At 45.4% G+C, this 72,089-nt stretch overlaps 1 long non-coding RNA gene across 1 annotated transcript; it reads right to left on the bottom strand.

Annotated features, from left to right (window-relative positions):
- Positions 1–35,110: 35,110 nt before the first annotated feature.
- Positions 35,111–56,158, bottom strand: LOC139275761 (uncharacterized). The gene is made up of 3 exons (XR_011595752.1): positions 55,486–56,158; positions 39,390–39,524; positions 35,111–35,407 (listed from the first exon to the last, which is right to left on the bottom strand). It is a non-coding gene; the product is annotated as an uncharacterized lncRNA (long non-coding RNA).
- Positions 56,159–72,089: the final 15,931 nt, after the last annotated feature.

Genomic DNA, 72,089 nt, shown 5'->3' with positions numbered 1-72,089 from the left:
ATGCTGAGTGGAACAGAGAAGGATGGCTTCAATTTTCCTCATGTGGAGCTGAAGAAAATTTTGATTTATCCAGGACTTAATGTTGGACACCATTGTGGAAATATAGCAGTAGTCTTTGAGTCAATGGTGAGAGGTGAAGTTAAGTTTTATCAGTGTACTCTCACCTCTGAGTCATGAAGATTGTGGGTTTTAGTCCCACTCCAATGACTTGAGCACAAAAATCTAGGCTAACACTCCAGTGCAGTACTGGGAGAGTGCTGCACCGTCAGAGGTGCCGTCTTTTGGATGAGATGTTAAACCGAGGCCCTGACTGCCCTCTTAGGCAGACGTAAAAAATCCCTTGACACTATTTTGAAGAAGAGCAAGGGTATTCAGGCCAATATTTATCCCTCAGTCAACATCACTAAAAACAGATTATCTGCTGTTTGTGGGAGCTTGCTCCATGTAAATTGGCTGCTCCGTTTCTTACATTACAAGAGTGACTACGCTTAAAAAGTACTTAATTGGTTGTAGACTGCTTTCGGAAACCCTAAGGGCATGAAAGGCACTGTATAAATACAAGTCCTTCTTTTACTTGAGAAAGCTGACCCAGTGCTTTCAGCTGATGTTGCTGAGCAATAATGTGTCAATAATCTTAGAAGGGAACAAGAATGGAGTGATCGGCTCTATTGGACATGACCATGCTGACATAGGAGGAGAAACCATTGGAGGAGATGTAGTAACTCTGGGACAATTTGGAGCAGAACCACAAGAGCACACTGCGGTGGAGTGGGACTGCGGTGGAGAAGAAATGAGTAGTTAACAGTGTAGAAGGCAGCAGAGGGGTGGAGGAAGGACTCTTGGTCACAGTTGCATAGGTTGTTGGTCACTCCAATCAAGGTAGTCTCTGTGCTGTCAATAGGTTAGAAACTTGATTGGAGCTATTTAAGCAGGGAGTGTTGAGAAAGGTGAGCTTGTATTAAGCTGTTGGAGGAAAAGAGTGACTTGGAAATAGATACGCCCTATTGGAAGAGGCAAAACCATTCAAATTCTACATAATGCAGTATGTGAGATTATTTTAAATTATGCATTGGTAATTCCATGACAATATGACCAACATTCAGTTACTGAATCATTTAAATATTCCAAGAGTACAATACAGAATAGACATAACTGAATTTGTGCCATGCTAACAAAATATCTGGATATATTCAAACCTTCGAAAAAAGAAGGACTGCACTTACTGTGCTCAGAAAGTCATGACAGTGCCTGGATTTTGACTGCCAGTGCATTTCCCACCCACCTACAACAGAATGAGACCCAGCAGATTTTAGCAGTCATTATTGGAAACATGAATTACTGGGGAGAATTGTCTATCATATACTCCTCCAAAATGTATGGATGTAAAGAAAAACTATGAATGCTGGAAATACAAAATAAAAACAGAAACTGTTAGAAATGTACAGTAGGTACATCTAAAAGGGTTAATGTTTGTTTGTGACCCTTCAAAAGCTCTGAGCAACGGTCCATGAAATAGATGTTTTGGCAGTGTTAAGGCGCCGTTTCTTTACAGTACAGAGTGACATGTGAAACATGTGCTGAATCAGCTGTTAACTTACTCAGCAATTCCATTAAATGAAATCATCGTGGGCTTGCATTCTACTTTTAACGTTCTGATGACAACCTTCCAATAGTCTGCAGACATTCTGAGCTCATAGAGTGCTCTTCACCAGAATACAATTTCTAATTCAACTCATCATTTTAATTAAATATCACATGTTTGCAGCCGTAATATGTCAACATGTAACATGCCAGCAGCGAGGAACAAGTATATGAGCACCAAACTAATGCAGCCAATTCAAGACAAACACACTCCTAATCCAAGTATAGAGCTCCAACCTAGTCCACCAGTCCTGTTATCTCCTGATATTTGTGATTCCTGATCCAATCAGAACATTTAAATGCACATTCCTGATCTGAGCATCTGTGTTTCCCTTTGACACAACAAATATAGCAAGTCGACTGATGAATAGTGCCTAGAGACCACAGGATCCAGTCACTTCTGCAAAAAATTGCATCTGTTAAATGTTTTCTGTTCCTCTTGTTGAATGATTAAATGAACTATGGATTAAAGATTTATGAATTGGCTTTTTGTATCTGTTGTTTCTTGAAATCCTGATCCAAACAGGATGTTTCTTGCCAAAGCAGTTACACATTTATCATGGTTTTCAACAATACCTGAAGTGCCAGCAGCCTCATTTTTGAAATATTTTTGCTAATATTTTGTAGTTATAGTTTTTCTCTCCTCCTTTTCTCCCCCTTCCCCCTTTTATATGCCATGTATCCTCCTCAAAACACAAGATTCTTCTTGAATAGGAAAGCGCAGTCTGTGGAAATCCTTGGTTGACACTTTCAAGAGGGAGATCAAACTTGGCTTCTAATAGAAGCCTAATACCTTGATAAACTACTCAGTACATATTGCATACAGCGGAAATTTTCCTCTAGGAATCAGACTGACTTACTGCCAACATCTGATTTGAATTGTGAAATGGATATTGCAGCTGCCGATGAACTAGATACAGAGAAAAAATCAATCCAGCTACTGACAAGAACATCAACAACATACAAACAGCCATGGTTAACAAGTCTTTGATTTTGTTGATAAACTGCAAAGAAATCAGTGATTACAGCATTGATCGTTGATTCTGGAGTACTTTCACATTGACTGAATATGTTTTTGCATAACTTCAAATAGTCCATTATTAGCAGAAGTTGAAGATCGATTTGGCACTGTATGACAACAACATGTAATTATATAATGGATTTAACATAGTGAAACATCCCAAGGCGTTTCACAGGAGTGTTATAAAACAAAACATTTGACACCGAGCCACATAAGGAGAAATTAGGGCAGATGTCCAAAAGCTTGGTCAAAGAGGTAGGTTTTAAGGAGCGTCTTAATGGAGGAAAGAGAGGTAGAGAGGCAGAACGGTTTAGGGAGGGAATTCCAGTACTTGGGACCTAGGCAACAGAAGACATGGCCTCCAATGGTTGAGTGATTATAATCAGGAATGCATTGGTTGCAATTTACCAAAATTCCCTGGATTCTGGGGAGGTCCCAGCAGATTGGAAAACTGCAAATGTAATGCCCCTATTTAAAAAAGGAGGCAGACAAAAAGCAAGAAACTATAGACCAGTTAGCCCAACATCTGTGGTTGGGAAAATGTTGGAGTCCATTATTAAAGAAGCAGTAGCAGGACATTTGGAAAAGCAAAATTTGGTCAGCCATGGATTTATGTTTGACAAATTTGGAATTCTTTGAGGATGTAATGAACAGGGTAGATAAAGGGGAACCAGTGGATGTGGTGTATTTGGACTTCCAGAAGGCATTTGACAAGGTGCCACATAAAAGGTTACTGCACAAGATAAAAGTTTACGGGGTTGGGGTTAATATATTAGCATGGATAGAGAATTGGCTAACTAATAGAGAACAGAGAGTCGGGATAAATGGTTCATTCTCTGGTTGGCAACCAGTAACTAGTGGGGTGCCGCAGGGATCAGTGCTGGGACCCCAACTATTTACAATCGATATTAATGACTTGGAAGAAGGGACTGAGTGTAACGTAGCCAAGTTTGCTGATGATACAAAGATGGGAGGAAAAGCAATGTGTGAGGAGGACACAAAAAATCTGCAAAAGAACATAGACAGGCTCAGTGAGTGGGCAAAAATTTGGCAGATGGAGTATAATGTTAGAAAGTGTGAGGTCATGCACTTTGACAGAAAAGAATCAAAAAGCAAGTTATTATTTAAATGGAGAAAGATTGCAAAGTGCCGCAGTACAGCGGGACCTGGAGGTACTTGTGCATGAAACGCAAAAGGATAGTATGCAGGTACAGCAAGTGATCAGGAAGGCCAATGGTATCTTGGCCTTTATTGCAAAGGGGGTGGAGTATAAAAGCAGGGAAGCCTTGCTACAGCTATATAAGGTATTGGTGAGGCCACACCTGGAATACTGCGTGCAGTTTTGGTTTCCATATTTCCGAAAGGATATACTTGCTTTGGAGGCAGTTCAGAGAAGGTTACTAGGTTGATTCCAGGGATGAGGGGGTTGACTTATGAGGAAAGGTTGAGTAGGTTGGGCCTCTACTCATTGGAATTTAGAAGAATGAGATGTGATCTTATCGAAATGTATGATTATGAGGGGGCTTGACAAGGTGGATGCAGAGAGGATGTTTCCACTGATGGGAGAGACTAGATCTAGAGGGCATGATCTTAGAATAAGAGGCTGCCCATCTAAAACAGAGATGAGGAGAAATTTTTTCTCTCAAAGGGTTGTAAATCTGTGGAATTCGCTGCCTCAGAGAGCTGTGGAAGCTGGGACATTGAATAAATTTAAGACAACAATAGACAGTTTCTTAAACGATAAGGGCATAAGGGGTTATGGGGAGCGGGCGGGGAAGTGGAGCTGAGTCCATGATCAAATCAGCCATGATCTTATTGAACGGAGCAGGCTCGAGGGGCCGTATGACCTACTCCTGTTCCTATTTCTTATGTTCTTATATTCAGGAGGGCAGAATTAGAGGAGTGCAGATATCCTAGAGGGTTGTGGGGCTAGAGGAGATCAGAGATAGAGACAATGAATAGAATTGAAAATAGAGCTTTATTCTCCTCGCCTGATTTTAAATGACTTTGGATGTTGAATGCTTTCTGAGTCAGTTCAGTTATAGACTTCAGACTGACCTGGAACAGCCAGATTCCCTTGCAGATGCTGCAAAGGATCCCTATATAACTTGTATTCTTTTTGGCCTTCTTTGGAAGGCAGGGGAGGTAGAGTGGTTAATGCAAACTTGCAGAAATTAGTGATTCACTTTTATTTTATGTATCCAATTTTATTTTTCTAGTTTCTGCAGGTTCATGACAGAAAACTCCCCATAATTCAGCGCTAATTGGTAATCTCATTGACGTGAGAGGCCAGAACGATGGCTGTTGGGGGAACTGGATTATTTTTAATGAGACAAGTGTAAAGAATTTTGCAATTTAACAAATCGGGCATGAGCACCCAGGACTCTTTCCAATAAAGTTACTGGCTAAAATAAAGTTTATTAAAAATTTGATACCACAGATCCCATTAGAATTGTGTTTATTAAGCAACTGATTTGTTTAAAATACATTTATTTACTGCCTTTAGCCATTGTGCTAATTGGAAAATAAATTAAAATGAAAAGTTATTACAGTTAAGGTTTACAACAAACTTGCGGTACAATTCTTCAGTTTATACCAGAAATGGCTGTGTATTATGTGTGAAAGAATGAAGGCTTTATGAATGGGTCTGTGTTGGCACAGTGCAATCAAGGTATTTTTTTTCCAGGATATATGGTGTAGAATGTTTTTCAGTCCATGTAATTAGAATTTTCAAAATGCTTACTGCAATTCTAAAATGTAAAGCCCAGAAAATCTGTGGACTGGCACATCAGGCATAGGTGCTGAGATGTGCCTTCGTCAACCCTCCCCTGATGATTCTGTCAATATTTGTGCAGTCAAGGGAAGGTCCTGCGATTTACATGGCAATGGTGGGCTCCTACTTGCCAAAGATGCTGGAGCTTCCAGTGTCGGTACCTGTGCCCAGGCCAGGGCAGGTTGGGGGTGGGGATCAGGACTCTCCCCTGCCCCTGGAAGTAACTTTAAGGTGCCACTGCAACAAAGAAGATCTTTTAACCTTTTTAAACAACAAAATTACAAGACAAAATTTCCAAGGTCCAGGCCACAAAGCAGGCCTGGACTGCCAGCTGAGCCTCAAATCTGCCTTGGTGGTGGCCAGTATGCCTGCTTTCACTAGGTATACTGTAGCCAAGGATATGCTGGTTTCCTTTGAGGGTCCCCTTCAGACAATGGCCAGCATTTTACTATTAACGGTGAGGGTGTCAACATTTGTCATTATTACAGGGTAAAGCTGACAGCAACTTCTGGCATCTGTACTTGCGCAGTTAAACGCGGAAATCCAGAAGTTGCTGTCAGTGATACCCTGCTTCTCCACAGGGTGCGCTGTTGCAGACTTCGCCGATGGAATCTGCACAGAAATCACTGTTAAAGCGTGAACATAAACGAGTTAAATGCTGTTATTGCACTATAGACCAATGAAAAACTTAAGCCTTGTTCAATCAGGAGTATCTGAGTTTTTAGCGGCACAGTAAGTCATAATTACTGCTGAACAACTTCTCTGATCCTGAAACATTTATTTTACAAGTGTGGAGTCTCATTCCCTCTGAAGAAAATTAATATTGTAGATTTAAAAAATATGTATATTTTTACGGTTTTGTGTTTTTGTATTTAAGTTTCTCCCTTAAACCCACTTGTATGTCCGAATCTTTATTTTGTTTTCATTTACAATGATTTAAATGTAATTTTATATTTTCTGTTTCTTACTTCCGATGAAGATTCTTCACTCTCATTGGTTGATCAGCCTGCCTTCTGCTTGTCCTGTTCACAGAAGCCACAGATCCCCTTTAGAGGGCGTCGAATTCAAACTGACATCAAAAAAGAAGGGGTCGAAATTTTTTTTACCCAAAGATGAGACTGCAGCTCTAAAAGAAGAGTTGCACAGTCATCCCTGGCCGCCAACGGAGCGGTAGCTCAGGAGGTCGACTCAATTTTCTGGCACTAGGATGCCGGCATTCAAGCGCCTGAGAATGAAAGAAAAAATGTTTGCAAAAATTTCAGTGACCCACATTCACACTTTCCCACTGCTGCCATAAATAAATAGAAGCTAACAAAAATTAAACTTAACAACTTATCTTGCTCTCTAGACAATACCGCCCCGGGATCCCCAATGTACTGACAGCTTTCCCAGTTGGGAAAAGCGCCTGCCGGTAAAGCAAGGCGACCTAACTGAAGTTTGCTGCTGCGGCGCTAAGGGGCCATTACATGCTCGATGACGTCGCCACGCGGGTGGCAGTGGAACGCGCAGCTCTACGTCTTAGTGCCACCCCCCCACTGCCCAACTAAAGTTTTTGGGAAGCGAGGGCACCACTCCGCTGTGTCGGTAAGTCCTTAGCCGGCCTTTAGCCGCCCGTTAGCCGCCCATCTTCGGCGCTAACGGGTGGCATTAAAAACCGAATTTCGACCCCGAAATCTGTGTTCTAGAACCCGATAAAACTTTGTGGACAGCTTTTTTCGAGGTGAACGGTGAGTGCCGTTCCTTCGCCACTGACCGCAAAGTTCGGGACAATGACTTTGTTTAAGATAGGTGGAGTTTCCGACCCCAGAACGCCATCTAGAAACTGGATTGTAAAGCTGGGTCCCAAGTATATCCAGGTCCCAGCTTTGCTTTCAGCCTTTCTTGTGGATTCCTGCTGAGGTTATGAAAGAAATACTTGAATTTATATAGCACCTTTCACAACCTCATGCGCTTTACCCAATGCGCTTTACAGCCAATGAAGTATTTTTCACTCTTGTAATATAGGAAACGCAATAGCCAATTTGCACACAGAATGTTATCACAAACAGCAATGTACTAATGACCAGAGGATCTGTTTTTTAGTGATGTTGTTTGAGGGATAAATATTTTGTTATGGCGGGAATATGCCAGAATGGTCCTGGATTTTCAGTTTCAGGATAAATAACAATATGCTGATGAGCATCTTTATGTGCGGGTGTAACGTAGTTTGAATAAGTGACATTGAGTTGAAAGGTATATTCATGGGTATATTTAGGATTTTTTTCACACAAACTATTAAAAATGTAGATCAGGATGTAATTCAGATTGTTATGCTGTTATGTTTTGACTTTTCACAATGGAATATATTCTAGTGATTGTGAAGTCTTATATAAAGTATATAATAGTGCTGCTGCAAACAACATTGTACTCACAATATATTTCTCTTTAAATAAGAAAAATCTCTTAATCAGCTGCTGTTGCACAAGAGCTCAACCCATTCCTGTGTCTGACTGAGCAGCACTGCTAAGCGTCAACATTCAGCTGTTCACTCCTATCCAGCCCAGCAGGTGAATGGGCCCAAAGCGCCTGTCAGATTGTTATGGTAGCACGACAAATAGTAATGACTTGAAACCAGTCATCCATCAAGGTTATAGCCTGTCCCTGCACAGCCTGGATCCAAGCATAGTATTTTTACTGTAAAAGACTGAGTGGATGGTTAATTAGTCACACTTATAGGGTTTAATTGAATAACCTTTGGCTCTTTTCAAACATAGTGTTTATTTGTGCTAAAACAATAGACATACTGTGCTTTATTAAATCAATTAGCACACCAAACAGCAAGTAAGCCCATCTGGTTCAGGTTAGGGAGGGTGTAAGAAGGTATTTAGGATGGACAGACGTTAAGTTTTGATACTTGGCCTCTTAGAGCAGGTGATGTAACAGAACTGTCTGTCATCTTAATGGTACAGTAGCTCTGCTAAAGAGATTACATTATCACTGTGTACAACTGTCTTAAAAAGATAATCATAGCATAATCACAACAACCCCACCCCCACCAGATATAACATTCAGTGCATAGCGTGATGCTGGTCCATGCTGATGAGGAAAGATCCAGATTTGATCTCTGGATTTTGCTGAGTTAATGGACTTTAGTAAGCTATAGGGAAGTGGAGTGCTAAAATTTATTTCAAAATCTCTAGGGCAAAGAGTAAAATTATTGGTAGAGACTCCTGCTCCAATGACCCCTGCTGGAACAGTGTGTGTGTGTGTTTGTGTTTGTGCATTTAAAGGGTAGATTTTAACTTGCTGCGTCCATCGGTAATAAGGTGGCCGGGTGGTTAAAATCGCTGTAGAGGGTTTACCATTGTGTTCCCCATGTGTACCATATTAGCTGGTTGCCATATCAGCCGCGGTGTTTTCAGAGTTGTCTGAGGCTGCTCCCCAGAGACAGGCGGGGGCCTCTGGAAAATGTGCTAGTTGGGGTTCTATGCCATAATTATGACACTAATGCCATTTAATGCCAAATTGTAGAAGTCCTGCCCAGTGCCCAAACCGCCAGTAAAGCAGACACTTCATAACAATTAGATAGTGATGAAATTCTGGAGGTGCAAAATGAAGACCAGGACACCTGTAATGAGATGGTAACAAGTGTGGCATTGTGATAAAAATGAAGCATTTTTGTCTAAGATTTAGCCTGGTATGAGCCTTTTCAATTCTGTCAGAATGTAAGGGGATGAAAACCAATGGCTGTCAAAGTCATGACCACCCTCAACTTTTTTGACTCTGGATCCTTCCAGGGCTCATCCAGAGATATTTGCAGGATCTCACAGTCGGCACTGCACAAAGCATAAGACAGGTGACCGATGGCGTTTTTGCCAGGGCTGTCAATTATGTCTACCTTCGCCTGTGATGATGCCGGTCAGATTGAGTGGGTGCTCAGGTTAACAGCTCTGGCTGGCTTCCCACAGGTGCAGCGCGTCATCGACTGCATACCAGTGGCAATTAAGGCATCATGGGCTGGATTTTCGGCTAGATTACGCTTCTGTTAGCACCCCGGAGGGCGGTAAAGGGAGCCTAAATACATACGGCCGGGTGGGCAGCTTTTACCGCCCGGCCGCCAAATTTGGCTCAGGGTATCTGACAGTGCAAATACATATCGTCCCGACCTGTAGTTTCATTCAGATCATGACGTCAATTGTTGTGCAACATTCCACCAGCGCCCAGGTTGCAAAATTAGGTGTTAACGCCACATTTAACTCCCCCCCCCCAAGCGATACTTGAAAAAACAGGCGAGTAGGCACTATTTGCAGCGTCTTTAAATTGAGGGAGAGGGATCCTAAATCGGAGGTCACATTGACTGCAACGTTTGCGCACAGCACGCTGCGTGAAGCTTAACCTTTATAGCAGTAGCTTTATTTGCTATTACAGTGTCCTTACAACTTCAGTGAGAGAATTTAATGGGGGCAGTACTCGTTCGCCAGCGTATCCTGCTCCATGCTATTGCTAGGCGGCATCAAGATAGAAGCACTCTTGGCCATGTCAGCCCATGGATGAGGAGAGGCCGAAGACATCTGGGGAGGAGGGCTTACCCCCCACGGGTTTACAGGCACCAACACTCATACCTCCAACTCTCTGAGGAGCAGTGTGTAAGAAGGCTGCACTTCTGAAAGGAAATTCTGACAGAAATATGCCATCTCCTACAGACAGACCTGCAGCCTCACATCAGTATCAGGATAGTGCTGCCATCGCAGTGAAGGTCACTGCGGCGCTGGCCTTCTATGCCTCCGGCTCCTTCCAGGCAGCATCAGGGGACGTATGCAGCATCTCTCAATATGCTGCACATTGCTGCATTCGCCACGTCACAAAGGCTCTGTCCGCCCACTGAATGTATTTCATAACATTCCCAATGAGCAAGGAGAGCCAGAATGTGCGGGCACGTGGGTTTGGCAGACTTACAGGCTTCCTGAGGGTTCAAGGAGCCATTGACTGCACACGCATTGCCTTACGAGCACCATTACACAATACAGAGGTATTCAGAAACCGAAAGGGATACCACTCCTTAAACATGCAGCTGGTGTCCGACCACACACAGCGCATCCTCGCAGTGAATGCCTGCTATCCAGGGAGCGCACATGATACTTTCATCCCACGTGAGAGCACTGTCCCATGATTGTTTTGTTCACCACGGGAAGGGCACGGCTGGCTGCTCGTGGATAAAAGATACGGCCTAGCCACCTGGCTCATGGCCCCCTCCCCAACCCCACCACAAAAGCGGAGCAGTGCTACAAGAGAGCCATGCAGCCACCCGCAACATCATAAAACAGACAATAGAGGTGGTCAAGCAGAGTTTCCGATGCCTGGACCACTCTGGAGGAAGCCTTCAATACTCCCCTCAACAGGTGTCGGAATTCATTGTGGTGCGCTGCATGCTGCACAACTTGGCCATCATGAGGGGCCAGGCATTGTCAGTGGGGATTGCAGCCCCACCTCAGGAGGAGAAGGACGATGAACAAGAGCTGGGGGAGGCCCTGAATGGCCAGCCATACCATCCACGGTAGAGGCAACATGGAGATGCTGCAGGACCAAGAGCTGCACATCAGCAACTCCTAATGGATTGGTTCTCTTAATGGAGGAAGCTGAGGAATGCAGCTAATACTAGCCGCGCTATGTGCTACCATAATGGCACGTCGGTGAAGTTTGCAATGATACAGAAGCCAATGGCAAATGATCAAAGTAACATTTTACTGAAACAAACAAACACCCCTTCCCCAAGGAAAAAACAGACAAAGTACAACGTCCTGTTGCAACGCACTCAACCACATTGAAGTGCTGCAATGTACCTTAACTATTTACAGGCGGGATTAACAATTTTCAGTGCAAGTCCCCAATGTGATCCTAGTCCTTAATCCTATTTGGCCTGAGCTTTCCCTCCCCCTAACCTTTAACCACCATCCTCACCTACTGTTCCTCCTCAATGAGGCCTCAGTGCCTACAGCAAGACTGCTTGAGGGCTGCTGTGTGTGTGGCCAGACAGCACAGATGGCCTACGAGGATGCCCTGGACTAGCTCTGGGACTGGAAGGCCCAGCTGCAGATACCTCTGCTTCAGCATTGGCGGCAGCAGTCCCTGTTGGCTTGGGTGTGGACCGCGTTGGGTCAAGGTCGGAGTGGCAGTGGTGGGAGCCGGAATGTTGTCATCTTGAGGAACGACAGCACCTTCCATTTCCTGGGGACCACTGCCACTAACATTGGGATGAGCCTCAGCATCCACAGCATGATGTGTGAGCACAACTTGCTGGCCTGCTTCGGCACTGTCACTTCCCTGTTGGACAGTGGGGAAGGCAGAGAGGATGGCAGCAGTCAGTGATCTCATGGCATCAGCTAGCTGTTGCGTGGCTTGTGCCTGTGATGTGATCATTGCTGCCACATCACCCGTGGCACGTGCCATCCCCTCTGGGACTCCACTATCGCTGCTGGAGGCCATCTGCCTCAGTGAGCGGCCAGGGATGGGCTTGCTGGAGTCTTCAGATGCACGGGCAATGCATGAGTCTGCCTCCGCCACACTCACAGCAAGTGCATTGATGCTCTGTGGGACCTCACCCAATGCACCCACGAGGTTGCAGTGCATTTGCGTGTTCTCCCTGGACATAGCCACCAAGTCCAGATCTATATCTGCATGTCTCTGAGCAGGACTATTGGGCCGACACACCCTTCGGGGAGCTGCCTCCAAGCTTCCCCTCCCGCTGGGCGTTGCTGTAGGCCAGTGGGGCCAGGAGCCTCAGTCGTCAAACCCCTCAAAATCAACCTCCTCCAGTGATGTTGTGACCCCACGCTCAGGGAGCACACTGTCATCCCCTCCTTCATCCTCTCCCTCGTGCCCAGAAGTTGACGGCTCACGGAAAGGCTGCTGCGCTTCTGGCTGGTCATCTGTAAACACAAAGCAACAGATATATGGTTAGCAGCAGGGGAGGGGGCAGGCTGATAAGAGGAAGGTGGCATTGGACATCTATCTATATGTAAAGAGGCTAGGCCACTTGATATTCGGGGGCAAGGGAGTCACATCAATTTCATAAAGCCATTCACCTACCGTCACTACCCGTAGGGGAATCGGCATCGCTGCCGGCTACCGTGCAAATTGGAGCTCCCATGAGGGCCGACACTTGCTGCTCTACCTTGGTGAGGTCCTGCAGATCAGGCTCTCCGCCTCCGGTTCCCTACTGCTCCTTCCGATTATGCACTAACTTGGCCTATAATAAGAGCAAGAAGAAGGGTTGAGTAAATGTACAGCTCCTCTTGTGCCACATGTGCGTTCCATAGTAGAATAGATGCCACTGTCTGGAAGTGCAAATCTGTTCATTATAATCTATGTGGCTGCGGATTGAGCATGTGTAAAGCTGGGAGGAGGTGAGAGCCAGGTAGCATTGCGGCTCAGGGTCACGTTTGGGCACCACATATCAACAGTGGAAGGGTAGTGCGAGGAGGGGTCACCGTGGTGAGGGGGCAAGAGGGTCTGTGCTGCCTCAGTGTGCAGGATATGGCTGGTGAACTGAGCCTACAGCTTTCAGGTGGCTTCAACAACCCACACCATGGCCTGGAACAACACATAGAGAAGGAGCAGCTTCCTCAAAGACTTTACAATGTGAGACAATGAGCTTGCAACCATGGCAGGGGTCCATAAATGTAAAGGGTGTTCATCCTGACAATCATCGCGAGGTTGTTAAACTTCTTGCGGCATTGGGTGGCAGTTCTAGCCACCATGTCTGCCGCTGACACCTCCAGCGCTATCTCACTCCAAATCCTCCTAAAGACCCTAGTCACGGGCCTCCTTCCTCCCACCAGATGCAGTGCAGGCCACCTCCTCTCAACGGTCTGAACTAGGGCCTCAGCGGCCATTGCAGAGAAGCGGCGTGCTCTCTGTTGTCCATCCTGCTGCGCCATGTCCCCTGTTCTTAACAAAGTGGGCTAGTGCACCTCCGCCTGCGCAAGGGAAATTGGCAAGCCCTAAACCTTCGCCTGGGCCTGGGAAGCTTCGAGCGCATCTGCGCATGAACCAGCTCGAGAGCAGTTTTTACATCATGAATTTCGGCTGGGGTGGCCAAGCACAGGTGTGTAACACCTGATTTAGTGCCCCTGATCATTGAACCTCAGTTGTGGCCGAATTTTACAGATGGAAGCACAAACTTTTTCCAGGCAGTATCAGGACCTTCCCGCCGTCATTAACACCCCAAAATCCTCAAAGCCGAAAGTCCAGCCCACTACTGGATACCCACTTAAAACATGGCTGATGACACGTCTCAGAAATTCGAGCAATGAGGCACAGGAGCAATACAGCATGCTGAAGATGCGCTTCAGGTGCCTTGACAGATCTGGAGGCGCCCTTCAGTACTCAGCAGCCAGGGTATCCAGAATGGTCATGGTGTGCTGCGCTCTGCACAACTGAGGTTTGGACCTGCAGGAGGAACAAGGCGCAGAAAACAGAGGGGTCGAAATTGATGGCTTTACCGCCCACTGCCGCCGACTGCCACCCACTGCCGCCAACATTCCTCTGGTCGAACCGCCCAGTGCCACTTTCGGCGTGGCCAGGAGCGGGCGGGAGGGGAGAGCTGCCGGGTAACGCCCGCTGATGTCAGCGGACGGCCGAGCTGCGCAACTGAGCTCCCGCCCGCCGAGATGCGATATTCATGCTGGTGAGAGTTGGTGGGACTCGGCAGCAGAATGGGGATGGACCGCTGGCTGGAGGCTGGTCTGTCCCCGATGGTAAGTAGGAAGATGCTGAAAAAAAGTCAGTGAACTTTTTGTAATTTATTTCTTTACAGGGATTTACCTGGATGGGGGACCCCTGAAGGTCTTCAGTTGTTTTTTTTTGTTCATGCTTTTTCTTTCCAGCTCTTCGACCCTCCGCGGGCCCGACTCCATCCTCAGCGGCACTTGGGTGGCAAGCACCTTTGCCGCCGAGGTTGGGAGCTCTCGTCGGCTGCCGGCCAGATTGGCAATGTAAGTCGCTCATTTGTCGCCCGCCGAACTTCGAGGGACCTTCTTCATGAATATTCCACCCACCTCAGCGGCATTTGGGTGGATGGAGGTCTTCATCAATTTCGGGCCCAGAGCCTTCACGGATGATTCCAAGGAGGAGGAGGAGGCTGAAGGTGATGCAGGAAATGCACCACCAGTGTTACACATTGTTGCCCAGGATGTCCAGAAAGCCCTCATTATTGTGAGCTTCACGTAGGTTCTACCAGTGCTTCCATCTAACAACCACATGCAAAAGCCACTTTTACAACTCCCCCACCCCCAATGCCAAACACAAAGCAGTCTTGTAAATAACCAAGTCTCCCTTTCACAAGCCCTCATTGCTCTGCATCAATTCATGTCTTCCCATTCATCACCACACAACTGAAAAGACCAATTGCCAGCCAGCACCCAAGAATGGGCAAGACATGAAAGTGGTGCAAAACAATAATATTTATGTGGCTCACATATAAAACAGAAACCTAACATTCTAACAATGTATAAATCACCCAGGTGCATACCCTTGTGCGATTACAAATCTTTACTTTTCCTATCACTTCTATGAGGTGCAACCCCTGTGGCTTCAGCAGAGGTAGAGGCAGGCTACTCAGATCCCTGCTCTGACTGCTGAGATGCTCTTGACCAATATCCTCTGGGTATTGGAGCCTGTGAGGGCCCAGCCAAAGACTGCTCCTCCTGCATCTGCGCAGGGGCAGACACAGGCCAGGGGGACACAAGGCAGCATGTGGGACACTGAGTGGTGGGATGGGGGGGTCACGGCTGAGAAGTGGAAGCACTTTTGAGTGGATTCCCTACTTCCATGTCCCCTATCCCCATCATCCCTCTCATAGCCCAGCCGTACTTTCCTGCTAGCAATAAGATCAGCCAGTATGGCCTACTCTTGCTCCTAATTCCTATGTTCTTATGATTGTTATATTCTTATGAGCCAGAGAACACTTTACTGCAGATCAGTGGGGCAATGAACAGCCATGGCTCAGGTATCAGTCATCCTATTTAAGCTGACATTCATAGTGTGTAAGTCATTGGTGAGGCCTTGCATGCACTAGTGTGATTTGCCACATTTGATGCTCCATGCAGGTGGGCACTCTTTCCAGGGACAAAGACATCATCGTAAAGGCCTGTGACAGCATGCCACTCATGCTTGAGACTGACTCCTCCAGTTTCTCTGCAAATGTGCACAATGTGGCTGGAACGCCTGCCGGTACATTGCATATTATTTGCTGCTGCTCCAGAAATATCCTGTTCCTCAGAGGTACAGCATCTGTGTCCAGCTGAGCAGAGCTTGGAGCGTCCGACGCCCCCAGAGGGTGACTCTCCACTGCTGAGTCTAACTCCACCATCTGATCTCACTCACTTGTGATGTGTGAGTCACTAGGTGAAAACCCAACTATTTGCCTTACTGAAGTGAACATCTGAGCTGGTGCATTGCCTGCATGAGTCTGGTGATGGTGCACCCTCAGAGGGAGTAAGCTCCTCTGAGGATTCATCACTAGTGGCGGCAATGAACTGGACCCCACCCCCGTGGGATATGTGAAGGCCTTGTGGGAGATAAAAGTGTGAATGAGTACTGTCAAGGTAAGACAGCTTGATCTTATCTTCATGCACATCAAGTCAACATGAGGAGTGTTGTATGCCATGTGGGTGTCTGCTATTTCATTCTGTCACCAGGTAGCTGGCAGGCCCTCATCTCCCATCTTCAATGGCCGGCCACACCGAGACTCCACTGATTTCCAGCGACTCCTCCTCTGCACTTGTTAGCTTTGGGATCAGTGGAGGGCCAACTCCGGTTCTCTGCCTCTCCCTTATGTTTTGTGCTCTCCTCCGTAAGGAGGGAAAGAAGAGACCCATGAATGAGAGTTATGGCATGTGTTGAACGGATGGATGGAGAGCATTTGTTGAGAGTGACTATGAGGGAGAGGCATGACATTGCATAAGAATGAGAGTGAGTGTCAGTGGTGGATGGGAAAATGGGGATGTGAGAAAGTGCAGAGACAGAGAGATATGGGTGTACCTGCAAGGTAAGTTGGTGTAAGTATTGATGTGCTGGAGTAGGCTTGAGATGGCTGAGTGAGGGGGTTGGGGTAATACGCCTATCAGAATGTAAGTGAATGTACCATTGCTCTCACCTTTGCTGCCCTGCTGAGGTCATTGAACCACTTCCTACATTGTATTCATGAGCGTGGCACCACACTCCTACTGCTGACCTCTTGCTCCACCTCTAACCACGTCTTCTTGGTGTTCCCAGTCGTTTCTTCCTCCCGTTGCTAGGGACCAATATATAACTTCTGGGTCCTCACAGCCCCAGCAGCACATTCAGGGAGGCATCACTGAACTGAGGCATTGCCTTTGGCCTTCTGGACTCCATTCTCCCACTTCCTTCTCTTTGGCCCCAAACTCCTTCAAATTTCACGTTTGGAGCATTCCTTTAAATAATGGAGTTGATATCGCGTCATTTCGCCCGCTGATGCAAATTGTTCGGGAAACCCGGAAACCATATGGTAATGCAGTGGCTGGGTTAAAAAGCCACTGACAGGCGTACTGCAGTGACTTCTGGATTTACCGCGGGCTATCGGACACCCCACTCCCAGCCCGTCCCCTACTTAAACCCCAGCCCACTGTCTCAGTATCACTTTCAAGTGGTGACATACCAGCAGGTTTTATTGGAGAAAAGGGCAAGCACAATCTTCTCATTGCCTTATTTATTTATTAAAGGCATTTATACTTGCGTAAAGGCTCAGAGGAGTTTAGGCCTTAGACATCCGTCTGATATCAGTTCAGTACAGTGCATCAAGATGCAAAGCTAACCAAGTGGTTGCAGTTAGTGGCATGTCATAGAGCAGATGGGCAGTAATTCCAAATCAATCAAAGTCAAAGAGCTAAACTATTTACAGAGTCCATGAATTGCTGTTGAATATGGCCACCCATATTTTACTGTAGTCCTCGGAGGAACTTCGGATCTGATAGACAAAGGTTTGGTCCCCTAGGATTCTGTGTTCTGGGATTGAATGCAAAGACAGTTACAAATATATTCTCTGAATATTGCTCTGATATGGCAGTGGAATCTTGCTATAGATTGATTAAACAGCAGGATCATATTTGTGTGAACTGATTAAAGGAGCGAATGAAATAATTCTTCTTGAGTAAATAATATAATATTTGTTAGTCAATTGCATATAGCAGTTAGCACGACAGTCAACTTCAAATAAGTGCTGATTTGATTACAACATGAAAATGTTCCAAGCAATTTTGCTTTCAATCCCAGAACACAAAATCCCAGGGGACCAAGCCTTTGTCTATAAGATCCGAAGTTCCTCCGAGGATGACAGCAACTCTGCAGAATTTAAATTCAGAAATAGTACAAGATTACAACTTAATCACTATTCTCCACTGAACAGTCTGAAATACAAAATGCTTTTTTTGATTGTGTATGTATGTAACATTGATATTCAGAAATTTATAGACCTTGGGGAATGAAATTCCTGCTGTCAATAGGCTTACCTAAAGATTTTGCACGACAACAAAATGGGAAATCCTGCTTTACACTCATGCCAATGTTTTTATAACATTTTTGGCAAGCCATATCTCCGTCCAAGTTTGTATTTGCTTTAACACAGAAAGAAAAGACATTTGGAAAATCAGTTTATCATTACTGAAGAGTTCAGAAGAATTCCAATATTGTAAATTGTTTCGTATTTGGTATTAATACATAGCATTACAATGTCACCATTCCCTTTTCAGTCATTTTCATATCATCCCATTGTACCAAACACAATCCAATCTTTTCCATGATATAATTCCCCTATGTGAGATCTTTTCTCATTTATGTCGATTACAATGTGAAGAATTCCAATGTACCAAATTATTTTCCATGCCTTCCCATCACCTCAAGGGAAATATATAATATTATTTTCCATTTTTCTCCATTATATAGAATTCCAAGGTATTAAATCATTTCTCTCCTATTCCCACTGTCCAGGTTTCTTGATACAGCAATAAAAACTTTCATTAGAACATTGATAATTAAGGAAATGATGGAAGTAAGTTCTGGTTCCTGTAAAACACTTTCTGGCAGATACAGAATACTTTACAAAAACAGCTTTTCAATTTTTCAATTTTCATTGCATTGTAAAGTAAATCATTTTTTATTCTTTTGCTAAAATTCAAAGTAAAACACTTCTTCTTGTCATTCAGCTGCGATAGTGTAGCCCCAATAGCTTTTTAAAAACACCATCACTAGGAATTTCGTTGGAGTTTCTCCCGATTGGCTGCAATCATTTTAGCAGGAGATCAGTGAAACCCCTTCATGCAGTTTTTTTGGAGTGTCCGTCAACCTTCCACCGCAGATATAATGGCTGATCAGGAGAAGCCCCGAGGAAGTTCCTGGAACATGTTCACAGATTGCCTTATTTTGGATTTGGATTGGCATTGGGGGATCGGGGTGAACAACAGTCTTACCTATGGTGAGAGTCACCAGTAATGCTATTGCAGCAAATTCCCAGCCAATAGGTCCACCACTTGAACTGCTTCCCTGCCTGATCTTGTCATAGTATTAAGAGTGAACAAAAATGACAATTGTACCCCCAAAATGGACTTATTTATTAATAGACATTTAAAAATTAACGAGATAGTGCTCACGTCTTCCTTCACTTTCTGTACATATGACAAGCATCCAGGAAACTGATGCACTTTTATGAGGTGTAAGTGGAAGCTTTGATTGTGACAATGTTGAAAGTGCTTAAAGTATGGAAGAAAAAAGGGAACGGTTTCCTTAATTTGATGGTGTGTCTTCACTATTTTTTGCTCTGCTGTAATTCATAGCTATAAAAATCATATTAAAATCATTTTTGTTCCACCACGTAGCAACCTGTAAGGTAAAAATGCTGCCATTTTTCCCAGGGATTTAAAATGTTTGGTTTAAATTGTGCAAGCGGTAAAACCCCTGTCCAGAATATCCCTCACCTCCAGTATTCTTGGCAGTATTGCAGATCCTATCCTTCAAACCATCTTGTTCAAACAGACAATTGTTTTTCAGAAATAACAAGATTTTAATTTGATTAAATATTGAATGGCCACCTGTGATTATAATATCTGCGAAAAAGAAATGGTCGGCTAATCATGCGCAGTTGGAACTAACACTGGATTTAAATAGCTCCAATCAGAATCAAAACCACATTTGTTGTTGGATTTATAACATAAAATGTCATCCTTTATTGGAGATAACCATTCCTCCCCCTTGCCGCCAACCTTTGGGATCTTCTTTCTCACCCAGTATTTTAAGATTATTTTTAAAGTTGAGATAAAAAACTTCCATTTATTTTCTCATTGGAAAGCTTTTTACAAGTGGCATATAGCTGTAACTTATCTATGTATGTGACAGATTGGGCTTTACAAACTGCAAAGCACATGCAGTGCTGTTCCACCGCATAGCTTGGTCACCAAGTGTGTGTGCAGAACTAGGTTAGATGTAATGATTTGAATGAGTCTTATAACATAAAATAGTGTATTTCCAAGCCTGAGACTGTGGAAATGCTATTGTACGGACACTGCTTTACACAATTTACATCGCAGTTGCAGGCCTTGCTCCACCATTGCCAGAAGCCACTGAAATCCCAAGAAATGAGGAAGAGATCATTCAAGTAATGATTGAAGTTGATGGAATCAGAGATAGTTCATCGGAGATAGTTAATCAGAGATACCATGGAACAAAAACTGTTTAGGAGGTAGGAGGCAGAGAGTTTAGATAAAAGGAACATACATGGATTGGCAGGCAGTTGGAACCTTCAGAAAAGGTTGGAGGGACAGACGGGGGAAAAGAAGGTCCAGGCAAAAATCAAATGAAAGGAAATCCAATGCAGAGGCACAATGTAGACTCTGGAGGTAAATGACCGAGGAGTACAGCAGTCAATCCCCTGCTTTATAGTTGATGAAATCGACATTATGCTGCATGAGATTAATGCAAGATATGTTGCCTACTTTGGCACTCCATTCTATCATCCCATGGGTTGCAGCACAGTAGGCCTGCAATCTACTTAAAACCTCAAGAATAAGGGTCGAGCTAGCTTTCAAAGTCAGTTGCAGTGCCATATCTCTGCTTGAGTTTGGCTGCAGTTTAGCTGTCAATGCCTTTGGGGTCAATAGGAGCAGAGTATCTATTGGCACCGCTGTGCCAGCCAATGAGTTGCATTGTGAGTCGATGAATCAGAGGCAGGACTTACAGCAAACAATGCATTTTACAGCAAACTAAGTCTATTTACTCAGCAAACAGAGTCTGTTTAAAAAGAGTCTCTGCAAACTACAGCAAAAGGAACTCGTGACTGAAACCACAGCAATATCTCCCAATAAAGGCACGGTTGTTTCTCCAGCAAAATGCAATAAGTGGAGGTTTGTTACATAATACAGATTATGTGTGTAAAATCAATCCCAGTCCCTTACACCACTGTGATCTCCAAGTGTCATTGACGGGGTTGGGGTGGGGGGGTATTATCCAATCATATCTATTCTGGCCAGGGATAGTGGTGTCACTATATGCAGTCAAATAGGAGCATACTCACAAAGAGTTGCTAAGCCAAGTCCAGGTAAGTGCTCCTCTGCCTGTGTTTATAGGTGAGAGTCTAATGGTGGGTGAACACCTCACATTCCTGGCATCCCTCCATTCCTCCTCCTCACCTTCCTCCTGATACTATAAAAATAGTGGGATTCCCCACTGGGGAAGTCGGCAGGAGAAAAAAGAATGGAAACAGATAATGCCAAATAATAACTTCATGGTGGGGCGGGCAATAATCAAGGGAATAATGGAGGCATGTGAAAAAGGAACGGCAGTAGTTATGGGGGATTTTAACCTACATATCGATTGGTCAAATCAAATCGCAGGGGGTAGCCTGGAGGAGGAATTCATAGAATGCATACGGGATTGTTTCTTAGAACAGTATGTAATAGAGCCTACAAGGGAGCAAGCCATTTTGGATCTGGTCCTGTGTAATGAGACAGAAAAAATAAATGATCTCCTCGTAAAAGATCCTCTCGGAATGAGTGATCACAATATGGTTGAATTTGTAATACAGATTGAGGATGAGGAAGTTGTGTCAGAAACGAGCGTACTATGCTTAAACAAAGGGGACTACAGTGGGATGAGGGCAGAGCTGGCTAAAGTAGACTGGAAACAAGGACTAAACGGTGGCACAATTGAGGAACAGTGGAGGACTTTTAAGGAGCTCTTTCATAATGCGCAACAAAAATATATTCCAGTGAAAAAGAAGGGCGGCAAGAGAAGAGATAACCAGCCGTGGATAACCAAGGAAATAAAGGAAAGTGTCAAATCAAAGACCAATGCGTATAAGGTGGCCAAGGTTAGTGGGAAACTAGAGGATTGGGAAGATTTTAAGCAACAGCAAAGAATGACTAAAAAAGCAATACAGAAAGGGAAGATAGATTACGAAGGTAAACTTGCGCAAAACATAAAAACAGATAGTAAAAGCTTTTACAGATATATAAAACGGAAAAGAGTGACTAAAGTAAATATTGGTCCCTTAGAAGATGAAAAGGGGGATTTAATAATGGGAAATGTGGAAATGGCTGAGACCTTAAACAATTATTTTGCTTCCGTCTTCACAGTGGAAGACACAAAAACCATGCCAAAAATTGCTGGTCATAGGAATGTGGGAAGGGAGGACCTTGAGATGATCACTATCACTAGGGAGGTAGTGCTGGACAGACTAATGGGACTGAAGGTAGACAAGTCCCCTGTTCCTGATGAAATGCATCCCAGGGTATTAAAAGAGATGGCAGAAGTTATAGCAGATGCATTTGTTATAATCTACCAAAATTCTCTGGACTCTGGGGAGGTACCAGCGGATTGGAGAGCAGCTAATGTAACGTCTCTGTTTAAAAAAGGGGGCAGGCAAAAGGCAGGTAACTATAGGCCAGTTAGTTTAACATCTGTAGTGGGAAAAATGCTTGAAACTATCATTAAGGAAGAAATAGCGGGACATCTGGATAGGAATAGTGCAATCAAGCAGACGCAGCATGGATTCATGAAAGGGAAATCATGTTTAACTAACTTACTGGAATTCTTTGAGGATATAACGAGCATGGTGGATAGAGGTGTACCGATGGATGTGGTGTATTTAGATATCCAAAAGGCATTCGATAAGTGCCACACAAAAGGTTACTGCAGAAGATAAAGGTACGCGGAGTCAGAGGAAATGTATTAGCATGGATAGAGAATTGGCTGGCGAACAGAAAGCAGAGAGTCGGGATAAATAGGACCTTTTCCAGTTGGAAATCAGTGGTTAGTGGTGTGCCACAGGGATCAGTACTGGGACCACAACTGTTTACAATATACATAGATGACCTAGAAGAGGGGACAGAGTGTAGTGCAACAACATTTGCAGATGACACAAAGATTAGTGGGAAAGCGGGTTGTGTAGAGGACTCAGAGAGGCTGCAAGGAGATTTGGATAGGTTAAGCGAATGGGCTAAGGTTTGGCAGATGGAATACAATGTCGGAAAGTGTGAGGTCATCCACCTTGGGGAAAAAAACAGTAAAAGGGAATATTATTTGAATGGGGAGAAATTACAACATGCTGTGGTGCAGAGGGACCTGGGGGTCCTTGTGCATGAATCCCAAAAGGTTAGTTTGCAGGTGCAGCAGGTAATCAGGAAGGCAAATGGAATGTTGGCCTTCATTGCGAAAGGGATGGAGTACAAAAGCAGGGAGGTGTTGCTGCAACTGTATAGGGTATTGGTAAGGCCGCACCTGGAGTACTGCGTGCAGTTTTGGTCACCTTACTTAAGGAAGGATATACTAGCTTTGGAAGGGGTACAGAGACGATTCACTAGGCTGATTAGAGAAATGAGGGGGTTACCTTATGATGATAGATTGAGTAGACTGGGTCTTTACTCGTTGGAGTTCAGAAGGATGAGGGGTGATCTTATAGAAACATTTAAAATCATGAAAGGGATAGACAAGATAGAGGCAGAGAGGTTGTTTCCATTGGTGGGGGAGACTAGAACTAGGGGGCACAGCCTCAAAATACGGAGGAGCCAATTTAAAACCGAGTTGAGAAAGAATTTCTTCTCCCAGAGGGTTGTGAATCTGTGGAATTCTCTGCCCAAGGAAGCAGTTGAGGCTGGCTCATTGAATGTTTTCAAGTCAAAGATAGATAGATTTTTAAGCAATAAGGGAATTAAGGGTTACGGGGAGAGGGCGGGTAAGTGGAGCTGAGTCCACGACCAGATCAGCCATGATCTTATTGAATGGCGGAGCAGGCTCGAGGGACTAGATGGCCTACTCCTGTTCTTAATTCTTATGTTCTTATGTTCAAATCTGCCCCATTTGCATTTAACATGTATTTCCTGGGGCAGCCTTGGCATGGCAGGAAGTTCCTGCCTTTAAATTGTATGTGGGAGAGATGTCATAATTCTGGGGATTCTGTGCACAAAAGCACTTACAAAGTATGTAGTTTATCTCTCCTGGGCCTTTAAATACTCACTTTTGCATTCAACTTCTGTGGCAATCCTGAATGGCCATTGCACATGTGTTTATTGATGTACAACTCCAGATGTAGTTTAATATCTGGGTTGTCTATAATGCATCATCTAACCTTTATTCTTAAATTGTAATTGAGCCTCTGCTGCTGGGAGCGTCCTGAGTAGTTGATTTTGTTCACTAGAAATACAGATCATGTGTACAGATCAAGCATAACTGATCTCTGCCTATTTTCATGCTCCATTATACCCACAATTGCAACCATTCATAAGGCATTACACAGCTGATTATCAAGTCTATAGTTTCCTCATAAGCAAGCCTGTAAAGTCAATTAGAAATATATCATTTGGAATACTCAGAAACTACCCAACACTGCAAGTAAATTAGTAAGTAAGTAAAATTTTATGAAATGTGGGTCGTGGATGGAGCCCCATCTCAGTAATTAATAATCGGAATTTTAAGAATTAAAAAATTGGGAGCACTGTGAATCAAGCACGCTGAACTCCCTGCTCGGGACGTTGTGCCCCAAAATTGATCCCTGTTGTCTGCCCAGAAAATGGACACAGCAGGGACCAATTTCCACCCCTTCATGTTTTGATAAATTATAAAGTTTTAATGATTTTATAGTTTGTCATAAATATTTTATAAAGTAGAAACCATTAATTGAACACGGTTACACTGAACAATACAGGGCAACAACATTTTCACAAGACACAGGAGAGATTGTCAGGCAAACTGCCAGGGAAGCAAACCTGTCAGTCTGAGGACTATATAACTTATTTTGGATGAACAAGCCAAGGAGTTCCCCATAACTTCTGGGAGGGAAAATAAGCTTTGCTCAAATAAACTACTTATGGAGCATTACTCATTCATACACATTTTATAAATATGGTTTATGATAAATCATTTATGAAGTGTTTTAATGAGTTTTATAATATTTGCCTCTTGGCAGATATATTTTAGGATTTGGTTGTGTGGATTTTTTAAACCACGGTCTCAATATGAATTACACCCCATGATGGGCAGGAGGAGGTGCTGGGGGGGGGGGGGGGTTAAACCCTAATAAAGAGGGAACGCGACCCCAATCTGGCACGTACGCACTTGTTGGTGTTTTTATGTCAGTGGGTTTCAAGCCCTGCGTGCGTCCTAACTTGGAGAGACGGGACACTTCATTAACATACTTAAATCATACTCCTACAGTGCATTCGACAGGCTGATTTAAATTGAACTGCTGCCGGCCGGGTTTCCCAGGACTCGGGAAGCCCCACAGAGCAAGGGAAACATGAAGCTGCCGGCTCCAGAAAGTAAGTGTATTTTATAGCACAGCTAGAGGGCCAGGAGGAGTTGAAGTGCTCCTGCCAGCCCCTCAAAGAAGTCTTCAGCCTCCCTTCTGCCGATCGCGACTGCTGTCTAGCTCCTGCCACGATGGGTGTCCTCCATCCGCAGCCCCCCCCCCCCACCCGCCACACCCCCAACCCAAATCTGAAGCCCATGAATGTGGCTGACCCCCTCCCCTCCAACTGAAGCCGCCCCACAATCACGATTACCCGGGCTGTGGCCGTCTGCCACTGGTTTGCCCCCCCGGCCGCCAGCAGCCAACCGGCCTGGCAAAGATAAAATGATAATGAGATCCTGCTGTTAAATTCGACAGTATCTTCGCATCCACAGTCTTGCCATTTCCCCCACGTGCCACTGTGCTCCGCCGCATCCTCTCCGCCTCCCAGTAAATATCGGGGCCCATATATCTATTAAATCTTTGCAGACTGTGTTATACAGTTTCTGTATTACAATTGACAGTCTGTACTGAATATTTTCCGGAGCAGTGACCTGGATCTGAGTGGCACAGTTGAGTCAAACAGAATCATGATTAAACACCACATCCTATTCCAGGCAGCAGCAAGGGCACTAGCAGAGTAGCAGTAGTGGGGAGGCAAATGCTGTCATCCTGAGAGAGGACAGCAGGTTCGTCCTCCACAGAGCCAATGCCACTCCCCCAGGGCGGTGCTGCAGCAATCCTAATAATCTGTTGGAGCTTAGAATGCTGGACTGCTGTGACACTCTGCAAGCCCCTTTCAATACTAATGTATCCAGCCATGATGGCAGCAGTCTGAGCTTGCATGTCTTCAGTCTGAGTTTCCACTGCAGCACTCAGACATTGGGTGGCTTCTGCTTGTGCATCAATGGAAGCTGAGACATCGGCCATCAGATGTGGCATGATGGTTGGGTCCACAAGTGAGCAAATGGATCTGCCCACTCCTCCACGCTGGAAATCGTGGGCTCCAAGCTTTGCGTTAAGCCCCTTGCAAGTTTGGAGTTTGACTCCTCCATGCTGCTTGACATTGCACTCAGGCTTTCTGGCAGGCCCGCTGCAATGTCTGTAAGCTTGTAATGTTTGTAGCTCCACACTGTGGATGTGGACGTATTGTGTACTGCAAGTGCAGGATTAATAATAAACAGAACTCGGCAGATTTCCGGAGACTTCCGAGAGAGCTGCCCGCCATGTTAGGAAGCTGTGTGTGCTGTGCTCTGTGAATATATCACATTTGGCGACGGAAGATAGGATTTTTCGGATGATTTAAAGCTAAAATTTTGTTGGTTAAGGATTTAGCCAACTGACAGAGAGATTTTGGGAGCTTCTCTGTCTTTGGAAAAAAGCTACAAAATCCGAGGTGAAATACAGCACACGGTGTGAACAGCTAGAGATTCAAATGGCAGGTGCATCGGGACATTTGGGAGAATATAGACACGACCGGGAACATTTTAAAGTGTATGTGGATTGGCTAAAAATGTATTTCACTGCCAATAACATAATCAAAGTTCCAGACAATGCAGTCCAGAACCGGGCTGTGTTGGAACATAAGAAAGCGATCTTCTTATCGGAGGCAGGTCCGGCATTATATGACACTCTTGTAAATATGCTTGTGCCTGACGAGCCAAAGGACACAATGCTTAAAGAGATTTTAACGAAGCTGGAGCAGTACTATAACCCCAAACCGTTAGAAATTGCTGAAAGCTATCGTTTCGGGATTCGGAATCAAATGTTATCAGTGATTACATCATAGCATTAAAAAAGCTATCAATACATTGCAATTTTGGAAACTTTCAAAACCGAGCATTACGGGATCGTTTTGTTTGTGGGGTGAAAAATGATGCAATCAAAAGGAAGTTATTGACGACGGATGACTTGACTTTTGAGATTGCTTGTCAGACAGCGAGGTCGATGGGCATGGCCGAACAAGCTTCCCGAGAATTAAATAATAATTACGGTCGTCAGTCAACTGAGGTAAATCACCTGCAGGTTCAAGGTAAAAGATGGTGGGGGCCCAAAGTCTCAGAAACTGGAAATTCTAACAGAGCGTCGAAGTCGTGCTATAGATGCCTGGGACAACACATTGCTCAAAGTTGTCCATATATGAAGGCAGAGTGTTTCTTCTGCAGAAAGACTGGGCATCTTGCGAAGGCATGCCGACTGAAGGGTAAACCAGTTTTAAAAGCTATGAGTCCAGCATTCAAAGCTATGAGTAGAAATCCCAAGAGACTACATAGCATGGAAGAACAACAACAGGACGAGGAGATGTTAGAGTTACACGTCATCAGGAGCACGAGGTTAACGGACAGCGATTCGGAAAGCATCAAAATCCACATAGATGTTGCGGGATTCAAGATACCAATGGAAATTGACATGGGTGCATCCATGAGTGTAGTACCGGAGTCACTATACCACGACAAATTGCGTGATTTCCAACTGAAGAAATCCAAGATAGAGCTGTGGGGCTACTTGAGAGAGAAAATTCCTGTGGTAGGTCGTATCACCGTACGGGTGAAATATAAGGATCAATTTCAGAATTTGCCTCTAATGGTAGTGAAAGGCGACAAGTCTGCCTTACTAGGAAGAAATTGGTTGAGCTCACTGAAGCTGGATTGGAGTAAGATTTTCTGTGTGGAAGCGAGATTTTCATCAACAGATGAGGTTATCAAGAAGTATCCGAAGGTGTTCTGTGAAACGGGCAGTCCGATCCAAAGCTTCAAGGTGAGTGTCAGGGTACAGAAGGAAGCTAGATCGGTTTACTACAAGCCACGTTCTCTACCATATGCACTCAAGGAGAAAGTTGAGCAAGAACTCAAAAGACTGGAGACCGAGAACATTATTTGTAAGATAGATCGATGTAATTGGGCTACACCCATTGTTGTTGTACCTAAGTCTGATGGTTAGGTAAGATTGTGTGGTGATTATAAAGTAACCGTAAACCAGGTTCTAGAGAGTAATGTCCCCAATACATTGCCGAATATAGAAGATTTGTTCACAACACTGACAGGTGGTCAGATCTTCTCAAAACTGGATCTTACGAATGCCTACTTACAGCTTGAACTAGATAAGGAGTCCAAGTCATGTTTGACTATAAATACATGTAATAGGCCGATATCAATTTAATAGGCTACCGTTTGGAGTGTCTTCCGCCCCTGCCATATTCCAAGGGGTGATGAACCACATTTTGCAAGGTATTGAAGGGGTAGTATGTTATTTGGATGACATACTAATTTCAGCACCAAATAGGCAAATTCATAATAACATATTGGATAAAGTCCTCAAACGGCTGGAGAAGCACAGAGTACGAGTGTCTGCTCATAAGTGTGAGTTATTTAAAAACTCAGTGGAGTACTTAGGGTACAGAGTAGACAAAGATGGTTTACATCCAACTATGGAAAAATTAGATGCAATTAGAAATGCACCCACTCCCAGGAATGTCACTGAACTTCGTTTATTTTTGGGTCTTTTGAACCATTATGGGAAGTTCCTACCAAATTTGGCTACAGTATTACATCCACTGAATGAACTTTTGAAAAAACAGGTTCATTGTAAGTGGTCAAAAGAATGCGATACAGCATTCAAGGAGTGAAAAAGCAAATTGGTACAGAGCACCATGTTAGTTCTCTATGACATATCGAAGGAGATTAAGCTAGCATGTGATGCCTCTCCGTATGGAGTTGGGGCAGTAATCTCTCATGTATCACGTAGTGGGGAGGAGAGACCAATTGCTTTTGCTTCACGCACTCTCAGTGCCAGTGAGGTAATTATGCGCAAATTGAAAGGAAAGCTTTGGCATTAATTTTTGGGGTCAAGAAGTTTCAGAAATTCTTGTATGGTCATAAGTTTACCATCGTTACGGACCATAAACCCCTGACAGCAATCCTCCATCCAAAGTCCCCAGTTCCAACATTAGCTGCAGCCCGAATGCAGAGATGAGCTTTGATTTTGTCAGCATATAAATACGATATTGAATACAGACGATCAGCTGATCACAGTAATGCTGATGCAATGTCTAGATTGCCTTCCCCATCACAAGTTACACCCAATAGGGAAGAAGTGTTTTATAGAGATTGGTAGAGCAACCAAACGTGACCCAGTGATGTCAAAGGTGTATGATTATATTGCAAATGGATGGCCAAACCAGATAACAGACAAAGATACACATCCATTCTTCATTCATAGGAATGAATTATCAGTCGATAAAGATTGTATCATGTCGGGTGCAAGAGTGGTTATACCAAATAAATTCAGGTCCAAATTATTAGGAGACCTCCATGACCAGCACCTGGGAATGTGCTTGACCAAGAGTTTTGCACACAGTTATTTATGGTGGCCAGGTCTTAATAAAGATATAGAGTACATCGTGAGTCAATGTATGACATGTGAATCGGTAAGCAAGCAACACCACCAGTATCATTGCAGCCATGGAAATGGCCTCCCAGGGTGTGGCAAAGGCTACATATTGATTTTGCTGAGTTAGAAGGACAACAATTGTTCATTGTGATTGATAGCCATTCGAAGTGTGTTGAGGTGTTTCCAACGTGGAAAATAACGACAAGTAAAACATTGGACATTTTACTAAAATTATTTTCTGCGCTTGGCCTCCCTGAAGAAATTGTTTCGGATAATGGACCACAATTTCATTCAGAAGAATTTGCACAATTCACGAGCAAAAATGGTGTGAAACATACCAAGGTTCCACCATACCACCCTGCTTCGAATGGTGCAGCAGAGCGCACTGTACAAATTGTAAAACGTGCCCTCATAAAACAAATGTTAGATCCAAATCCAAGGAAATGACAGTTGTCATTGGATCACAAATTGGCTAATTTTTTGATTACATATCGAAATACTCCTCATACAACTACTGGTAGAACACCAGCAGAGTTGTTTCTCAAATGACAGCCACGAACCAGATTCTCGTTGTTAAAGCCAAATTTGGCACAGTCCGTAGAAGAGAGACAATTAAGACAGAAAGAGAATCAGGATAGAGGTAGAGTAAAAGAGAGAAGTGTGAAATTAAATCAGAAGGTGAGAGTGAAGAACCATCACCATAAATGGATAAAGTGGTTACCAGGAAGAGTGGTGAAGATATGTGGTCCTCGCACATATTTGGTAAAGATGTTTGATAATGGACAGGTTAGGTTTGTTCATATTGATCATATTTTACCTACAGACATAGAAGGAGTTGAAGGTGGGAATGATTCAATTATTTCTGACTCATCAGATAGTTTTGATATACCAGTAGCAAATCCTAAATCCAATGTACTGGAAACAAATCCAGGAGAGAATCAGAATGAAAGTCTGAGTCCGAGTCAGGAAAACAAAGAGCCTGAAGTTAAAGTGAGTTCAAATGAAAATCAAGGAAATTCCGTGGAGGAAAACATTCCTCAGGATGAGCCTTGAATGAGTGTGAAATCGACACCATATTTGGAAGGTTCTGTTCGAGAGCGAAGGTATCCTCTTCGAAACAGAAAACAAGTGGTAAAGTTAAATTTGTAAATATGAAAAAAAAAGTTTATATCCTGTGTTATGTATAAACATGAAAGTTATGTATGATGTTTGTTACGGTGGCTTCTTCATGAAGGAGGGAGAAGTGTAATGTCTGTAAGCTTGTAATGTTTGTAGCTCCACACTGTGGATGTGGACATATTGTGTACTGCAAGTGTAGGGCTAATAATAAACAGAACTAGGCAGATTTCCGGAGACTTCCGAGAGAGCTGCCTGCCATGTTAGCAAGCTGTGTGTGCTGTGTTCTGTGAATATATCATGCCCGCCAATGCACCAAGCATTTCATTGTGCATACCCATCAGCTTTGTTCCGTAGGCCACCCCATCAAAGTCCTCATCTAAGTCCTGTACAGCAGAACTGATGTGCAACCTTGGGGAGCTGGCACCTTTAAAGTACATGGCTTGTCAGTATCTGAGCTGGTGGCTGTGAGTGTGAAATCGAGTGTCGGTGCTGTGTCTTCAGCATCACTGCTTTCTTCCTCTTGCATTTCCTGCTCCTCCACCAGTGCCTGGCTAGGTTGCAGATCTTGGCTATCTGAAAGGAGAAAGGCACCAGGGTAGAGTTGTGGTGAGGGGAGGGGGTTGGGGAAACATAAGGTGCATACTTACACCATCTTCTGCTTGTAACTCAGAAGAGATTGTGTAATGAGGCGGAAGTGGGATGTGAGAAGGAGGATTAGGTAGGAGGATACTGTCATATTCAGTTGATTCAGCACCGTCACTGGCCATAGGCTCAGCAATGTCCCTCCCAAGAATGGCCAGCACTGTCTCCTCCATTGGGGTAAGGTTATGCTAACGCGCCTGTGCCCCTTCGGGTAGCCCCTGCCATGCACCACCTTCTCCTGCAAGAAAGAGGGAAGTATGTCAGTGAGTATCGTGCAATATGTTTGGGTGATGTACCTGCCATTGTTGAATAGCTGGCAGTGTATGCAAGCTGTGAGATGTGGGTGTGAGGCTTGTAGCAGTGGTAAGTGTGTGAGGGTGAGGTAAAGCTATGACTGTGAGGTATGAGTCATAATTGCTAGAGATTTTTGGTTGGTGAGTGAAGATGGGATGTGGTATGTTGAGCATTGTGTGTGGCTGGTGCTTTGGGTGTAAGGATATGGCATTTGATGGCACTGACCTTGAGCACTCTTGTGAGGTCATTAAGTTTCTTGTGGCACTACATCCAGGTTCTTGGGGCTACACTGCTGGCATTAACTACAACAGCTATCTGCCCCCCATTGCCTTTATCGAGTTTGCCTGGAGGGCCTCCTGGCTACCTACAGATACAGGATCTCTCTCCTCCTGTCCTTTTCCTGCACCAAGGTCTCCAGTGCTGCATCCAAGAACCTTGGGGCTCACTCTCTCCCCTATTCTGCCATCAGTATTTCTGCTTCCTTCTTACACTCTGTTCCCCAGCCAGTTGAATCACTTGCTGCAGCCATAATGCACCTTCCCTTTTAGAGGTGCAGGCTGCCTTTAAGAAGTGCAGGCTAGCTTTAATTGGCACTAGCCTTGCACGTAGCCATTCAGCAGTGTGTCCAGCACTGGGCCACAATCATTCTAATTAGCAGGCAGCACAAAGTTAATGTGCTGCCGGCATCGCTTTAAACGGGCTCAGATTGATCCCGCATCGCGATCCCCATGCCCGTCTACGGGGGCAGTTCAATTTTCAGCCTGTGTTGTCTTTCATCATTCAATTACCATAGAATCTTGTCCCTCCTCTCTGTGATCCTAATCCTGAGAATATTGACGAGCAAGTGTCAATGCTTAGGGCTATAATATTGTCATGGTAAATTTAATGGAGATCATGGATTGGTCACAGTAAAAATGTCAAAACTCATGGATCTCCTCAGAGATAGTGAATAAGTGTTTTGTGATTAATTCTTGGAACATAAACAAGTGATTTTTTTCCTCTGTACTGAAGCTGACATACTTGTTAAGTAATTGGAACACACTGTTGCTTGGCACGCTATATTCTACTTTAATTAATTGGCAGTGTTATGTTGGCTTTTAAAATTGCTCCTGATTGGCCTTAATAGAGTGTCATTCTATTGCAATGCAATTCATCCAGCTGAAAAATGGGAATCTAAACCAGTGGTTTGTCAACCTGGCTCAGTGGTAGCTTGCTTACCTCTATGTTAGGACATTGTGTGATCCAGTCCCACTCAGACTTAAGCATATCATCTAGCCTGATACTTCAATGTAGAATTGAAGGGGGGGGGTACATTTTTAGAGAAATTGGGCTCAGTAGCGACCATTGTTTGCGTGCTACAGGTGCCGACCGGGGACCAAAATGGTGTCTGCTGTGCATGCACACTTCTGCCACGAACCGCGCAGGATGCCAGCTTGGTGAAGGCGATAGAACGCGCGCAGGCAGGTCGTGACGTTAATCAGTGTGCAACGCTAATTTGACGCCAGTGGAGCCATTTTGGAGCTCAATGCTCCAGCAGACACCCTCTCTTCACCTCGCACAGTTGAATACGCGTTCAGCAGCAGGGAGGACCACCCTCCACAAGTGTTATTTAAAGAGATCATCAACCACTCATAAGTTAGTTGCTGGTTGATTTCCTCTGGTTATTGCTACGATTCTACAAGTGTTTGATGCTTTCCATAGTTGTTTCAAGTTGCAAAAGTCTACAGGAAGAGTTGTGGCAGGTGATAAATGTTTTTTTGCTGACTTCAAGGCTTCTGCAAAAATCAGTTGCTCACAGGCATGGGTGCACTGGTAGGCATTCTTCTTAGAATACCGCATGAGGATGGGCAGAGGCCGCACAGAGCAGGATCAGCTGCTAGGAGCAGGAGGAGGGCTCTCAGCAGGAGACCATATACGCTCAGAGTGTTCAGGGAGCAATTCTGCTACCTGAAGCTCAGTGATATGTAAGATGTCTGTGCTTCAATAAGGATGTCCTCATTGAAATCTGCCACTTGTTGCAACCTCAGAGCAGGGCAAGGACCGCATTGCCAGTGGCTGTGAAGGTGACCGTGGCGATGAACTTTTATGCGTCGGGCTCCTTCCAGCTTTGAGCTGGAGATATTTGTAACATCTCGCAGTTTGCTGCCCACTGTTGCATAAAGGAGGTCACTGAGTCTCTCTATTCAAAAAGAGCTAACCACATTGACAACGTGGACCATTTCCCATATCTCAGCAACCTCTTATCAACAAAGGCAGACATTGATGCGGAGATGCAACATCGCCTCTAGTGCGCCAGTGCAGCCTTCGGCCATCTGAGGAAAAGAATGTTTGAAGACCAGGCCCTCAAATCTAAAACCAAGCTCATGGTCTACAGGGCTGTAGTAATACCCGCCCTCCTGTATGGATCTGAGGCATGGACGATGTATAGAAGGCATCTCAAGTCGCTGGAGATATATCACCAACAATGTCTCTGCAAGATTCTGCAAATCCCCTGGGAGGACAGGCGCACCAACATCAGTGTCCTCGTCCAGGCTAACACCCCCAGTATTGAAGCACTGACCACACTCGATCAGCTTCGCTGGGCAGGCCACATAGTTTGCATGCCAGATACGAGACTCCCTAAGCTAATGCTTTATGCGGAGCTCCTTCATGGTAAACGAGCCAAAGGTGGGCAGCGGAAACTGTGGTGTATATAGCACTCAAATCACTGACTCCACACGGTCTGGTGTTGTAGTAACTGCTGTGACCTTAGTCCTTTATTGTGTAACTCCAGAGTGCCTCTCAGGTGTGGTGGGCAGCCTTTTATACTCTGTCTTGCAGGTACTTTCAGCCCTCCCACCACAGCGCCCTCTGTGGCGCACCATTGTGCTTGTACATTTAATGTATCTGGACAATACATAACATCTCACTCCCCCCCCCCAGTTCCATTGCCAGTAACCTCGGCCTTGTTCATCCTGGTTGATTTGTGAGTGTGAGTCCATGACCATCCACTTCCCTCTTCTCCCCCATGTAGAGATTATGCTTGCGATCCGGTGCAAGCATGTGGTATTAGCAGTTCTTACATGGGTGATGAAGTCACAAGTATAACCTCCAACAGAAAGCAGGTATACATGGTCAGTACATTTGTATGGTACATATATTGTATGGTACAGATGTTATGTCAAAAGCTTGCAGGTACACTGAACAGTTATTTAATCCTAGCTCACTGGGTGAGGTACGGTGGCGGTATGCTGCCCCTTTTTGCCTGAGGTAATGGGCTGCGCTGAGACAGGGTATCGCAACTAGTGCGTTGCCTCTGTTCTCAGTCATCGCCTTAGCGACGCATCTGCAGCCGCTGAACCATTGCATGAATCCCGTAAAATCGTAAATCGCCTTGATCCATTAGGCATGTTAGTCACGGACCCCTTAACCCTTTTACTTGTACCTCGTGGTATTAACTCTTTTCGTAAATCATTCATATCCATCATTTTAAACACAGTACCCATAGAGCATCAAAATATTAACTCTTATCCTAAATCATGTCATCATACAAATCACATTATTCAATTAGACTCGCTCTTGCCTTACAAAAGTCTCTTTGTGGGAACCGCCAATGGTGTAAGGCCCTTTTAAGGCTCCCAGGTGCATTTCCCTTTTAAGACGCCATCTTGTGGTTCCCACGAGGCTTCCACTGGGCGCCACCATTTTAGTTGCTCTGCTTGCCTTTGTTCTGCTGAACTCTGCTGCTCTTGAGCTCGCTGGCATGGCGTTTTAGGAAGAACTAGAAGGGGTAAAGAAGGAAGAAAGAAGAAAATCGGCCAAGAACGATTAAATCTTGAATCGTGGCAGAAATGGTTCTGTGGATTCGATCAGTCATAGTCCCTGTGGCCTCCGTAGCTGTCATAACTGCTGCCTAATCCGCCCATCTAGCTCTTGTGCCCACCCGAGTAGCTGTCGCGTTCTCCCGGGTCATACCTGCCACCGCTGTAGCCTCTGCCGCCGCTGTAGCCTCCTCTCCTGCCATTCCGGCCGCCACTGTAGCCTCCGTCGCCGCTGTAGCCTCCTCTCCTGCCGTTCCGGCCGCCTCTGTAGCCTCCTCTCCTGCCGTTCCGGCCGCCTCTGTAGCCTCCTCTCCTGCCATTCCGGCCGCCATTGTAGCCTCCGTCGCCGCTGTAGCCTCCTCTCCTGCCGTTCCGGCTGCCACCGTCCCGGCCTCCACCGTAGCTGCGACCGCCGCCCAACTTTCTCTCCGCATGGGCCCCTCCGATTTGTCGTCCGTCGATAGATTTCCCGATCAACGCCTGCTCTTCCAGGGTCTGCTTGTCTGTGGAGGCTGCGGCTGCAGGATTGCTTGAGGTCAGGAGTTCTGGGCTGCTGTCGTCTGTGTGGGGATTTAGACTGCCGATGAACGGCTTCTTTCTCCTCCAGCTCCTGGTTTGAGAACCCGGAGAACAGCAGTCTGTGGAGGAATGAAGTCTTCCCAGCTCCCACGGACGTTCCCCATCCACCTCCTGCCGAGAAGCGTCGGCCCATCGCCTGCAATGACCCACAAAGGTAAACCGTGCGTCTTGCCCCCGTGAGATACCTGCACATCCGCTCTGCCAAGAACAGGTATCAGTTCCTTGGTGTAGGTACGCAGCTTCACCGTGATCGGGAGCAGCTTGGGTCGTGCAGCTGGGTTGACCCACAGTTTCTCAAAAGTTCTCTGACTCACCAACGACAGACCCGATCCAGTATCTACTTCCATACTCACTGGGACTCCGTTGATCTTGACTTCCATAATCACTGGGGCCGAATCATCGGTACACGTATACAGTCCAAACAATGCCTCATCTTCTTCTGCCTGCTCCTCGCTGGAGGGTGGATCCTCTACCGTCTCCTCAGCCAGACGGTGAGTCAGGTTTCTTTTGCACATACGCTGAAGGTAGCCTTTCGTGTGGCAGGTATTGCACGTATACTCCGCAAACCTGCACTGGTGAGCCCCATGGCTTCCTCCGCAATGCCAGCATGGTGCTACTCGATTAGCCCCCCTCGGCGGACTCTGACTTCCAGGACCCTGAGGTCCGTGCTCCCTGCCCTGGGCAGAGCCACGTTTTGCAGTTTTATCCGTGGTGGGCGCTATCCTGTGGACAGTGCCTGCTGGGTCCGAGACTGTGTGGATCAAGCTGCAAGTCGAGGTCATAAATGCCCTGCTGATGGTGAAGGCTTGCTTCAGGGTGACTGTAGGTTCAGTGGATAGCAGCTTGTGAAGGAGACCCTCATGGCCAATCCCCATAAGAAAGACGTCTCGCAACGCGTTGTCAAGGTGTGTGCCAAAATCACACGGCGCCGCGAGTCTCCTGAGGTCCGCAGCATATTTGGTGACATCCTAGCCCTCAAGTCAGCAGTGGTGGTAAAATTTGTGCCGGGCAGTGAGGATGCTCTCCTTCGGTTTCAGTTGGTCACGAATGAGTGCGACCAGCTCCTCATATGACTTATCCCTGGCGCTCGCGGGTGCCAGCAAATCCCTGATGAGACAGTAAACCTCATCACCACAACTGGAAAGCAATATCACCTTACGCTTCTCTCTCAGTGCGTTCATGTTCCCCGTCAGGTCGTTTGCTGTGAAGTAGTACTCGAGCCTTTCCATAAAGGCCTCCCAATCATTGCCCACAGTAAAGTCCTTTAGCGAGCCCAGAGCCATGATTGCGTGAAGTTCGTCCGTGTCCTTGTCGCCAATGTGGTGTATGTAGCACTCAAATCACTGACTCCACACGGTCTGGTGTTGTAGTAACTGCTGTGACCTTAGTCCTTTATTGTGTAACTCCAGAGTGCCCCTCAGGTGTGGTGGGCAGCCTTTTATACTCTGTCTTGCAGGTACTTTCAGGTCTTCCACCACAGCGCCCTCTGTGGCGCACCATTGTACTTATACATTTAATGTACATGGACAATATATAACAGAAACGTTGCTAGAACACCCCTCAAAGCCTCCCTGATAAAGTACAACATCACCACTGACACCTGGGAGACCCTGGCCGAAGACCGCCCGAGGTGGAGAAAGTGCATCCGGGAGGGCATTGAGCTCTTCGCGTCTCAACGCAAAGAGCGTGAAGAGATCAAGCGCAGGCAGCGGAAAGAACGCGCGGTAAACCAGCCCTGCCGAACCCTTCCCTCGACAAATGTCTGTTCCACCTGTAACAGGGTCTGTGGCTCTCGTATTGGACTGTTCAGCCATCAGAGAACTCACTTTGGGAATGGAAGCAAGTCTTCCTCGATTCCGAGGGACTGCCTATGACGATGATGATGATGATTCTCTAATACAAAAAGAAAATACTACGGATGCTGGAATCTGAAATAAAAACAGAAAGTGCTGTAAATACTCAGCAGGTCAAGCAGCATCTGTGGAGAGAGAAATAGAGTTAACGTTTCTGGTTGATGGCCCTTCGTCAGAACTGGAAAAAGTTAGAGGTTAGAGATTAGAGGTTTTTTAGCAAGTGTAGGGAAAGGGGGGAGGGATGGAGAGAACAAAAAAGGTCTGTGGTTGGGTGGAAGGCAGAGAAGATTAGGAGACAAAAGGGATGATGGTGCAAGGTAAAAGGAGATGGTAATGGGACAAATTAAGAAACAAAAGATGAGTCTAGTAAGGGTGTAAATGGAGATGGCAGAATCCTCAACAAAATCATCAACAGAATCTCAGTGGGCTTCAGACTTCCAGTGGGGGAGATTGCAGATGGCCTTGGAGGATGACCTTGAGCAGCTCTCAGCCTAGAAGGCCTGGCTTCAGACTGCACCATCTTGGCATGAGCGGCAGTAGTCTAGGCTGCTGGCTGGCAACATCAAGGGCACTGGTGAGGTGGCGGGATAGCGGGGTGGCGGAGTGGGAGGACAAATGCTGTCATTCTGAACGAGGACAGTGGGTTCGTGTTCCATGGAGTCACTGCCACTACCCCTGGCCGGCGCCTCAGCAATCCTAGTAATCTGTTGGAGGACAGATTTATAGACTGCTGTGACATCCTGCAAGCCCTTTTGGACACTGGGACCCACAGCCATGATGACAGCAGTCTGTCCTTCTGCTGCAGTGCTCAGTCGTTAGGTGGCTTCTGTTTGTGCTGCAATGGAAGTTGCAACGTTGGCCATCAGATGCTACATCATGGTTGGGTGCTTAAGTCTGCTAATGGAGTTGGCCATAACGTCCATGCTAGAAAGGATGGGCTCCAAGCTCGGTGCAAAGCCCTGTGCCAAGTTGGTGCCGGACTCTTCCATATTCCTTGACATTTCACGCAGGCTTTCTAGCAAGCTGGCCAATGCACCAACTTTTTCATTGTGCATACCCATCAGCCTTCTTCTATAGGCTGTTCCATTGAAGTCCTCATCTGAATTCTCCTCAGCAGAATCCATGTGTGACCTCGCCCTCTGGCGAGCTGGCACCTGTGCCATCCTTGCTCCCTGCCCTGGCTGCAGGCCACTCGTTCTTGGTGTCTCACCACGTGCAGGTGCCGCCTCTATGCTATCGTCTAAATTATGCAGAGCTGGTGGCTGCGAGTGTGATATTGAGTGACGGTGTGTCTTCATCATCACTGTTTTCTTGGTGTTCCTCTACTGCCTGGCCAGGTTGCACTTCTTGGGGTATTTGAAAAGAAAAATGCACATGGTTAAGGTTGTGGTGAGGGGAGACGGGAAAGTAAAAGTTACAAGCTTACACCATCTGCAGCCTGTAAGTCAGAAGAGATTGTGGGATTAGGGGGCAAGTGGAATGTGAGAAGGTGGATTAGGTGTAAGGATACCTTCATCTTCGATGATTTCAACCCTGCTGCTAGCCACTGCCTCAGCACCGTCTCCTTCATGGGGGTTAAGACATGCAGGCACACCTGTCCCCCACCGGGTAGCTCCTGCTGCCTCCGATTGTGTGCCGCCTTGTCCTGCAAGAGAGAGGGAAGTGCGTCAGTGAGTGTCGTATTTTCTAGTGAACGTTTTGGGAAAATATGCCTGCATCCCTTAGCGACTCTCTTCCCATCCCCTAGACCATCACTCATAGCTTTCCCACCCATCGCTCTCACCACGATCCCGACCACCACCTCATTCCCATTACTATCCCTACTGGTTCCCATCTCTACACCTAATCTTCTCCCCTGAAACATCCACAAAACCCCACATTGCACTAAAATTGTCAAATATGGTCCACTAGGTCCAGCAAATATGTCAACTTCAACACTTTATTTGTGTGTTTTTATATTGTTTCACTTCTGTTTTTATCTTTTTTGTCCTAATATATTGACAATTCTTACTTATGACTGAGGCCATTCCCATGTTTAAATGTTTTTATGGTCATTGGCAATAGTTAGAATCACAGGGGTAGAAATTCCCTTTATAAGGCCGCCCATTAGTACAGGTGCTGGGTGGCTAACGGGCGGCAGAGGTCTACCTTCGATGTTAAGCGGCATCCATGACTCGGGAGAAATTCGGCAGGCTCTTTGGTAGAGGCGCCAAGAGGTAATGCTGCGCCATCTAAAGCCATCCATGTGGTGACATCATCCAGTTTGCAACGCCCACTTAGCGCCGTCCCGTAATATTTGGTTTGTACCACTACGGGGTACAACAGACATGATTTTTATGGTGCGACAGCTGCAAGAAAATGGCCTTCTTCGACCTTACAAAGGCCTTTGTCACTGTCAACCGTGAGGGGCTATGGAGCATCCTCCTCCATTTTGGCTGGCCCCAAAAAGTTTGTCCCCATCCTCCGCCTGCTCCATGATGACATGCAAGCCATGATCCTGATCAACAGATCCACCACAGACCCGATCCACTTCCGGACCGGGGTCAAGCAGGGCTGCATCATCGCGCCAACCCTCTTCTCAATCTTCCTCGCTGCAATGCTCCACCTCACACTCAACAAGCTCCCCGCTGGAGTGGAACTAAACTACAGAACCAGTGGGAACCTGTTCAACCTTCGTCATCTCCAGGCCAGATCCAAGACCACCCCAACCTCTGTCGTTGGACTACAGTACGCGGGCAACGCTTGTGTCTGCACACATTCACAAACTGAACTCTAAGTCATCGTCAACATCTTTACTGAGGCATACGAAAGCATGGGCCTTACACGAAACATCCGTAAGACAAAGGTCCTCCACCAACCTGACCCTGCCACCCAGACATCAAGATCCACGGCATGGCCCTGGACAACGTGGACTACTTTCCATACCTCGGGAGCCTATTATCAGCAAGGGCAGACATCGACGACGAGGTTCAACACTGCCTCCAGTGCGCCAGCGCAGCCTTTGGATGCATGAGGAAGGGAGTGTTCGAAGATCAGGCCCTCAAATCTGCCACCAAGCTCATGGTCTACAGGGCTGAAGTGATACCCGCCCTCCTGTATGGCTCAGAGACGTAGACCATATACAGTAATCACCTCAAGTCGCTGGAGAAATATCACCAACGATGTCTCCGCAAGATCCTGCAAATCCCCTGGGAGGACAGACACACCATGTTAGCGTCCTCGATCAGGCCAACATCCCCAGCATCGAAGCATTGACCACACTTGACCAGCTCCATTGGGCGGGCTATATTGTTCGTATTCCTGACATAAGACTCCCAAGGCAAGTGCTCGACTCAGAACTCCTACATGGCAAGTGAGCCCAACATGGGCAGAGGAAACGTTTCCATGACACCCTCAAAGCCTCTTTGATAAAATGCAACATCCCCACCGACACCTGGGAGTCCCTGGCCAAAGACTGCCCTAAGTGGAGGAAGTGCATCTGGGAGGGCGCTGAGCACCTCGAGTCTCGTCACCGAGAACATGCAGAAAACAAGCGCAAGCAGCGGATGGAGCATGCGGCAAACCAGTACCACCCACCCTTTCCTTCAATGATTGTCTGTCCCACTTGTGACAGAGACTGTAATTTCCGTATTGGACTATTCAGTCACCTAAGAACTCACTTTTAGAATGGAAGCAAGTCTTCCTCGATTTCGAGGGACTGCCTATGATGATGATGATTTGATTTGTACGGCAAGGTGTCTGTACTGCCTGGCAAAAGTGGAGGGAACATCGCGGTGCTCGGGAGTATTCGCCCAGAGATCACAGTAAGTTTCTTTCTTTATTTATTTCATCTTCTTTTCATTAGTTGTAACAGTGGGGAAGTTTGTGTGTGGCTTGGAGAAGTTTGAGTTCTTTTTTCTTGAATGTTCCCTTTTCTTCCGTTTTTCAGCTAGCGTGATGGCAGCCACCCATTGCGAAATTCAGTCGGCCTCCTGAACTCCCGCCCGAGGATGAGTATGCAACCCCACTTTTTAGCTCTGCTCTCTCATCTTTGGGCGTAGAAACGGAATTTGGCAGTTTGAGCCTGGCGGTAAAATCAGCACTCAGACGATAACACTGCCTTAAAAACGGCGGTACCGAATTTCGACCCCATAGAGTGATACAGCGCAGGAGGAGGTCATTTGGCCAATCATGCCTGCTTTTTGAAAGAGCTACCAATTAGTCGCACTCTCCTGCTCTTTCCCCGTAGCCTTTCCCATTCAAGTATTTATCCAATTTCCTTTTGAAAGTTATTAGTGAATCTGCTTCAACCACTCTTTCAGTCAGACTCATCAGGCAATTCTTGTTCCTTCCTGATAGCCAAGTTGTGTAACATGGAGCAGACCACCATGAATTTTGAGCTACCTGCTCAGGGTGGTATTGGAGCTCGCCTCCTGAGTGGTCCAGGCATCTGAAGCGCTGTTTCAGCACTCCAATGGTTTTCTCCACGATATTGTGCGTTGTTCTGTGGCTCTCGTTGTATCGCCTCTCGGCCTCAGTGCGGGTGTCACGCAGGGGGGTCATCAGCCAGGTGGCGAGGCCATATCCTTTGTCACCAAGCATCTAGCATTGACCTCGTGGCTCATTGTTAAACAAGTCAGATACAGTGCTCTCACGCAGGATGTGTGCATCATAGATGCTGCACGGAAATTGAGCATTCATTGCCAGTATAATTTGCTGGTGGTCGACAACCAGCTGGACATTCAGGGAGTGGAATCCCTTGCGGTTCCTGAAAACCTCAGCATCCTGAAAAGGTGCCCACATCGCGATGTGAGTACAGTCTATTGCTCCCTGCACCTTGGGGAAGTTTGCAATTCTGGAGAATCCTAGACCCCTCTCACTCTGTGTCTCTCTGGTCATAAGGAAGCTGATCAAGTCCCTCCTGCGTGCGTACAGGGCTTCAGTGAATTGTCTAATGCAGCGATGTGTGGCATGCTGAGAAAGTCCACAAATATGTATCTATGTTCCTATGTCAGCAGCTGTGGCCTGAATAGAACCCGTGGTGACTTTGACCTTGACGGACAGTGCAGTTCTGATGGTGCTGGCAGGCTGCAGATCTGCCCTTATCAGCTGGCATACCTCTGTGATAACCTCTTTGTGGAAGCGCAATCTCCGAAGGCAGGTGGTGTCGGGCAAGTCGAGGTAAGAATGCTTCTCCTTGTACTTACGGGGGCTGTAACGTCTAGTCCTCCTCATCTATCTGTCACTTCGTACACTGGACACATAATGCAGTGCAGCATTCCTTCGGCGATGTCGATTATGCTGCATGTATTTGGTCACAAGAGAAGGTGAGAAAGGACAGGCCCCATTGCAGCAGCTCTCTGTTTGCCACCGATTGCAAACAAACAAGGAATGTCCCGATGAAAACACCTCTTCAATTTCAATTGGTCACAGTATGGTCAAGATGTTTTCAGAGATGTTCACATCAATTCCAACGACCTGCAGAGTACATCCGAATTTCGCCGAGGTTGAAGCACAGCAGCCTTTTAAAGGAGACGACATGTCATTTACAACATGGCGTCCATAACACTGTGATTCGTCCCGGTTAGTTCCACTTTTTGTGGGCAGTTTTTTGAGCGAGTGATATTGTGGATGATACATATGCGAGGTGGTGAAATTGACGGTGGGCGATCTCCATGGCCGCCAGTTTGAGTAAAAATACTCTTTATGACAAAAAACAGTCGCTGAGCACTAATACTGAATCTCGGCATTATTTCCGTGCGGAAAGTAACGTTGGGCGATATTATTGGCATTGAATTCGCCCATCCTGCTGATTCCGCCCCAAAAAAGTGGGCGGGAGGTAATATTTTTTCTTGCCGTTAAGCCCATTGGGAAAATAATGCTCAGTGATAAGTCTACTAAGACAGCCCGTCAGTTTCCATTTTGTGCCAAAATGGGCGCTATCTGGGCGTTACACGTCATTTCAGCGGTAAAATGGGCGTTAAGTGGGCGTTAAGTGGGCTAAAAAAGAGAAGCTTCTAGCCCATAGATAGGTTAAGTGAGTGGGAAAAAAATTGACAGATGGAGCATAATGTGGGAAAAGTGTGCCTTCATCCACTTTGGTTGAAAGAATAAAAAGGCAAATTATTATTTAAATGAAGAGAGACTATAAAATTCTGCACTATAGAGGGATCTGGGGGTCCTTGTACATGAAACAGAAAAAGTTAGCATGTAGGCACAGCAAATAATTAGGAAGGCAAATGGAATGTTGGCCTTTATTGCAAGGGGGATGGAATATAAAAGTAGGGAAGTCCTGCTACAACTGTACAGGGCGTTGGTGAGACCACCCCTGGAGTACTGCGTACAGTTTTAGTCTCCTGATTTAAGGAGGGATATACTTGCATTGGAGGCAGTTCAGAGAAGGTTCACTAGGTTCATTCCTGAGATGAAGGGGTTGTCTTATGAAGAAATGTTGAGCAGGTTGAGCCTATACTCATTGGAGTTTAGAAGAATGAGAGGTGATCTTATTGAAACATATCAGAATCTGAAGGGCTTTGACAGGGTAAATGCAGAGAGGATGTTTCCCCTCGTGGGGGAATCTAGAACAAAGGGGGCATAGTTTCAAAATAAGGGGTCGCACATTTAAAATGGAGATGAGGAGGAATTTCTTATCTCAGAGGGTCATGAATCTTTGGAATTCTCTACCCTAGAGAGCTGTGGAGGCTGGGTCATTGAATATATTTAAGATGGAGATAGACAGAATTTTGAATGATAAGGGAATCAAGGGTTATGGGGAGCGGACAGGGAAGTGAAGTTGAGTCCAAGATCAGATCAGCCATGATCTTATTGAATGGAGGAGCAGGCTTGAGGGGCCAAATGGCCTACTCCGCCTCCTATTTCTTATGTTGTTATGTTCTAAATCACCTCTGCACCCTCTCCAAGGCTTCACCATGATCAAGCAATAGATGTTGCTCTTATAGAATGTTAGAACGGATGTGGATGGAATTCTATTCTTCTTCCTCAGTTAAAAAATACAATTGCCTTGATGCGTGATGATGAAATGTGTGTGCAGTTGGAGAACAGATAATCCACTATATCTGTGTCACTTTCTGTTCCCCTATAGTTTAGCTCTTAATCTTAATAAAAGGAATGGGGATAGTTTAATTAACTGTTGTGTATAGATAGCATCAACAGACAGTACTGTAGTATCAGAAAAGCAGAATCACTTGGATTTCAGCCGCATAAGATAAATGAAGCAGGTGGGGAATATACTGAAGATGATACATCAGTATTTCTTGTGGTCCTATGGTTATAGAAACTAGAATTAGGATAACAAGACTCCTGCTACAGACTGTGGTGTCTGTTTGGAATTAGTATTGCCGGACTGGATTTTATTAATTTTAGGTAATTTTCAAAGATTGTACATTAGTTCTCCCCTCGAATGTTACACATGGATTGGTGAGTTTCTTCTTCAAAATTTAAATACTGTGCAAACTTTGAAATTAAACCTGAGGGAATAGCCTGGGATGTATATTGAGTTGCAACAGTTATTCCTCCTGACTTAGTGTTTTCTTAGTGCCAGAATAGAGCTTTTACGAACAATTTCCATCTTTCCATGTGCACCATCCAACATCAATTAGTATGGCTGGAGTGTCAAAAGAGGAATAAGATACAGTAATGTTTGATATCAATTTAATAAAAACACATGAACTATATGGGAGATAATCATGATCAATCCTACTATATCATTTTATTTTTATTTCCACGAGTGCACAGACTGGATAACCATCAAGAACCAAGGGCACCAGTGAAACTTGGACAGTTTACATGTGAAAAAAAATCAAACCAGATAATGCATTGTTCAAACAAATGAGCTAATTCTGTAATGTTATCAACTTTAATTTATAACGAACACAGATGGCTCCTTAATCCTCGCCATGATTTTGATACATATTTACACTCACTCAAGCGATAATTGGGCTCCATCTTGAAAACTCTAAATTTAATTTAAATTGACTCAAGGGTCCATTTCAACCTAAAACAGAGTCAGTGAGACTGTGCAACATTTTCAGCTCCATGGCTTGATGGAACTACTTTAATAAATGTTCAAAATTACAATTTCCCCATGTCTGGTAATAAAATCAGCTCTTACAACCTCAATTCCATATAGCAGCCCACAGTCCCAGTTGGCTAACAATGTCATCGGAACTGTGGAGTTATGCAAAATTAATCCACACTTTAGAGTCCACTTGAGTGTTATAAATACCACTAATAAATTTAAAAATGTAGTCTATAAAAACATTTTCTGTGTTCTACTTTGAGACCCCAGCCAGTGAATGTGGACAGAGATGAGGAATGGAAACGGCACACTTTATTGGAGAGACTGTTATAATAAAATGTACACTTTAACACAAAGTAAGTCTTGCAGTAATGAGACTTCAGTTGTTTCATGTTCAATGTTTTATTTGCATTATGAAGTTATTTTTTATTTCTGTGACTTTGTGGATTGTGCCATTAGGACGAAGACTGAAACTAATATTTTTTCCATTTTAATTTACTCTTTGTAAAAATATTAATAAGGTTAAAATGTAATTAACTGCCAGAAGCCCCACCAGCTAAGAAGCAGTAAATGTCTTGATTGCTGAATTCAAACATCTGATAGTCTCAGAAATATATAGCTGATAATACATAGTATTATATCGAATTTACAGTACACACAAACAGACCTTTTGGCTCAACTGGTCTATGCTGGTGTTTATGCTCCACACGAGCCTCTTCACACATAAAAGGTTACTGCACAAGATAAAAGTTCACAGGGTTGGGGGTAATACATTAGCATGGATGAAGGATTGGCTAACTAACAGAGAGTCGGGATAAATGGTTCATTCTCTGGTTGGCAACCAGTAACTTGTCGGGGTGTCGCGGGATCAGTGCTGGAACCCCAACTATTTACAATCTATGTAAACGACTTGGAAGCAGGGATTGAGTGTAACATAGCCAAGTTTACTGACGATACAAAGATGGGAGGAAAAGCAATGTGTGAGCAGGATACAAAAAATCTGCAAAAGGCCATAGATGGGCTAAGTGAGTGGGCAAAAATTTGGCAGATGGAATATAATGTTGGAAAGTGTGAGATCATGCACTTTGGCAGAAAAAAAATCAAAGAGCAAGTTATCATTTAAATGGAGAAAGATTGCAAAGTGCCGCAGTACAGCGGGACCTGGGGGTACTTGTGCATGAAACGCAAAAGGATAGTATGCAGGTACAGCAAGTGATCAGGAAGGCCAATGGTTTCTTGGCCTTTATTGCAAAGGGAATGGAGTATAAAAGCAGGGAAGTCTTACTACAGCTATATAAGGTATTGGTGAGGCCACACCTGGAATATTGCGTGCAGTTTTGGTTTCAATATTTCCGAAAGGATATACTTGCTTTGGAGGCAGTTCAGAGAAAATTCACTAGGTTGATTCCGGGGATGAGGGGGTTGACTTATGAGGAAAAGTTGAGTAGGTTAGGCCTCTACTCATTGGAATTCAGAAGAATGAGAGGTGATCTTGTCAAAACGTATAAGATTATGAGGGGGCTTGACAAGGTGGATGCAGAGAGGATGTTTCCACTGATGGAGGAGACTAGAACTAGAGGGCACGATCTTGGAATAAGGAGCCGCCCATTAAAACAGAGATGAGGAGAAATTTCTTCTCTCAGAGGATTGTAAATCTGTGGAATTCGCTGCCTCAGAGAGCTATGGAAGCTGGGACATTGAATACATTTAAGACAGTTTCTTAAACGTTAAGGGGATAAGGGGTTATGGGGAGCGGATGGGGAAGTGGAGCTGAGTCCATGATTAGATCAGCCATCATCTTATTGAATGGCGGAGCAGGCTTGAGGGGCCGTATGGCCTACTCCTGTACCTATTTCTTATGTTCGTATGTTCGTACTTCATCACCTATTCTTTTCACCCTCATGCATTTAAGAGGAACCTAGATAAACACATGAGGCAGAAAGAAATAAAAGGGTATGTTGATAGGGTTAGATAAAAAAGGTTTTGAGAACCAGAGGGCACAGATTTAAGGTGATTGGCAAAAGAACCAAAGGCGATGTAAAAAAAAACGTTTTTATGCAGCGAGTGGTTAAGATCTGGAATGCACTGCCTGAAAGGGTGGTGGAGGCAGATTCAATCTTATCTTGCAAAAGGGAGTTGGATAAGTATCTGAAGGAAAAATATTTGCAGGGCTGGTAGGGAAAGGGCAGGGGAATGGAACTGGCTGAGAGTCAGCATGGGCTCGGCGGGCTGAATGGCCTTCTTCTGTGCTGTAACCATTCTATGATTCTATGTAATGTAATACTTATCTAGCTTCCCCTTAACTGCATCTGTGCTATTCGCCTCAACTACTCCGTGTGGTATTTATTTCTAAGTGAAAGGAATAGAATAGGCCAGTTATCCTGCAGCTTCTACATTGATCCAATGTGATTTTCTGAGCCCACTAGCTGCAGTTTGGGTTCAGCCAGGCAGAAGAACATTTCTATTGTCAGGCTCCTGGCTGACTGGAACGGTAACAGGGATGCCCAAGAGAGAGCAGTGTGCATGTCTCGATACAATATGGGCACCTCTTCCAACAGTTAAAAATGTAAATATTTTGAGAGGGGGGAGAGGAGACTTCTCACTCTGTAGACATTTAAATTGAAGTTAAGTGGGTTTACAGAGTGATCAGGGGGTCGAATTCACTGAACATATTGTAAACCAGGTTTGACACTGCACTGGGTTTATTCCCCATGTGGTGTCAAACCAAAGTGCAATGAGACAACTCACTCTAGGGAGTCTCAATCCACTTCATTCCGGAATCAGCTGGAGCCCTGACATCCAGGTTTACAATGCCAGGTTTAGTTTTGCTGTGAAACCAAAACTGCTTTGCACCCATGTTAACCTCACAGTGTAAATGCATCCTAAGTGCAGCCTGAAAATTGTAATTCAGCGTGATATTACATTTTTATAACTGCAACCAGCACAAAGACATCATTTTAAATGTTAGTTCAAAATTAAAAAAGACCTCTGTTGGATTGCCTTACATGTTTAATAGTAAGAAGCTGGCAGAACTGTTGGCTCTTTACTCATGTTAAAAGTTTCACAGACTTTCTAATTGTCAGTAGAGCGAGCTCGAGAGTACTAAACAGCCTGCTCCTGTTCCTATGCCAGCGAGTGCTTATCCATGGTTACCCTGGGCTTCCTTTTGCTGTGGTACAAACTACTATTGATTCTCCTTTGCACTTTTCTAAGGGATGTATCAAATTCAATCTAGTACCTACAGTGTAAAGGAAGCATGGGGGAGAAATTTGGGAGAGCCCCGTTTGGGTTAGGGTTTGGGTTAGAGTTTGGGTTTGGGTTAGGGTTTGGGTTAGGGTTTGGGTTTGGGTTTGGGTTAGGGTTTGGGTTAGGGTTTGGGTTAGGATTTGGGTTTGGGTTAGGGTGTGGCTTAGGGTTTGGGTTAGGGTTAGGGTTTGGGTTAGGGTTAGGGTTTGGGTTTGGGTTAGGATGTGGCTTAGGGTTTGGGTTAGGGTTAGGGTTTGGGTTAGGGTTAGGGTTTGGGTTAGGATTTGGGTTTGGGTTAGGGTTTGGGTTCGGGTTTGGGTTTGGGTTAGGGTTTGGGTTAGGGTTTGGGCTAGGGTTTGGGTTAGGGTTAGGGTTTGGGTTAGGGTTTGGATTTGGGTTAGGGTTTGGCTTCGGGTTTGGATTTGGATTAGGGTTTGGCTTAGGGTTTGGGTTAGGGTTTGAGTTAGGGTTTGGGTTAGGGTTAGGGTTAGCGTTTGGTTTAGGGTTAGGGTTTGGGTTTGGGTTTTGGTTACGGTTAGAGTTTGGGTAAGGGTGCACAATGGCCCGTGCAACTCTGCCACGTTCCGAGGCTCCTTACCTCCCGAAGTTAGCGGGAGCCTTTCATCTCGCCGTGCCCGTTCGGAAGCGGTTAGTGCCCCATTATTGTCCCCCCCGAAGGTGATAACGGGAGGTGCCAAGGAGGCCAAATTCTAGGCCCATATATCTCTCTGATCACCAACTTTTTAACTTCTCATTTCTAATTTCACAAGTCCCAATTTGTAAATCCAATTCAAATATTTATGCTACAAATAATCCTTTAACTGGACACTGACAAGTTTTTATAAACTCCACCGCGTCGAACAAGAAAACATCATAAATGTGCACTGTTTCAGCTCCATATATCTTTACATCCCAGTGGGGACAGATTAAATGGCTTCTGAACTTTGCTGTCTCAGTAGAAAGGGGAAGCAGTTAAATGTCAGACTGTAACACAACTTGACTGGTCCAAGGCAACTTCCATTATCTCTACCCTCTTCTTCCCTGGAGAGAAGTGGTTTAATTTCCTGTCCTGGGCCGGAGTCCACCATCACATGTTTGTGTTTCTCACCGAGCAGCACAAAGTGATGAAATACGACATCTGGCTGGGGAGTGATTGTGGAGAGGTAAATTAATTGTGGGTCCCCTGAGCATGAACAGAGAGTAATGAAGGCCAAACAGACCAGGATTAGCTCTCCGTTTTTGTGATTTAGGTCACTGTGTTAACCCTATGGAGTCGTCAATAGTATTCTGTTATCAAAATGAAACAATCTTGTAACAAAAATATAATTGTTGTATTTCTTATTAAAATATTATGAATTAACCCCTGAAATGCTAGTGCGAGCAGTTTGGTGTTTGATTTCATTTGCCAGGACGAGGGTTAAAACTTTGAGGGCCTAGGGCTGCAAATTGTTTTGGACCTTATAGCAGCCACGTGCTGTTAGGTATTTCTGCTTCCAAAGATGGCAGAAATGTGGAACTGCCATGATTTTTGTAATGAAGTGTGATCTTGTTTAGCTGCAGAATCCTGTTTGGTTCAACAGGTCAGAATACAGAGAAACATTGCAGAGGAGATGAACGATTATCAAAATTAAACCTACAGTCACTCTAGCTAATAGAATAGGTTTTGTAGTTATGTGCTAGATTATCTGTGGTGTACAGGATATTTAAACAAAGGGCTGTAGCATGAAAGGGTTAATTATTCACATTCCATTTGTGTTTAATTGCAGCAAATAGTGTTTAATGACTGCACACACACACATGCGGCTGTATCTACAGGGGGAAAACTAGCAGCTGAGCAGATTTTAAAGGAAAATCTGGACAAACGAAGTAAAGATTCTTAACTCATTACAGATACAGAACCATCAAGTTATTCTGATCTACTTTGTCAAAGATGAAGGCAATACAGAAGTTCACAGAATCGGCAGAAGCTGCATGTTTTTCAGCTGATCCCTCACTTCCTCTGAGCTAACATATTCATCTTATATCAGGTACAGGGAGGCAGATATTTGCATAATGTGGTAATATCTACATTTTAAAACAGTTATAATTGCTGTTATAGTAAAATTAAAAATGATCATTTATTGTCAGAGTTGAAAATTGAGGCTATCTTGTTGTTCAAGTGAAAAAGAAAACAGCCACCTGGTAGATGGATTAACAAAGGCTAATTAATGAGCTTACACAAAATGCTGACATTAGGCCCTGCAGGACCACATCGGAGCAAATGTTTCAGTGAAGTTTAAGAGATAGATAATAGTTCACAAGTTCACAGGATAGGTCCAGGTGAAGAAAGTCCTTCAGCCCATCTTATTTCAACTTTCGAGAATATCAACCCCTTCCATTTTTCCATTGCAGCATCGAGGTGTTTCTTAGTCTTTGCCTCAAACACCTTTCCTGGCTGCTTGTTCCAGTTGTTGAACATGTTCTTGGGGGACCAATGCCCAGGCCCCCACCTAAAAATGTGCCACCAAGTTTGTGACTTCAACATTTGCATTTCCCCTTCAGGCTTTTATGTGCTTATATTTTTTCTCTCTCTAATACAATTAGAGCTATGAGGGCCGAAATTCAGCCCCGCCAGAAACCTGGCGCACCTACCTTTTTCAAAGTGTTTTTACCGCTGTCTTGGATGAGGTTACCTCTTTCCCGAAATTTAGTTTTTTGTCTTTTTTTTTGAAGCGGCCAGGAAGTCGGTCATAATGGGAGTGGAAGTGCAGTGGCAAGTGCTGGCGAGGGATGGAAGTGGCGGCAGGATGGATTCTCCACCGCTGTCAGTCAGCAGCGGAGCGGTGATGATGTCATTGCGCATCTGCATCACCACGCTCTCCCCTTAACTTAAAGGGGAGAGAAGCAACGATTGTTTAGGATCGACCACTGAGCCGACATGGAAGTTGGCCATCAAAAAAAATAAAGTGGCGGCCGCGACAGCAGGCCCTTGCCAGTAATGGCCGGCGGGCAGCCATGGCTCACAAACAGAATGCAAGGTGCACTGGCAGAAAAAGCTGTCGGGGGCACCGCTCGGCGGGTATTAGATTTTGGCCTGAATTTTGCTGGTGGTGGGAGGTCCCGGCAGCGCGCGCACTGATGACGCACTTAAAGCCTCTTGGCAGCGGCGGGGCAGAAGTGGGGACCGCCAGAAAAACACCCGGACCAAATTTTGTTGGCGGCGGCCATTCGACCACAAATTGGTGCTCATTCGATTCCGCTGCCTGACCGCCGCATTCTGGTGGTCACGAGCCTTATTGGGGAGCTGAATTTCGGCCCCCACGGTGTAACTTGTTTTCACATATCAGGTCTATTCTTGAGTTGGGGGCTGTGCCAATCTTTTTTAAAGCTGTTGGTCAGCTTTTGCAATCATTCTCGGTTGGCAAGTATGACATGGTGAGGGTTGACTCCACAAACATACTGAGCTCTCTTTTGACTTCCCTCTTGTCAAGTTCTATCCTTTGTGAACTGCAGGGTGGAGAGCTTGAATCCTTTGAACAGGGGCTGGGGATGGGAGGGAGAAGAAACGCATCAGAGGGAGGCAGGAGAACATCAGTGCCAGCATAAACAGCTGTGGAGAAACGTGGTGCCAGTGTGAGTTAGGGATGGAGTCAGGAGACGAAAAGTGCCAATGTTTACTGGGGGACTGAGTGAGAAGAAAACATGAACAGGTGGGGAAAGAGGAGTGCCCATGTGAACTGCGGAGGAAGGTTTTACTGAGCTGGCATTCAGGCTCAGGAGGCATAGCAGCAAAGAGTCTCGTGGTTGATTTCCAATGACAGAAGTTTGATTTATGCAGGAAGACTAAAGAAACTAGGTGACTGAGATGTGAGGCTGGGGAATTGACTGGTAGTGAGTTTCTGGTAAACCGTCGGTTTTAGTTAGTTTCCCGCTCACCCGCAGCAGTCGACCAGGAAGAGGTGGGAAGCAGCCTCAACAACAACAACAACTTGTATTTATATAGCGCCTTTAACGTGGTAAAATGTCCCAAGGGGCTTCACAGGAATGTTATAAGACAAAACAAATACAGTTGACACCGAGACACATAAGAATAAATTACGGCAGATGACCAAAGGCTTGGTCAAAGAGGTATGTTTTAAGGAGCGTATTAAAGGAGGAAAGAGAGGTAGAGAGGCAGAGAAGTTTAGGGAAGGAGTTCCAGAGCTTGGGGCCTAGACAGCTGAAAGCATGGCTACCAATGGTGGAGCGATTATGATCAGGGATGCTCAAGAGGGCAGAATTTGAGGAGCGCAGACATCTTCGGAGGTTGTGAGACTGAAGGAGATTACAGAGATAGGGAGAGGTGAGGCCATGGAGGGATTTGTAAACAAGGATGAGAATTTTGAAATTGAGGCATTGCTTAACCGGGAGCCAATGTAGTTCAGCGAGCACAGGGATGATGGGTGAGTGGGACTTGGTGCGACTTAGGACAGGGGTTACCGAGATTTGGATGAACTCAAGTTTACGTAGGATATGGGAGGCCAACCAGGAATGCATTAGAATAGTCAAGTCTAGAGTAACAAAGGCACGGATGAGGGTTTCAACAGTAGATGAGCTGAGGCAGGGGTGGACAAGGGCAATGTTACGGAGATGGAAATAGGCGATTATCGTTATGCTGCGATATGTGGCCGGAAGCTCATTTCAGGGTCAAATATGACACCTAGGTTGCGAACAGTCTGGTTCAGCCTCAGACAGATGCTAGGGAGAGGGATAGAGTCAGTGGCTAGGGAACGCAGTTTGTGGTGGGGACCAAAGACAATAGCTTCGGTCTTCCTAATATTTAATTGGACAAAATTTCTGCTCATCCAATACTGGATCTCGCATGCCTCTGGAATATTGAGTGGTCAAGGCTTGCTCACCGGCACCCAGGTAAGTATGGGGGAAGGGGTTCTGTGGGATATCATGTTAGGAAACGGGAGGCAGGGGTGGTCTACACTTTGCTTGTGGGGCAAGAGGAACACTCCTGCTTCTCCAGGCCCCACAAAGTAAAGTAAAACACATACCTGATCAGGTTCTGTAGCTTTACAATCCTCTTCATGTTGGCCTTCAACTGTCAGGTGGATTCTCTGCTCAGGTTGAATTTAAAGTCACTGTCGAGGCTTGATTATGCCATCAGGCCCGCATCAGCAAATGTGAATTAGGACCTGCCGGCTTTGGGTGGGGTGCTTTTGGGCAGGTAATTTGCCCTGGTCATTTTAGCTGGCCACCAGCTCATTTTTACATAGGTTTTCAAACTAGAGATGGGTAATTTTAAAATAGTTATCAGGCAATTTTTCTTCACACAATGATCAAGAAGTGAATTAAGCTTCCAGATAGAGTCGAGGAGGCAAAAACTCTGGAGTCATTTAAGAACCAACTAAAATGTTAGCAGATCCAGATTGAGGCTCCTATCTAGGACTAAGTATTCAAATGTTCAATTAGCAAATACCCCCAAAGCCACAGAACATTGCTACTTTCCAAAATACTTTGAAAGACGTGATAAACTGTAATACTAATTAAGTTCCACTTTACGAAAGTAGCACATTGGACCTTGACCCATATTTGGACCAGCAGAAGCTCATTGAACCGCTGAAGCTTTCAACAGGGCTGAATCAGCTGCTGTATACAGACATTTGATTTCATATTTGTAATTTGGTCCTGCATTTTGTTTACTTTCCCCAGCCTTCACCAGCAGGAAACACTTCAAATTGTGCTAAAATATAAATTTACTGCTAGACTCAGCACTGCATGGTGTCGAAGGAACTTGTTAATTGATGTCAGCATGATATTCTTGTAAGGTGGAATGGTTGTAGACCTCCAACAGGGTCTTTCATAGACACTCTCTAATCCAAGAGACCGAAGTCAAAAGAACAAGAATAGTAGTTATTTTGTGTAAACCTTATTTAAATATGTAAATAAAAATGCCATTGATAAAAAAAGTTAAAGTACAATTAGAATAAATTTAGAATAAGATCAAATTGGCTATGTAGGGGTTATTTCCAGTAACTAATGGCCAGCCACTCATCACTATTTGTAAAAAGACATACAAAACAAGTCTGATTTGCAAATGAAGGTATTGTTTAGTACCAGCATTTGTCAACTACAATTAGTGTAGTGCAGCTTCAATCAAAGATCAACAATCATCAACAATGCTCCTTCTGTATCTGTTGTTGGGTTGCTACTGCACATCTCTGATTTTCCCTTTGACTACATTTGACACCCCATTGTATTCCTCATGGCTCTCTCACAAGTAACTTTAATTGCTAAATGTCTATCCTTTATTCTGGCTACACATCCATCCAGTCTGACAGCATAACTCCCTTTTACAGTTAGACTCAGTACCTACCTAAGTTCCTTCTCCCTCATGCCGTGTCTGCTCTCGCTGTCTTGTTGGCATTGAAAGGGGCTGTAACATGTGTAGTGCCACTTTTAGTATTGTTGCACCGTGTAGCCTGGAAGACCTGCTCAATTCAAAACTGTCCTAGCGACTGACTTCCCTGAGGATGATCCTATTGATTTCTGTAGGGCTGATCCCTGGAGGGCTTGGATGTTTCTGGTGTTCTTTCATTTGACAGGGGGTGAGTTTGAAGCACAAAAGTCACTGATTTGCAATTCAATTGATATTTGGAGTGGCCAATCAAGCTCCCTGGATCACATTCCCTGGACAGGAATTTTCACTGTAGATTTCCACGGCTCGATTTTATCTCTGGGACGAGAACACGCCAAAGCGAGCGGGAGGTCTGTCTGGGAGCGGCTGCAGGGCGGCTCAGCTGATTTTACCATCCGGCCCTCATTAACGTGCCGCTCTCCGATTTCTCAACTTTAAATGGCCGGGATGTCAGCGGGGAGCAGCTGTCCAGTTGTTAAAATCAGGCGGCAGGGGGCTGAGGGAATTAGATCGTGGTAGTGAGGATGTAATACACAAGTTGGTGACCATGCATGTATTATTTTGAACCCAGTGGGGCCGATTTTCCGCAGCCGTCCACTCCCGCCGACATTCCTCCTGCCGATCTGCCCAGTGCCACTTTCAACGTGGCCTGGGGGAGGGGAGAGCCGCCGGGAACCGCCTGCTGACGTCAGCGGATGGCCGAGTGGCGCAACTGAGCTCCCGCGGCAAATGGAAGACATACGCCGCCAATCTGGGTGGCAGTGGGTGGGAGCCGGCGGGACTCGGTGGCAGAACCGGGGTAGACCGCTTGGCTGCAGACTGGTCTGTCCCTGACGGTAAGTCTGAAGAACCTGAAAAAAAAAGTAAGTGAACATTAAAAAAAAAATTTCAACAGCGACTTACCCACATGAGGTCCCCTGAAGGTCTTCAGATCATTTTTGTATTTTTTATTTGTGATTTTTTTTTTCAGGTCTTCGATCCTCCATGGGGCCGACTCCATTCTCAGCGGCATTTGGGCGGCATGCGCCTTTGCTGCCGGGAATGTGACCTCCCACCCGCTGCCACCCAGATTGGCGACGAATGTCTTCCATTTGCCGCCCGCCGACCTTCGAGGGACCTACTTCATGAATCTCCTGCCCAAACTACCATCCAGTACCACGGCGGCCATTGGCGGCAGTTTGGGCGGCACTTGGGCAGGCGGTGGCCTTGCTGAAAATCGGCCCCAATATATAGTCAAAAATAACATTAGCATCATTTTAATGGTGACTTTAGAAAAACTATGGCAAAAGTGACTACATTCGGATCAGCCTTTAAGCACTGTTAAACTGATTGTAATCCCGGTAAATCGTAAGAGCCCATACAGGCACTTCATACAAAGGTTATTTGAGTTTTGTAACTATGTGATTCACAGAGCACGAGGGAGCCGGACGAGTGGAATGTCAGTGAGGATGTGCCATCTTCCTAGCGGAGGCTGTGGAGAAGGTCGGCCTTGGCTTCAGAGTTGTGGGACCCAGAACTCATGTGTTGACCTGTCTGATACTGTTGTCACCTGAAAAGGAAGATGTTTGAGGAACATCATGCAGGCTCTGAGGTCAGATGTCAAGGATGTGCGGCAACTGACAGGTATGACTCGAGTCTACAACCCTCATTAGTGGCAACATCAACGAAGCTTCTTCTTACTTGCAGACATCAACAGAGTTGTGTCAGCTTCATTGGACTCTGCAGCAGACATCCACCTAAGAAGCAGCCAGGAACCAGTTAATGTCCATGGAAGTACAGATTGCAGCTCTGGTGGCATTAGGGGAGAGAATAGACAGTACTGTGCATACTGGCTTTCAGAGCATATCAGTTGCGATGTATTCTGCTGCCCCTCAGGACTTTCAGGTTCATATAGCTACCATTAGACCAGCCGTCTCACTGATCATTGAACACAGAGATCCACGGCCTAGTGGAATGGTGGTGGCTGGAGTTGGCCTGCCCGATACTGCTATCTCACAAACAGCACCACATACCATGTCTGTGGCCTTACCCCTCTGAACACCAGGGGAACATAAGACGTGACACAAGGCTTCCTAGGGACAAGCTCTAAAGAAGTAGCCAGCAGCTGCTGTCTGCCTGGAGCTGAATACCCTGAGAGGAGGGCTACCACTAGTCTCCTGACCCTTTTCTAGAACATGAGCAACTAACCACCTCTCGTGATACTGGCCCTCGTGTTGCACCTCGGAGAAGCAGTAGAATATATGCAGTGAAGTCATATTTAACCAACCAGGGGAGAAGCACTGTATTAGGGAGGAGTAAGTTGGCTTGTGTTCATTTTGAAATTTGTTGTAATAAAATAAAATACGCCCTTATATCATGCTTTGTTATTTATAGAGTTTAAAGTCTGAGAGGAAAGGCTGCTGACTTATTCAATCATGTTTAGATATTTGTTTCTCTTTCCTGATCACTCTCACATTCCAGGTCTTTCTCTCTTTCTCTCATGGTTGTCTCTCTGAACTCTCTCAGTCTGTTGATGTTTCTCCTGCTTCATCTTATACTATGCAACCATTGATGCTTTCATCAGAGAAATAGGCTATTCCCTCCTCATGTCTATACCAACTCTTTGCCAAAGCAATCAAAATCTAATTCTAATGCCCCACTCTCTTCTCATAGGTTTTTTTTTCTCTTCTTCTGCTTCAAATATTTATCCAATTATCCCTTTAAAGATACTATTATCTCTCCCTCAATCACTCCCTGTGGCAAAGCAGTCCAGATTTCATAACCTTTGGAATGAAGTAGTTTCTACGAATCTCTCTCCCCTCTCACTTATTAAACATTTTAAGTTGATCACCCTTCCTTACTGACTCCCCAACCAGAGAAAACACTGTCCGCCATGCAGGACCGCCCGCATACCGCCCAAAAAGTGTGATTTTCATCGCATACTGCCGACATACCACCGGAGCTGCATACCGTCCTGGAAAAGGTGTTTCTTTACGCAATGGTAAGTGGCCAGGAATGGGCAGAGTGCACGGATCCGCCATTTTGGAAATCGGGAACTGTCAGCTAAAGCAGCACCTCTGCATTTCTGAGGTAAACTGATTTTACAGTGCGATTTAGATTGGAAAGGTATTTTTATTGTTACTGAGTAACTTATTACGATAGAAGGCATTTTAGTTATATTTTTTTCATCGAAAAAATTGTGGAGATTTAAAAGGAATGGGGTTTGTATTATCTCAGCCTGTATTGCTGACAACCTGTCCAATGGAGGAACCAGATGTGAGAAAGTTTATTGAGCAGAGTTATAAGAGTAATGGAGGAGGAAGAGGAGGAGGGGGAGGAGGAGGAAGTCGCAGACGGTGGAGGAGGAAGGAGGGGGGAGGAGAGAGGAGGGAGGAGGAGGAAGAAGGGAGGAGGGAGGAAGAGGAGGCCTTACCCGCAAAGGATTTTCAGGGAGAAGTGTTCATACTTGGACCTGACCGATTGACAGTGCTTCCGAAAAGAGGTGATCACTGAGATTTGCCAGCTCATTAAGGCAGACCTGCAGCCCAGTACCACCAACATTACTGCAATCTCTGTGGAGATGAAGGTGACTGCGGCACTTTCCTTTTATGCACGTGGCTCTTTTCAGGCATCAACTAGGGACATATGCTCTGTTTCTCAGTATGCTACTCATCGGTGCATTAGACAGGTAACCGAAGCACTGTGTGCACACCGGATGGAATTTATAAACTTCCCAATGACGAGGGAGGCTCAGAGTGACAGGGCTTTGGGTTTTGCACGCATTGCCGGCTGCCCCAAGGTGCAAGGTGCTATTGACTATACCCATATTGCCCTGCGAGCACCATTACAAGAGGAGGAGGTGTACCAAAACCGTAAGGGATTTCACGCCCTGAATGTGCAGCTCGTATGCGACCATACACAGCGCATAATAGCAGTGAATGTCAACTTTCCAGGGAGCATCCATGCGCACATCTTGCTTGAGAGCACCGTGTCTGACCTGTTCAAGTCTGAGCCACAAGGTAAATGCTGGATGCTGGGAGACAAAGGATATGGCTTCGCCACTTGGTTCTTGACACCTGCCCCCCGCGGAACCCTCACACAGAACCTGAGCAATGATACAATAAGAGCCATATAGCCACACGTAACGTTATTGAAAAGACAATTGAAGTGCTGAAGCAACGCTTTTGATGCTTGGACCACTTGGGAGGCAGGCTGCAATGCCACCCTGAGCAGGTTGCTCAGTTCACAGTGGTGTGCTGCATGTTGCATAATTTAGCAAACATGTGGGGACAGGAATTGCCACAGGGGACTGCGGGGCCACCTGAGGAGAGAGTGCAGGAGATGGAGGAGGAAGAAGATGACAATGAGGGGCAGGAGGATGACGAGGAGCTTGCAGATGAACCCATTGTTATGTATGTAATAACGTGATAGACTGAATACTGTATACTAACACAGGTACAAACCTGCTTTATTAGGGCCCAAAGTGATTACATTACATGATGGCTTGTCTTTTATACCTGGGCTGCATACACATGCGTACAGCCCAATGACCTCCGACAGTGGTGTCACCTGGTGGCTAGTCATCATCATCATCATCATCATTATAGGCAGCCCCTCGGAATCGAGGAAGACTTGCTTCCATTCCTGAAATGAGTTCTTTGGTGGCTGAACAGTCCAATACGAGAGCCACAGACTCTGTCACAGGTGGGACAGATAGTCGTTGAGGGAAGCGGTGGGTGGAACTGGTTTGCTGCACGCTCTTTCTGCTGCCTGCGCTTGTTTTCTGCACGCTCTCGGCGTTGAGACTCCAGTTGCTCAGCGCCCTCTTGGATGCACTTCCACCACTTAGGGTGGTCTTGGGCCAGGGACTCCCAGGTAACCCCAAGCATACATAGATTACAATATCCCCCTTTAAGATATTAATAACAGTCTTTTTACAAATTGAGATGGTCCGGGGCTTCCCGCTCCCGAGTTGATCATCTCAGTTCAACTCCAGCCTTGGGCGAACGTTCTGAGCCGGTTATGACTGGGGACTGGGTAGCTGATCTGATGGGAGTGGCAATGACCACGTCAGGGATTGAAAGTCCAGATTCATTGATGACAGCGGAGTCTTCTGATGACTGAGGGTAGGTTGGTTGGTCACTGATTGTGTCTTCCTCAGACTGTTCCGGTTCATCCATGTGCCACAGCTTTATCTGACCGACATGTTTCCTGCATGTTTGCCCATTCTTGAGCTTGATGATAAACACTCTGTTACCTTCCTTGGCAGTAACAGTACCGATGATCCACTTGGGATCTTGACCATAATTTGGTACATACTCAGGATCGTTAACAGAAATGTCGCGTGAAATGGCAGCGCGATCATGACACCACTGCTAACTTTGACGTCTGTATTCAACATGATCGTTCAAGTCAGGGTGGACAAGAGAGAGCTTGGTCTTGAGACCTCTCTTCATCAATAGTTCAGCAGGTGGGACCCGGTAAGCATGTGGGGTCTTATCCTGTATCTAAGCAATATGCATGACAAGCGAGTCTGCAATGAACCTTGAATTACATGTTTCATACTCTACTTAATGGTTTGGACAGCACGCTCTGCTTGACCATTAGATGTGGGTTTGAATGGTGCTGACCTCACATGTTTAATACCATTGAGTTTCATGAACTCTTGAAACGCCAGACTTGTGAAGCAAGGTCCGTTGTTGCTTACAACGATGTCGGCAGACCATGAGTGGCAAACATGACACAAAGGCTCTCAATGGTAGCTGTGGATGTACTGGATGACATGATTATACACTCTATCCACTTGGAATATGCATCCACCACAACTAAAAACATCTTTCCCAGGAAAGGACCTGTAAAGTCGATGTGGATCCTGGACCATAGTTTAGATGGCCACGACCACAGACTCAACGATGATTCTGCTGGTGCTTTACTTAGCTGCATGCAAGTGTTGCACTGATGCACACATGATTCCAGCTCAGCGTCAATTCTAGGCCACCATACATGAGACCTGGCAATAGCTTTCATCATGACAATACCAGGATGAGTGCTATGTAGATCATGTTCAAATTTCTCTCTGCCTTTTTTAGGCATATCAACACGATTACCCCACAGTAAACAATCTGACTGAATGAATAGTTTATCTTTGCGACGGCTGTAAGGTTTGGTCTCATCACCCATTTGCTTGGGTATGGCAGACCAATCACCACTAAGGACACAACGTTTCACAACCAGTCTATGGCGAATAACATAATCATAGGCAGATAATGTCAGCGCCCACCTCTGGATGCGGGACGATGCATTGGTATTGATATCTTTGTTTTCTGAAAACAATGAAATGAGTGGCTTGTGATCTGTTTCCAGTTCAAACCGAAGGCCAAACAGGTACTGATGCATCTTTTTAACCCCATACACACAGGCTAATGCTTCTTTCTCTACCATGCTGTAGGCTCTTTCCGCCTTTGACAAACTTTTAGAAGCATACTCAACAGGTTGTAGTTTACACGACTCATTAGCTTGTTGAGCACGCAACCAACTTCATATGACGAAGCATCACAGGCCAATACTAGATGCTTACATGGATCATAACGTACCAGCAGCTTGTTAGAGCAAAGCAGATTAGTAGCTTTCTCAAAAGCTCTATCTTGAGATGCACCCCAAACCCAGTTGTCGCCTTTTCTTAGCAGCATGTGCAGTGGCTCTAATGAAGTGCTCAATCTAGGTCGGAAATTACTGAAGTATTTGAGTAGACCAAGGAACGAAAGCAGCTCCATCACATTCTGAAGCTTGGATGCATTTTTGATGGCCTTGGTTTTCAAGTCCGTAGGCCTGATACCGTCAGCAGCAATTTTCCTCCCCAGGAATTCGACTTCCGGTGCCATGAAGACGTGCTTCGAATGTTTCAGCCTGAGTCCCACTTTGTCCAGACAATGTAGAACCTCTTCCAGGTTGTTCAGATGTTCAGCGGTGTCACGACCTGTGACCAGGATGTCATCTTGGAACACGACAGTTCTAGGGACGGGCTTCAGTAAACTCTCCACGTTCCTCTGAAATATGGCTGCAGCCGAGCGAATTCCGAAAGGACACCTTTTGTAGATAAACATTCCCTTATGAGTGTTGATACATGTAAGTTTCTTTGACGTCTCGACCAGCTCCTGTATCTTGTAGGCTGACTACAGATCCAGTTTAGGGAGCGACTTCCCCCCGGCTAGCGCTGCAAACAGGTCATCAGTCTTTGGTAACGGGTATTGATCCTGTTTCGAAACTCGGTTGATCGTAACCTTGTAGTCTCCACAAATCCTGACAGCGCCATCACTCTTCAACACAGGAACAATGGGGCTGGCCCATTCGTTAAATTAGACCGGTGATATTACCCCTTCAGTCTGGAGTCTGTCCAGTTCGTTTTCGACCTTCTCCCTCATCATGTACGGAACCACCCGAGCTTTATGATGGACGGGTCTTGCATCCGAGTCCACGTGGATCTGCATCTTGGCTCCCGTGAAATTGCCGATATCTGGTTCAAACAGTGAGGGGAACTTGCTCTGCACTTGAGCACATGGAGTATCATCCTCCGCCGACAACGCTTTGATATCGTTCCAATTACATTTGATTTTTTTCTAGCTAATTCCTGCTGAACAGCGTTGGACCATTGCCTAGAACAATGCATAATGGTAAATCATGAACTGCATCGTCATACGACACCTTGATTACTGCACTGCCAATCACCGTTATGAGTTTTTTAGTGTACGTACACAATTTGGCATTGACTGGACTCAGCTTAGGCCTCACAGCCTTAGTATCCCACAGCTTGTCGAATGTCCTCTGGCTCATTATTGATTGACTCGCACCGTGTCCAATTCCATCGGTACCAGCACACCGTTAAGTTTCACATTAATCATTATCGGTTGGCTCTTTGTTAGGAATGAATACAGTCCATACACTTCCTCCTCTGGTATCTCGGATTGCATATCCAGATCCGCGCTATACTGGTCGTCATCCTCCATGTGGTGTCTCGCAGCATGCTTGTTCAGTTGCGGACACATGTGCTGGAGATGCCCCAGTCTCGAACAGCCTTTACAAATGTACTGTTTAAACCGACACTGATGAGGCCGATGATTGCCCCCACAACGCCAACATGGTGAAATTGGATTCATTCCCGTTGGCAGACTTTGGGCAGCCACGGGTTTCGCATACGCAGTCGAGTAGGCCCTACCATATGCAGCTCTGCCAAACGACAATACAATCTTGTTTACAGTACTTGCCGAGTTCCGATTTTTCGATAATATCTACTTTAAGTTTTTGTCCATCGTCATGCATGCCTGGGCAATCGTGATGGCCTTGCTCAAATCCAGCGTCTTCGCCGCCAGTAGCTTACGCAGGATCACGTCGTGGTTGATGTCGATTACAAAGAAGACACGCAGCATGTCTCCCAATGTGTTTTCAAACTTACACGGTCCAGCTAGACGTCTAAGGTCGGCAACGAATTCCGACACATCCTGGCCCTCAGAATGAATGTGCTTGTAGAATCGATATCGTGAGATGATGATGCCTTCTTCTGGTTTGAAATGGTCACGTACAAGAGCACACAATTCATCATAGCCCTTCTCTGTTGGACTTGCAGGCGAGAGAAGATTTTTTATGAGTCCATAGATTTTCAGACCGCAAACCGTGAGTAAGACCGCCCTGTGCCTAACTGCGTCCATTTTGTTGACCACGAAGTACTGTTCCAGGCGAGCTACAAAATCTGTCCAGTCCTCTCCCTCCACGAATCTCTCCAAAATTCCAATTATGCTCATTTTTGTATGCGAAAGCCCTTAAGTTACCTCGTTGCCAAATGTCATGTATGTAATAACTTGATAGACTGTATATTGTAAACTAACACAGGTACAAACTTGGCTCTGCTTTATGAGGGCCCAAAGTGATTACATTACATGATAGCTTGCCTTTTATACCTGGGCCGCACACACGTGCGTGCAGCCCAATGACCACCGACAGTGGCGCCACCTGGTGGCTAGTAACCCCAAGCATGCATAAATGACACCCATGGCACCAGCTCCCTCCCCCCAACACTACAGCGGAGGGCATGTGGAGCGTATGCCACTGCAAAATTGTTATGAGAGCAGCTCATAAATGAATGCTTTGCTTGAATGTGGAGAGCTGCGTTTTGGGATCCTGATGACTGTTACCCAAAAAGTTTGACACTGTACAAGAGTGCTTAAATTTAATTCAAACATTTATGTAAAAATGTAAAAAAATATACAACAATTTTAAAACTTTGTAAAACTTATAACTATAAAACAACTGTAACAACTTTAATAATAACTTTAACAAAACTTTTACAATTTTAATAAACTTTTACAAATCAAACTTCAATTACAACAAAAAGATCCTTTACTTTCTTCGGCCACGACCTCCGCCCCATCCACGCCCACGTGCTATACCACCCTTGGGACTATTCCCCCCTTTTTTACTCCTGCCCTTCCCTTTCCCAGTGCCCGTGGGCATGGACCTCCTCGGGTTTATACCAAGCCGGTGTCCAGCACCGCACCCCAAGTGCCATTGCTGTCATATGGGGTCAGGCATTGCAGGCACAATAAATGGGGCCTCAGGAGAAGCTCGCGATGTGGGAGGCGAGGCTTCAGGGCTGGAAGATGATGTCAGCTCCCCTCCCTCAGGTGCTGTCGACCTGACTACTATGGCACGGGGGGTTCTGCACCATGTCCCGATCCCGTCGATTGCCGCATGGCTTCGACGGCATCGGCGGTTCGCTCCATCACGGCGATCGTACATAACCTTTCCTCCGACTGCCGCTCTGATAGAGCTGTGATGTTTATGGCTATTGTAGTCATGTCCTGAGGAGCTCTCGACTTATGTCGATGCTGGCCTGTAACAGACGCATCCTGTCCTGGTACACGCCTATAGCAACCAACCTTTCCTGCACCAACCTCGGTCGCTGCGGCAGAGGCGCTCCAACACTGGGGGTGCCTTGCTGCGCACAGCTTGGTCCGGCAGAATCAAAGGAGCTATGGGGAAATCCCCTGAATACAGACTCCGTGGTGGAGGATGTTCCAGCTTCCCACATGGAGATGGTGTATCCTCCTCCGTCTCCACCCCCAGCTTCACCTCCACTGGCTGCAGGATCAGCGGCTCTTCCTCTTCCTCTTCCTCTTCGCCTTCCTCAACTCTGCCAGTGGTGAAGTCAGGAGAGGGCTGGGTGACGCCAGAAGTGGAGGCAGTGGGTCTGTCGTCTGTGTCGCTGTGGTCTGAATCAGCCTAGGCCTGGAAGTACAAAACAACATTTAAAAAAGCTTGGCATCAGGGGAGGGGTGAGGGTTACATGAATATATAATACAGTGACTTATCGCAGTCTAACTTGAATGTCTACCACTGCTGCAGTACTGCATTACATAACAGAGTACACATATGCATTGTGTTACATGCCCCTAACATTGCAATACATCACATGAGGCCAACATTACAGTGCAATAAACTTACATTACATTACATCAGGCCAACATTACAGATAAATTACATGACATGAGAGGACCGCAACAAAGACTGCATTTTATTCAACTTACCATCCTGTGTGAGTGGGTCAGCTCCAATGCTGGTGGTGGCACGGTTGCTATCCCCAACCAGGGACAGGGCATGGATCTCGATATCTGTAGGAGGCTCCTGGGTTAAGAACATAAGAACATAAGAACATAAGAATTAGGAACAGGAGTAGGCCATCTAGCCCCTCGGGCCTGATTTGCCATTCAATAAGATCATGGCTGATCTGGCCGTGGACTCAGCTCCACTTACCTGCCCGCTTCCCATAACCCTTAATTCCCTTATTGGTTAAAACTCTATCTATCTGTGACTTGAATACATTCAATGAGCTAGCCTCAACTGCTTCCTTGGGCAGAGAATTCCACAGATTCACAACCCTCTGGGAGAAGAAATTCCTTCTCAACTCGGTTTTAAATTGGCTCCCCCGTATTTTGAGGCTGTGCCCCCTAGTTCTAGTCTCCCCGACCAGTGGAAACAACCTCTCCGCCTCTATCTTGTCTATCCCTTTCATTATTTTAAATGTTTCTATAAGATCACCCCTCATCCTTCTGAACTCCAACGAGTAAAGACCCAGTCTACTCAATCTATCATCATAAGGTAACCCCCTCATCTCCGGAATCAGCCTAGTGCATCATCTCTGTACCCCCTCCAAAGCCAGTATATCCTTCCTTAAGTAAGGTGACCAAAACTGCATGCAGTACTCCAGGTGCGGCCTTACCAATACCCTATACAGTTGCAGCAGGACCTCCCTGCTTTTGTACTCCATCCCTCTCGCAATGAAGGCCAACATTCCATTCGCCTTCCTGATTACCTGCTGCACCTGCAAACTAACCTTTTGGGATTCATGCACAAGGACCCCCAGGTCCCTCTGCACCTCAGCATGTTGTAATTTCTCCCCATTCAAATAATATTCCCTTTTACTGTTTTTTTTCCCCAAGGTGGATGACCTCACACTTTCCAACATTGTATTTCACCTGCCAAACCTTAGCCCATTCGCTTAACCTATCTAAATCTCTTTGCAGCCTCTCTGTGTCCTCTACACAACCCGCTTTCCCACTAATCTTTGTGTCATCTGCAAATTTTGTTACACTACACTCTGTCCCCTCTTCCAGGTCATCTATGTATATTGTAAACAGTTGTGGTCCCAGCACCGATCCCTGTGGCACACCATTAACCACCGATTTCCAACCTGAAAAGGACCCAATTATCCCGACTCTCTGCTTTCTATTCGCCAGCCAATTCTCTATCCATGCTAATACATTTCCTCTGACTCCGCGTACCTCTATCTTCTGCAGTAACCTTTTGTGTGGCACCTAGAAACATAGATAGAAACATAGAAAATAGGTGCAGGAGTAGGCCATTCGGCCCTTCTAGCCTGCACCGCCATTCAATGAGTTCATGGCTGAACATTCAACTTCAGTACCCCATTCCTGCTTTCTCGCCATACCCCTAGATCCCCCTTATCGAATGCCTTTTGGAAATCTAAATACACCACATCCATCGGTACACCTCTATTCACCATGCTCGTTATATCCTCAAAGAATCCCAGTAAATTACTTAAACATGATTTCCCCTTCATGAATCCATGCTGCGTCTGCTTGATTGCACTATTCCTATCTAGATGTCCCGCTATTTCTTCCTTAATGATAGTTTCAATCATTTTCCCCACTACAGATGTTAAACAATGGGTTATGAGTCCTCACCCTGTGCGCTGCTGATAGGTTACTCTTGCAGATGTCTTCTTCAGCAGAAAGTAAAGTAAATCAAAGTAAAAATCTTCAATCCATTTAACATTGCACACACATACACACACACATTAAAAAAGCACTGCGTGATCCTCTTGTCATTGCCTGAAAAGCACGAATACATCGGCGTAACCTTAAGATAAATAACATTATCCATGTGACACTGAACCTACATATACATGGTACATAGGACATGGGGCGGATGCATAAATAAAATCATTACTTACTCTTGCTTCCCTCACCAGGTCATCCCACCTCTTACGGTACCTTTCCCCGATGTGTACCATGGTATTTTTACAGGACATAGCCTCCCCGATCTTGTCCCATTGCGTTCCTTTCGGGGGGCTTTCCACGACCACCTTGGTTAGCTCGGAGTACCTCTCTGTTATGTGCTCCAGAAGGGCAGGTAACTCTGTCTCATCAAAGGCAGGTGCCCTCAACCTCCCTTCCCTCTCGATGTTCCTGCGCATTCATTTCTTTTTTAACATTGCCATAATCTTTCTATTTGTATGATTTTTGCTTTGTTAAATATCTCTTCTTAGCTTTGAAACTGAAGAATTATTAGTTGTTAGGAATATATTTGCACTATGCTATGTAATTTTCAAGTAACTGGCCGTTGACTAGCTTGCTGCTCCTTCTCACTCTCTCTCCCTCCTCTTCAACTCACTGTGCATGCGCAGGTGACCTCTGACCCCTGAAATCGTGGGTAAAACGCTTCTATAAAAAAAACGGGGAAAAAAAACTTGTGCATGCGTAATTCAGTGCTGCACCGCCCATCAAACAGAAAGTCGATCTGGTTCGACTACTAGGATACTTACCGCCCAATGCAGACCGCTGACAAACCGCCGACATATAGCTGAAAAAATTTTGACCAATTTTGTCCTCTTCAGTCTCGGCAGTATGCCGGCGGTGTGAAATGACGTACTACCAGCATACCGCCGAGAAATAGGCGGACCTAACTCATCGATGTCTTTAATGCTGTTTCTATAATGGGACAACCAAAAATGCACACAATACTCTGGTGTTTTATGCAAAATTATCATTATGTCTTTATTTTTGTACTCTATGGCCCTATTTATAACACCCACAGGACTTTATCTTTTTGTACTCACACTTTCATGGAATTGTATATATTTGAAGCTCTCGGTTAGTCTGTTCAGCCATACCCTTCAATATATTTCCATCAACTCCTGTTCCCTTTTCTCTCCGACTATCCATATCAAATTGCATTTGCCACCTGTCCACAAACTTGTCCATGTCTTTTGCAGTCCTCCTCATTGTTTGCCGAACCTTGTACTTTTGTTTCATCGGCATAAATTGAGATTGCATTCCCTATATACAAGTCAAAACCAAGAACAAAAGTGTTTCCATCCCTGACCTCTGAGTTACACCACTTCATCCCTTTCTCCAGTTGAAGCAATTCCCATGTACCTCTTTGTATCAGCCTATCAACTAAATTCCAGTCTATATTTTCTCTTATACCATCCACCTGCATTTTTCTAACAAGCCTCTTGTGAGACACCTGATCAGAACACCTTCTACTGCATTCCCTGTTACATATCCAATCCTAGTGAATCTACATTGCACTCTCTCTAAACCCGCAACATTCAAATAAAATAGCCTCCTTCACTCCATCTAACCCCTTTAAACGTCACACAATGTGAGATTTGTTTTAAACATAATCTGTTTTTCAGTAAGGCCAACTTAATGTAAATCAGTTCCTCCTAAATTGGGACCTTTAACCTTATTTTTAACTTTGAATATTCTATTTTTCAACTCATAAACTTCTGTAATTTCAGCTAGTTTGCTCCCCAGTGCGTTTTGTTACTTTGACAAGCAAAATATACATTTACGGGTGACCAGCAAATCCAACAAAACCATTCTGTTCATATGGTCAGGCTTGCACAAGAATGCCAGATTTCTCCAGTACACATACACCAGGGCTGAAAGGCATATAAATCTTTGATATATTGGAAAAAAACCTTATACCTCGTTCCAAAAATCCTTGGCCCTCAACACAGGCACATTACATGTGCAATAAAGTTCCTTCAGGCTCAAAATATCGCCAACTTTCTGTGGTGGTCTGATATCCATTTTATGAAATCTGCTGGGAGCGATGTAAAACCTGTTCAAGATCTTTAGCTGGATGAAGCAGAGGCGAGCACTCCACGTGGCTCTTCTAAAATTGGAACAGATGTGTTACCATCTCTTGTTGCTAAACACTATTTACATCCCACATAACTGTGGCTGAATTGGATACACATCTGAAGTAATTATCTAGGAATTTCTATGAGTCCATTTTTGTTATTTTTCAGGAAATAATCCAGGTATGAGAACCTTGGTTTGGAGTTTCCCACTGCCCCATTATTTGTTATCACTGAGGCTTCCATCTGAAAATATACAAAGCAATGAATCTGCTTCAGTCCAAAGCATTGTTTAAAATAATTAAATGAGCCAGTTTTGGGGTATGCATGCATAACAGTGTTAAACCCTGCCAATTTCCTTTTTTCTGTAAAGCCTTGGTTTCCATTCATAAAAAGGGATCTTTTCTAATTGCAAAGCTGAAGTTTAGAGGTAAAAATGCCTGCTGGTCCCTGGTAGTAAGTTTTTTAAATGGCTAAAACTCTAAAGGTTTCGAGTAGCATGTTTCTAAAATGGTTAAAAAAAAACCCTGAAGGTCTCTGGTAGTGAGTTTCTAAAATGGTGCCCATAGTTCTTTCCATCCCACAAGAAGTTATTTTCTGATTTTTATGAAGAAGTCAACTGGAACCAGAAGCAATGAAACATATTGGGGGGGGGGGGGGGGGGGTGGTCTCAGTACTGTATGCCGTCCTTAAGCTACACATTAAGCATTATCATCATAGGCAGTCCCTCGGAATCGAGGAAGACTTGCTTCCACTCCTGAAGTGAGTTCTTTGTTGGCTGAACAGTCCAATATGAGAGCCACAGACTCTGTCACTGGTGGGATAAATAGTAATTGTGGGAAAGGGTGGGTGGGACAGGTTTGCCACACGATCTTTCCATTGCCTACACTTGATTTCTGCATGCTCTTGGCGTTGAGACTCGAGGTGCTCAGCGCCCTCTCGGATGCACTTCCTCCATTTAGGGCAGTCTTGGGCAATGGACTCCCAGGTGTCAGTGGAGATGTTGCACTTTATCAGGGAGGCTTTGAGGGTGTCCTTGTAGGGTTTCTGCTGTCCGCCTTTGGCTCATTTGCCGTGAAGAAGCTCCGAGTAGAGCACTTGCTTTGGGAGTCTCGTGTCTGGCATGCGAACTATGTGGCCTGCCCAGCGGAGCTGATCGAGTGTGGTCAGTGCTTCAATGCTGGGGATGTTGGCCTGAATGAGGACGCTGATGTTGGTGCGCCTGTCCTCCCAGTGAATTTGTAGGATCTTGTGGAGACATCGTTGGTGATATTTCTCCAGCAACTTGAGGTGTTTGCTGTACATGGTCCATGTCTCTGAGCCATACAGTAGGGAAGGTATTACTACAGCCCTGTAGACCATGAGCTTGGTGGCAGTTTTGTGGGGCTGGTCTTCAAACACTCTTTTCCTCCGGTGGCCGAAGGCTGCACTGGCGCACTGGAGGCGGCGTTGGATCTCGTCGTCGATGCCTGCTCTTGTTGATAGGAGGCTCCCGAGATATGGGAAGTGGTCCACAGTTTCCAGGGCCGCACCGTGGATCTTGATGATTGGGGGGGGGCGGCTGCTGTGCGGTGAGGACAGGCTGATGGAGGACCTTTGTCTTATGGATATTTAGCGTAAGGCCCATGCTTTCGTATGCCTCAGTAAATAGTAAATACGTCGACTATGTCAGCCTCTGTATGTGCGCAGACGCAGGTGTCGTCTGCCTACTGTAGCTCGGCGACAGAAGTTGGGGTGGTCTTGGACCTGGCCTGGAGACGGCGCAGGTTGAACAGGTTCCCACTGGTTCTGTAGTTTAGTTCCACATCAGAGGGGAGCTTGTTGACTGTGAGGTGGAGCATGGCGGTGAGAAAGATTGAGAAGAGGATTGGGGCGATGACGCAGCCCTGCTAGACGTGGATTGGGTCTGTGATGGATCCGTTGGTAAGGATCACGGCCTGCATGTTGTGGAGCAGGCGAAGGATGTTGACAAGCGTTTGGGGGTATCCGAAATGGAGGAGGACACTGCATAGACCCTCGTGGTTAACAGCGTCAAAGGCTTTTGTAAGGTTGGGAATGACAGGACCTAGATAAAGGGATGATGTCAGATTATTCCAATTTATCTGCTATCTTTCCAAATTTACTCGGTAATTGTAATATAGCA

Source organism: Pristiophorus japonicus, chromosome 11, assembly GCF_044704955.1.
Source record: "Pristiophorus japonicus isolate sPriJap1 chromosome 11, sPriJap1.hap1, whole genome shotgun sequence".
Classification (NCBI taxonomy): Eukaryota; Metazoa; Chordata; class Chondrichthyes; family Pristiophoridae; genus Pristiophorus; species Pristiophorus japonicus.
The sequence above is the reverse complement of the archived record's forward strand: the minus strand, read 5'-3'. Positions and strand labels throughout refer to the sequence as shown.